This window comes from Dermacentor variabilis, chromosome 5 (genome assembly GCF_050947875.1).
Source record: "Dermacentor variabilis isolate Ectoservices chromosome 5, ASM5094787v1, whole genome shotgun sequence".
NCBI classification, from domain to species: Eukaryota; Metazoa; Arthropoda; class Arachnida; order Ixodida; family Ixodidae; genus Dermacentor; species Dermacentor variabilis.
In genome coordinates this window covers 92,798,738-92,870,826 of record NC_134572.1, presented here as the reverse complement: position 1 = coordinate 92,870,826, position 72,089 = coordinate 92,798,738, and the positions used below count along the sequence as shown (strand labels likewise).

Below are 72,089 nucleotides of genomic sequence, written 5' to 3'. Positions count from 1 at the left end.
TATGCTAGGTTGTTAAGATTTACTTGAACGTCGCTTCAATGAGAACAATCATGATCCAATGAGAGGTTTTTCGTATGTATTGGTAAGTTTAGTCTTTGTACCTTATTACAACCATACTATTCGAGGCGCCGCTGTTGTTCTTACATTAAACTTTCCTTGTTTTAAGTGTTCTAAAAACACTTGTGATATCAGACTGTTGTTACGTCACAATGCCCGCAGCTTCAAGCTTAACAGACTAGTGGTTGTGGCATGTAACGGTAATATGTAGCACATTTATGAGCTGCCACAATTGATTTCGAAGCCATGAAGGCGTGCAATGTTCAACGAGGCTATCCATTAGCCCAACACAAGTCTCAACTGAGCGCGCTTCGCCACTATCACTGCATTCGTGTGTTACTGCTAAGCTCCCCCTAATAAGCGGTCACATTTCTGCACTTCCTTGTTGTCACCTTTGATCCGTCACGAACATGACATAATAGTTGCGATCGACCTACACTATCGTTCGCCGAGCTTTATCACATAACAATATTGCAATTACCTTGAGTTTCTATGGGCTCTTCAATTACCTTTTTTCTGACTTTCTAGCCAGCTTTTTAAAGTGTGTTTCTGTGCTCCTACACAGTCGCATTAGTGGAAAAGTTTATAGATTCCTGAAACATTCGGATACGGACCTCTGCTTATAGAAAAAAAAATATTGTCTGTTATTTGTGAAAGCTATCTAAAATGCCCTAAGTGATAAGCTTAATGTCCACAGTTAACTCTAAATTCACTTGCAGTCTGACTATATTATAGTAACTAAATATAATCCTGTTTGTCTTTGGTCATTTTTGATAGAAAACAAAAATTAATGACATGTATGTCTAAGTAAACAATCAAGCTAATTCAGTCTGGTCCTCTTTTACAAATTACGAGTGGTTAATATTAATCTTCAGGTTATGCATGATCACTAATGAATACACTGTGAACATAAGGCGACGATAGCAGTAGAGGTGGAACGAGCAAATATTTAAGTCTGCACAGCTACCTTGTGCCCGTGATGGCTAGCCTGGTTGCGACATTTCAAAATGCGTATCTGTAAAATCATATTGGAGCAGTAATGTAGAAACGGAACCGTCTGTTTACGCTGAACGCTGTGTCTCAGCTCTGATAAAGCCCCGGAATATCCTGTTATAGCCGGCGCCATACAACTGGCTGACAGAGCAAATGCAAGCGTAAGAGTACTGCAGTGAAAAAACATTGAAATGCGGTATTGTGCAAATTGAAAACAATGAGACAAACGGAAACGACCAAGTGATGCACCTTAGTTGTTCTTTCGCTGCGATGAAATGAAAAATTTGCCCGCAGAAACATTACAAAGACGCAAAAAACAGATCGAATGTAGAAAAAAAATGAAGCAGATCCCATTTACTGTGGGAATTGATGTTAAGCGAAACATCTTGCTGGCAAGTCGCTACCCAGCATAGTTTGGGATTATGCAAAGCATTATCAGTTGGACCAACGTGCTTGTGTAAGGACAGATGTGTGTCTGACATGAGCATGTGCCTGACGACATCAACAAGACGACGGTGGCTACGATCGTGAGACACCGACGACATGATTTCTACTCGGGCCGTTCAACGCGAGCTAACGTCATGCCGATTGCTGGGTTCTATATGCGGGTACGGGATGACCGTAAGCGAGCGAAAAAAGGATTGTGACGTCATCGGTGACAACGCGTTATGCAATCGTATATACCTATAGTTGTGTCATGTGACATATGCTGATGACGATGGCATTCGCATTGCAGCGGTGGAATGTGAAATCGTGTTTGACCTGAGCCAATAACGAAACCAGAATCGCGTCGTATAGTTTTTACCTAGCGTTAGCTGCTACGAGGAAAGTACTGGGGGAATGTTGGCTGATCCCACACATGGGTTTACCCTATCACGGCGTCTCAATGCACGAGCTGTCACGAGAAAAGAACACTAAAAACTGCTATGTAACACACACACACGAAACCTCCCAAAGAGCTAGTCGGCTTTGGCACGAGAGGAGCATGCGTGCTGTCGGGGACTAGTAGTTGCAGAATTGGATTGCTTTTGGACTCCACTGTCGGCCAGTGGTATTCTATATGCGGATAGAAATAAAGAGAGAAAGAGAGGAAAGGCAGGGAGGTTAATCAGAGGCAAGTTTCTGGTTACCAGTGCAGAGAGAGAAAATACTTAGCTACCTACCGACCTACGGCAGAGCGCCGGGAATTAGGCACAAAATGCTTCGCAATAGGACCATTTTTATTGGGTATTAAAGTACTAAAGGACACGCGGTATCACGAGCAAATTCCTATACTAAAATCACAAGATAACACCAATTATAGAGCACAATCATTACGTCGGAATAACTCGGCCCCCGCGACGGTGATGCATTTTGCCTCTTTCTCTTTTTGATGTAGGCTGTGCTTTCACAGACGAGAAATCACGGAAAGAGTTAAAAATTACGCGAAGTGTGCCAGCAGGACAATGTTGTAACATTAGGTAGTGTACGTCAAAGAAAGTATGCCTCTGATACGCCTTCGGTAAAGAGAGCACTGTCAAATATAACACGCTCAGACAGGGTCTAGGGCTGGTAGCCGAAACGAGCCTGCCTACATCATGTCACAGCAACAAACGTTTTTTGGAGAGGAGCAGCACCCTAAATGATAACTGCCACTTGAAATAATTGAGTTTCGCTTCAAAGACCCCGTGGTAATTGTGGTACGATCGGCACGTTTCATAAATAGGGACTTGGGAGTAGCATATTGTTCGTACGTGCAACTGACGTCAGTTGCCGAAAAAAAAACCTTGATTCTGGGACGTTGCACAGTGCACCCTTGGTGAAAGCGGACTTGTGAAAAGGTGCTACCACGGCAACTGGGTTGCGTCAATATCACGTTGCTGAGCTACAACAGCAACAGCTTCTTTACTCGACTTTCCATGCTTTTTTTCTGGGCTTGTTTAGTTGCGGATTTATGATAGAAAAGTAAGGTGCTTCGAGTGTCTGAAGAGGCATAAATTTACAGGTAACAGGGAACGTACTACATCACATTCACCAGATCACTTGCTCCTGGATTTCATGGGCGGAATCTCTGGCTTCGTCTATGCATGTTGAGAAGTGCGTAGATGCACAACAAGGAGAATCTGGGATGTTCGAGTTGCAAGAATGTGAATGAATCACACGGTTGATAGCAACAGCGATATGAGCGCTGATGCAATTTGGCTGAATAACTTGCTCGGATAAGACGAGTCACTTCAAGGTAACGCTCAAATATTTGCGAAGTTTGAGGATAACGAACGCTCAGATTCCGCAGAAGTTCGAAGCAGGCACTAAGGACTAATTTGTAAAGTTCATCACATAAGATAACCTAGAAGAAATAAAAAGGTTCCGACCAACAATAATGTTGACCTAGAATACTTTTAACTATAATTGCATTCGTAAAACCTAGAAATCTATGCTTTTGTTTTTTTCGTATTGCGACATCGTATTTACATGTTTGCTGCCTCACGTTGAAACTATATGTCGATAAATTTTTGCATCTCGTGATATTTTTCTTGTCAGTGCGATCCTGTTCTCAGCCACGTGAAGTAACTTATTTGGTAGCTCGCAGTGATAACAATAATAATTATTTATGAGCCTTTACCTACTGGCACCAGCAACCCTTCCCAACCATTTTTATAAACACTCTGACCGGTCACGTGAACGTGTGATCATAAAAAAGATCACCTAAAGCCTCATTATTAAGGTTACAACGAGAAACAGGTGTTTTGCAACGGAAGAATATTATCAGCCTCATGTTAAGCACGTCTGCGCCGATAGCTCCGTTACGAAAACCAATCTTACGAGCGGCGAAAAACACGCAGTGCTAGCTGCTCTATAGCAGAGCCGACCAGTCATTAGACGACTCAGCGAAGTGTTCAGAAGAGCGAAGACAGGTGAGAAAACCTAATGCATTTGAGAGGAGCGGGTCGAAAGTGCTGCCGCAGCGGCAATAACCTCTTGATCAAAAGCACACATACCAGACAGCCATTACCTCCGGCAAATATCGGGGCCCTGGCTGCACTACTGACAGCAGACTCGCACTTGAGAGCACTCTAGGCAAAGCGCGGCTGTGACGGCAGCAGTGCCTGGGCCATGCTACCAACACCTATAGGAATTACATAAACACAGAAAGTATGTTGCAGAAACTATGAACCAAGGAATGAAGTAAATTACACCCTGAACGGCGAAAGATCAGGCGGTAAGGCATGGATGATCCCAGCACGCGAAGGAAGGAGATGGGGTGATTAACGTCGCTGAATAAGCATGAGATCGGGGTCAAATACACCCGAAGCATTTTCCATCCGCAGATCACCGTAGCAATGATTTTTCTTTCTTCCTTTCAAACACGTAAAGCAGTACTTGCAGCAAGTTGTCGATTCAGCATCACTTTGGCTCGAGCCGTAAAGGTCTGGCTGCTATAACCGATGTGCATTTGCTTAACGCTGCTTCTCATCAAACGCTTTCGGTCGTATATTCTGCGCTGTATTTCAAGAAAGCGCTGAGTAAAGCAATGCCGCAAAACACAAAGCGTGCGAAAAATACAAAAGCCTGCTAATTTAGTGTAAGAAAACATCTCAAAACCTAATAAGTGAAAGTAACGATGGACTACAAGAGTGTATAAAGCTTTAAGTAAACGAAACTTTATTTCAAAATAGAGAGATACTCAGAGAGGTTCCTTCCATTTCTCGAATGTAAAAGCAAAATTCTTTTTTCTTTCTTCCTTGACGTTCTCTTTTTTTATGCAGCAAAGATTCTCTGTTTGAACATGAAAGTTACACATCTCGATTAAGCAAGAAGACAAAAATAAGAAGGTATTGCGTGATAGTTGCTTATCTCGTACTGACCATCTCCGTAAATTGAGCGTTCCACATTGTCGCACGAACCTATTCTTTTTATTCATTTGTTCCTAAAACTACCAATGAATGGAATCATCTGCCGGCCTCAATTGTTAACATAATCGATTCATCTGCTTTTATAACTACTATTAATGAATACTTTCGTTAATCTGCCTTTTTAAATTCTTTATTATTGTTATTATAACGTCTCATCTGTAAATGCTCTGTATCTCGACTCACTCCCTTCTGTAACGCCTTTGGGAGCAAGGTACAATAAATAAATAAATAAATAAATAAATAAATAAATGAATAAATAAATAAATAAATAAATAAATAAATAAATAAATAATAGAACCGCGTTGGCTTAACGTCACAGCGGGATTTGCCTTTTTATGGATCTGTAGATTTTATGATACTGCGCGTATAGTTCACGAGGGTTGCAATGCGGGCTTGTTGGTAATGCATCTTCAAGGGGAGTACGGTAGCGCGATTCAAAGACGGGACAAAAGAAGACACAAAGGGACCCACACATCGCTATCTTGCGCTGTGTGTGTCCCTTTGTGTCTTCTTTTGTCCCATCTTTGAATCGCGCTACCGCACTCCCCTTGAAGACTGTGCGTATACAACGGCGTGACGGCACCTCAGCCAGCACATTACATATTGCGCCAGTACATCACTGAATAAATGGGAAACGTGCCCTGATTCATTCAGAAACTACAGAGAGCATTGAAAGTGGTGTTACAAATAAAAAAATATTTAAGAAGAGACAGTTATACTAAGAAGCTGACGAATTCTAACTTTGTATTGCGGATTGCATGGACAGACAGTACAGACTGTAGCTAACTGATTACTGATTAGTAAATTACTGACCATGATGACAGAATTCCATCATATTTAATTGGTAGGGTTAACTGAAACTAGAGGCGTCCTGAGCAATTGGGAATATTTATTTAGGACGCAAGAAGCATTTTGTAATCACATAACTTTATAAGCATCAATACTTTAACATAACAAAGTGATATAATATATGCAGGAAATTGACGGTGTTAGCAACGGCATTTCTTTAAAAGCCAGAGACAAAACAAAGAGCCGTAGTAATGCAGGAAGTGTAACACAACATCGCAGAAGCTCGTAGAACGTATGTTTCCACAACGGTATGCGCGATAATGGAGATAGTTTACCATTTTGTGACAACGGAAGATGTCTACGTCCAACGTAACGTCGACAACTTTTGTTACTGTGGCAAGAGAAAACACCGATACTCAGGCTTCAAGGCATGTACGACTCCAATTCATCCTCTGCATCTTCGCCGAAAACTTAGTGTGATTCATTTACAGGTTGATACAGTTATGAATTTTGCATGACATCGTCAGCTTTCGCTGACCTCCTTGACCAGCTCCATGATTTGCCGGTTATCATCACATGGCCCTACTACCCATGGTGAGACATAGTAACGAGTAGGAGCTAACCCCACATGAATTTGTCTTTCGAAATGGAATGGATGAAAGGCAAAGGAACATCTATGTAGCACTCAGAATTACCGTAAGGACATGTTAATTTTTATTAGGCTTATTTGGGAATCGCTTTTTTTTCGAGCAATCTGTTCTAAAATGCGAATATGGCAGCTGGAAGCATGAAAGGGTCGAATGAAGCAATAATTTGAACAAAGAAGTTTTGTGGTAACCAGAGCTTTAATGAGCCTTGAATATTACGGATAATATATTCTGTTCGAGGGATCATTGACTTATAGGTAATCGAATAATATCCAGCTGGCTAACTCGACTAAGATGATTTGCGGAACTGTGACTGGCTCAAAATCGTAAGTCGAATGAATTACAGCGCATAAAACGTAACACTCTTTTTTCTTGAAACTAAACAAAAGTGACTGACAGGGTGTTGGTCACCGAGCATGTAAAACGTGAGTTAGTATGCCAGGTACGTTTTCAGAGTTACATAATTATCAAGCTTCCTTTGACGCGGCCAGGGATATATCGAGCATCGCAACCACGGCGCGACGAGCTCCAGTAATTGCCACAAGAATGTAAAGTCATTTTCTGTTGGATGAAATAAATGTCACTGGTGAAAAGGTAATTAAAAAGTGTATAGGAAATGAATGTCAAAAGAATTGCTTTCACTACGCTCAGTACAACTCAAACGCCGTAATGAATATTATGGAGCCAGCCACAAAGTGTAATAAGTGTTTCTTTTTCAGCCAAACACGTGGTATGATAGGTATGATATTTTAGTTTAGGTTGTTCGCGTATAAATTGTTATATCGAACATTAGAGTTCAATAAGTGCGCGGGGGCCTGCTTTTCCTCGAAACTGCAGACATTGTAATGGGGAATTTGCTTTGATTGAGCAAGCACCCTTCCTCACAGGTTTTATATCCACTGACAGTTTGCAGGCGAGAGAAAGGTGAATGCATTTCCCCGAGTTTGCAAGAAAATTGTAGCCCACGCGCTACCTGTCATGTGTACGAACGTGTGAAGCCCCTGCAAATTTACCTACCCCATTCATTAACGCATTCAGTTTCTTTCTGTGATCGCCTCTGCCAATGACCAACTTAAAATACAAATCACTAGTGCGGTGGAGTCGGTACAGCGTCCTTCCAATATGCAAAGTGCGTGTGCAGTAGTATAAGAGACACATTCTTGCTAATATTTTCTAGCTAAAAAATGAGTTTTACTTAGTGGATTGCTCAGAGCGGCTGCAGTTACCATGGCGATGTTACGGAGACGCCCTGCACTCAGCGTTGGAAATCACAACGCCTCTATATTTATTTATTTGTTTATTTATTTATTTATTTATATGATTAACAGTACATGATTGTCAGGATGCTTGAGGCAAAAGGTGACATTATGAGCACCCCTTGTCTACGAAAGTGCATTGAAGGACGATGCTTATTCAAACTGCCGCCGAAAACGCAGGTGGGTGTGAACGCACGTAGGCGGCGCTGCAGCCGGTGAATCGTCTTTGTCGATGGTGACCCCTCTACCGTGGACCCTCGCCGTACTCTCCGTGCAGATCGATGGACTCCCTTCACCTACCGGAAGCGTCGCGAAGCGAGGGCGCCCCGAACGCACGGCCAGTCTTACTCCTCACTTGGGGCTGTGGAGGTTGCCGGAACGGCTCGTCACGACACAGGACTCACACTGAAGTAGCATGTGCGCCTTTTCGGGAGTTCTTTACATCGTCTAAAGGAAATCGAAAGGAGTTTTTTTTTCCCAATACGCGTTCTTTGTCAACTTCACTGACCACGCGTCGGGGCTGCAATTCGGCGCGAGCCCTTGCAATACGTCGGTTCGTATTTCTATTCCATTCACCTTTGTTTTAGGCACGCATGTGGGGACGTCATGATTGAGTGGCGTTAAGCATTAGCGAGATATCCTGGCATTCTACACTATGCGCTTGCAGTTGCCGCCTTTCAGCTGTTCTTTTACGACAGGCTTGGTGAGTGTACACCACATCGATTTCCATCTGCAATGGGAGTTGGACTTGCGCTATGCTTAAAAATAAGAATCCGAACGTTGTTGCAGCGCTGGATGCACTAAACATTACCGGTAGAGCTATTACCAGGATATGGAAGGCCATTCCGCTTGGCTTACGCGTCTCTAGCTTTTGACGATCGTCGTGTACAGCTGTACGAACTTCAGAGAGCGGTACTCAACCTCGCTTTGTAGAAGACGGCTTGAAACTTGCGTATGCTGATTGCTAGAACCGACATGTATTTCTTTCTAAAGGTGGGACAAGTTGCACTATAGCACGTTCTACGCCAGTACGCAACAGTCATTCATGCGAAGGCATCGAATCAATCACACACGTATACATGACAAAGGAACACATTTTGATTCAGGCAGAGGCGCCCGAGCAAACGCGTCCTGTGTCCAGCATAACCAAAGCGTAGGCTACGACAGACGACCTTGCGGAATACCCCGAGTGTACGAGATCATATTGCGTTTGCGTAGGGCAGGCTGTTGCAAGTAGGCTAGAAAGAGAATGAAAAACGGGAGTATAAGCCACCGAAAAGTAATAAAGTGACGCTTTCTTAGGCTCGCTCCCGCGCTTTGGTGAACGTTTCTTGCAATGGCTGTCGACTGAACTGGCGCACATTGGCATCAAAACGCCATTCTTCTGCAGCTCTTGAAAGTCGGGCCATAAGATTGCACATAGAAAGTGTTGTGTGGCAGTACAAAGTACTCAGACAGTCAAAAAGCTTCTATTACGTGGACAAACGTAAAAAAATTAACTCTGCATAGTTTTTCCCTGCAAATCTTTACAATTTTTGCACAGCAGGATTTTTGCAGCTTTCTCAACGCGTTGAAATAAAATAACCTTTAATCTGTCTGTGCGGCTAAAATTACTCATGTGCCTTTTGTTTTGTGAGTTGAATAAACAGTTTTCAGAGTGGCCCTCTGTCGGGCGGTTTCCTATTTGCGGGATTGTTTCACTTTTTCGGTTTTTAGGTGGTGCCTCTGGCAGCAGTAAAATTCTTTTGAGCAAGGACGAACAGGCGAAGGAATGCTAGCGAGCCCTTCATTGTAAACATGAAATCCTGGGGTATTGCATGCCAGAAGCACGGTAAGATTATGAGGCATGCCCTAGTGGGGGGCCCCGGATCAATTTTTACCACCTGGGGTTCTTTAAAGTGCATCCAATGAGGGTGACACGGACGTTTTTGCAATTCGTCCCCGCCGAACTGCGGCTACCGCTGCCGGGATTTCATCCCCCCTGAGCGTGCTTAGCAGCGCACCGCAAAAGCCACTAAGCAACCTCGGCTGCTTTACCTGTGGGCTGTAGCTTGTTCTAGCAATGTTCCTCTTTAGGAACTCTGTAGTAGTCAAAACATGAGCTGAGAAAAGTGTCGAATAAGATGGGGTTGCCTTCGAATACCACTGTACTCAAGTACACCCAAGGCAACCGTGGGCAGTAATTGCGGCTGTGAAACAAAAAGGTTAATGAGCAACTCTTTCATAATTTTGCCTATAAGTATTGGAAAAAAATTGGTTCCTACCGAAACGCACAAATACCTGCGCAAGAAGCATTGGCGCAGCTTGCATAGCTTTTTTAATAAAAGTGCTGATAGCTTTGGGAACCCTATGTGCAGTTATATATAAATTAGTTTATATGTAATCTTGAACCTTGTATATTGTAAGATAGAACCAATTCAAGAGCTAAGGAGTAGTCGGCGCCTTAAATTGTGCGCCAACATCTCCTTATATCATATCAATAAAAAAAAAGGAAAGGAATTTTTTAGTAGAATAGAGGGCACTACGTCTGTCTACTCCTCAGGATGAAGGCGAAATAAAAATAGAAGTGGAAGAAGGGGCAGCGCAGACTAATGTACGTTGAACAACAGGGGCACAGCAGCAGCAACGTAGAACCCTAAATAAGGAGCTGCTATCTGCGTTATCCTGTACGATGCGCAGTTCCAATATAATTGAGGTTCCTGCAGCGTCCCGCCTTCGAACTGTCCTCTCAACGTGAGCCTCAAGGGAGCGCACTCCGCTAGCTTTCACGTAGGCTGCGTCTGGTCGCAGCTGCGCTTGACGCGCCTACACCGTAAAGGTTTTCGGGTGGAAGGACGACACTGCCATTCAAAAGAAAGATGTCTTTCGAAATGACTTCGTTTAGCTGCTTTCAGTGCTGCTCAGATTGAAATATGGTAAAACGTCCCTGACTATCTCGCGCCGGCATGGCATCAACAGGTTTCATCTGCGAACGTAGTTTTCGCAGGCGAGCATTTCGCTACTGCTATCCGGAAATTAAAATGGTTGTTTCTCCTCAGAGCCAGATGCCGCCTTCTTGCGCTTGTAAATAAAATAAAAAACTGTAATAATTTATGCCATACATTCCATTTCCGAGAATCAAAGCATTATGTCCCCAATATGATAAAGTTATCCTGACTTTTCATTGGTCATCTTAAAACACCGTGAGAACATTTATCTTGGGCAGCTGGCAAGACCGTAGCGATTTCATTCACTTGTAAAATAATATACTGGGGAGAAATTGAGTTGCTTTAAATTAAGGTCACATGATTTCTTCTGTTTTTCGAAATAAAGCAATAGGAAAGAATTATGATGGAAGGAAAGCGAGACTTGCAACTTTCTATGCTTAAGCAAAACGCATGTTTGCAATAGCGGAATTCGGATGCCTCTGAAGGTAGCGAGCGCAAAGAGAGGAAAGCTCAACACGGGAGAGGGAAATATAAAATTGATTGAGTTTCGATGACATTCTGAGAAATAGGAACCGATGCAAAAAAAAAAAACGAAATTTAGCTCTTTCTTAATAATGAGAATTTCAATGTTACGGACATGGATTACGCTTCCTGCAGTAGGATATTAAGTCGTAAGTAAAGTTAAAAAAATTGTTGTCTAATATTGTGCGACCGGTGACTTATACTTGGAAGCCTAATTAAACCTTAGGGGCTGAGTTCACACTGCTTTTCTTCATAAGCGCTCTTTGCCATTGTCCGGCCGCCTGCGTTTATAATAGGTCTTGCGCGAGGATTAGCTGCAATTTTCTCTTACGAACCATTCTGGCCTAACAGTATTTTCTGAATATGGGTCCAGTTCTTTTTTGGGACATGCAAGTCATTGTTTCAGTGATAGGTTCATAGTTATGAAACATAGCGGTCTTTCAGTATATCGGCTGTGAACAATTCAAAAGTGCAGACAAGCCCTCCTTTGTCCCCAATAAAAATATATCTCAGCAGCAAGTTTTCTGCATACATTTTTTTTTCAATATGAGTTCGTTGAAAGGTGAAAAAAAGGTATTTAAAAGAAGGCTTAAATAGCAATGACACATGAATCGCAACTTTCGTTCATGAAATAGAATAGATTTCAATGTGTATTCCGACACAGACCCTACGGGTGTATTCGTACAGAAATGGCGCCTTTACATGTCTAAAAGATATCTGATTAGATCAATTTTGCGCTACTGGGTGATGCAAGCTAGGAGCTCAATTTTTAGTTTTCGTAGTCTTAATTGTAGAAACGTTACCGGATAATACAATTAGGGTGATTACGGCCGTCCCTATGTCTTGAATAAAACCGATAACGATACATGTACTTTTTGTCGATGTGATCAGCGCAGAAGAAAGCAGACTCATTTTGTTTTGCCTTGGTTAATTATTTGCAAAAGTTATCACTCAGGCTGTGCAAGAATTGAGTAGCGATGCCAGAATAACAGTATCTCTCACGAACGACGTGACATGCCTCTATTAGAAAACTCTTAAGCATATTGTCGTATGCATCACCACACATTGAAAAGGAGCGATGTTCCCCAGTAGCGTGTCGTTGTTGGCACTGTCTGTCGCAGAAGTAAAAGTAATAACAATAATGAAAGGAAGCTGACAATTTTAGAAGGTCAGATGGACAAAAAATAAAAGCCTTGCAACACAACTTACATAACGAACACTATAGGTGCACTACGATGCGGCAAACATACCTGCTTCGCGAAACCCAGTATTTCGCTTAGGTAGGAGTGCGAGAGGAAAGTTTGAACTTGTGATAGAAAAAAGCAACAAAGAATAAGAGGGGCTAGTGCTGCATCCTCCGGACACGACTGCGCGGCCTGAGAGCTCAGCGAGAGAGCCTCGAAATTCCTGTATCCTATTTCAGCTCGAGTTGCGGGAATTGTTTGTAGCCGCAACGCTCGGTCGTGTTCGCACCAGCAGCGCACGCTAGGCAAAAGCGTAGCGCTGTTCGCACCATGCGTGACACTCGTTTCTTTGTTCTTCTGTTTTTCTTCCCCGCCTGAAACGCACTCTCCTCTCTTACTTCCTTGTTGCTTATTACCTTCAGTTTTTGCCATGTTCACTTCTCGGGAGTTTGCTTCGAATAATTCTGAACAGAACAGTATTCGTATATCCTTCGGGAACGTAAGTAAAATACAATCGTCGAATGGCGAATCCTGCAGAGATGTCCTCGCGTTGTTGTGAACTCCTGCCTGCCCGACATCAGTCCGGAGTGCCGTGGACATGATGCTATGCTACGGGCATCCCTCAGCGTGACTTTGAAGAAAACGACCAAAAGAGACCGACACTCTGCGGTTACTTGGGCCGCTCTTCCTTAATACTTTCCTGCAATGGACAGTATGCGGCCGCTTGCTTTCTAGAGGCACTTTTTTCCTGGCGCGCCATAATACTGGCGAGTACGCTCACGTTGCTGGTGCGTTACGGAGTGACTCGGAAATAGCACGCTTCAGTGGCCTTTACAGCAGTGTTTGCAGCACAGCAAAATATTTTCTTTTTCACAAGAGCATCGCGGGTTTTTAACTTTTTCGTATGTCTGGATTGATATATAGCTCCTGGAATGCATGGTTCATTCTGCGACGAGAACCTTTGTATTACCATGAGAGAGACAGGTTGTGTTAAAGTTAAAAAATAGGTTGTCTCTTTCCTAGTTTCGGAAGACCATATATATATATATATATATATATATATATATATATATATATATATATATATATATATATATATATATATATATATATATATATATATATATATATATATATATATATATATATATATATGCATGGTGGGACCAAACTGGTTGAAGAAGAAAATACGGCGGGAAACACGAAGAAGTTAGAGGAAAATGGCTGTTGAGATGAATGATGTTCTGAGAATCACCAAGAAATCATAGGGATCGCCGACGATGACGCCCCTTTTCGGTTGGGTACGATGAGGATAAAATGACCTAGCAAAAGAGCGGAGAGAGTGCAGAACTATGCTATTAAAAAAAGTGCGTGGTAGCAGATGGAACTTCGCTTGTGAACCTGATAAAGGAAGTAGTGACAGCTGCTCGTTTGGCTTAGAGAAGACTGAATAATTCGAAAGAAAAAAAAACAAGTTACTAAGTTCTAAAGCGAAAGCCCTAAATTTTTTCCACTGAGGATGGGAGCTTGCTGCCTCTGTTGAACAGATATATGCGCGGAGTGTGGCCAAGAGAAGGGCATGCATGCAGAAATAAAAGCACACAGAAAAAAAAAGACAGCTAGAGTAAGAACAAATGGAAAGAAGTCGCAAAGTCGCCAGTAGTGCTGGATTTGTTTTCCCGTATAGCAAGAGGGGGCATCGTGCTCAAGGCTATATATTTTATGGCTGCACCCCTCTTATTTCTGCCTTCCAACTTTCTGTTTCTCTTAGAAGAAGGGGGATGGGAGGGTGTTCCTCTATCTCTTTTCTCTTATCTGAATGTTCTCTTTCTTTCATGCGAAAGCGAACAAGGTGACATCCTCTTTTATTCTTCACTGCGAGCAGCGGCAGTAGTTTTCAAACGAACAGAAAAGCGCAAAATTCGTAGCGTCATGTCTCCAAAAGAACTAGCGAGATACCTTAGTATCACGATATGATATTTCACAATTTCGTTGCCGCCTTCAGGAACTTAGTTTTCGTGGTGGCTGATTTCATTTCCAGCCTCGGCAGCCGCATTCCAGTCCATCAATTAGTTTTTTATGCACCGAAGATAAGAGTCACGCATCACGTATTTGCGGATATACAGACAATGATTTCCATTCGGTTATGGAAAGGTTGAAAGAATTCTGAGATTTTTTTTGTAGTCTTTTTTTTTTTTTGCTCTCTCTCTTCCTCAATGATTTGGACGAAGCCGCACAACAGCTGTAATCCGAATCAGCCACTTATCGTGGCGGATGTTAAGGAAGGAGGCATACATAGGAAATTAAATAGATCGCTACAAAATACTGCCGTGGAACATCGATGTATGACAGCCCACAGATGCGTCATTAACACGATAAAAAGAAAGACGAAACCAAAATGGTCAAAGTGGGCTCAGCCAGACGCTGCAGTGATAGCTTTAGTTCTGAATTCTACAGAGAAACTTACTCAGCTTTCTCTATATTTTATTTCTGCAAGAAACATTTTTTCACTGGCCGCCACCTTCACTAATGATACATTCGTTACTGCTATTGGCGGCTGCTATTTCTTTTCTTTTTTCTTACGAGATGCGCTCAAAGCGTACGAACTTATTCCTGAACAAAGAATCTGGACTTCGAAGGCGTGAAAGCACCGCGACGTTTCCGGCGAGCACGTGATAGCATCGTGAACGTCTGCCACACGCAATCACCTTGTTGCAGATAAAAGCACATGAAAAACTACCGATACAGCTTTCTGTTGCTTAATGCGTGCTATATAAGAATGTGTTTCTGAGGAAGAAAGGAGCCCGCGAATACACGTAAAATTGTCGTTGACTGGACGCTCGAGGGACATTGCGTGTATTCGCGAGCTTTTTTTCACGCTCGCAAAAACACATTTATGTAGCACGTATTCAGCAACAGAAAGGTGTATCGGGAGTTTTTCACCTTGCACTACAATTTCGTCATTGACATTTTGCATCTAATTATAGTATTTGAGAAATTGATTTATTAACTAAGACTAATTATGCAATTAGGTGGAATGAAAAAAAATAATTTGAGTATCTCCGAGCGACGGCAAACAACATTACCTTCGTTCTGTCCATCTACGTGGCAGGTGCAGATTTTTAAATCACGGTACATGATAGTTGGAATACCTTGTTACGTGACCAGGAGCGGAGCGGGGGAGGGGCGGTATTCTGTGGACTGTCCATTTTGGCCGCTGCTTATTGCGGACAGCTCTACGAGAGAGGATGAGGCGAGCGTCCCCAGCCAATCAGCAGTGGCCGAAATGGACAGTCGCCTAGGTGGACTCTTACCGAATACCTCCTGCCCCCAGGAGTGAACGGCTCGTCACCGTCGGACGTGGGGCTGGAGCCAATGTGGTGTCCGCTGCGCAGATCCAGCACCGTGTACTGGCGAGCTGAACCCATAACGTCCACCGAAAGTACTTCGGGGAGATTATAATTAGTATCACACAATGGCAAAGGGGCACAACCCTGCAGCCGGTGACGGGGTCAGCGCGAACACAGTGCCAGCCGAAACCGTTGTCGTTGTGTTTGTCAATGTGCAAAGCACCCGTCACAATATTTTGGCTTATTACTGGCACTCTGCGGCTTGATTTTCCTATTTAGCCCCATTTATTATTTCATTTTAGTTTTGGAATAAAACATATATAAGAAACTAAATTTAAGACGCGAGGTATCGAATCAAGTCTATGTAAATATTTTTTCCCTCTTCTTCCCCGCTATTTCTCAATTACAATCTTGTTCGTGAACGACGAAGGCCAACCACGGGACCACGGCTTTGTTTTATTGTACTTCTCGTTCAGTGAGCCTCATGCCATTCAAACATATCTGCATTAGTAGGACGTTCTTTAGGGCTGGCTGGTTCATCTTGAAGGAAGTTAAGGACTGCGCGAAAGAAATCAGGAGAAGTGAAAGGAACACACAGCACACCACGAGCGCCCGTGGTGTGTTGTCCTTGTTTGTCCTCGTTTTTTTTCGCGTAGTTTTAACCTTACTTCAAGTATATCTGCAATTAAGTGTGACCTCATCGTCAACGATATTCGTTGAGGTAATATGGGAAAACATGTAAATTCTAATCTACTATAGAACGACGGCAAACGACTGTAAACGTCGTCTAAATAGATGCTTTTCTACCGACATTTGTTTTACAACACGCTGTACTGGCATCGCCACAGTTGTGGACTAAGTAATCCGAAAAGCACAACAGTTTATTAAAAACTACAACGCATGCACTTATTCTACGTTAGGTAGATAAGAAAATGAAAACATTGGAGTACTTTTTGGTTGGTTTTATTGCAAAAAATACAGGTTTGAATACTTTGAGAGCAGGGGGAAAGTTTCGGCGTCATTCCGAGGAAAATCACTCCTTCGCTGACGCATGGGGAAGCTTTAAACAAAAAATCACCGTGCGATGAAAGCGGGAGCAGCAATATTTTTTTCCCCCTAGTCGTACGCCAAACAACCTTGAACGTTTCGCAGCATTACGGTAGCGGCCTGATATCAAGTTGGTTCCGGTGTTTATAGCATCGCGAGCATCATTTTGGCAGAAATGTCACAATGTAAGGAAAATGTTTAGTCGATTGATTGCTGAGTGGCCTTATCTTCCTAGGACTACACAGGTTATGAGGGACGGCTTAGTGGAGGACTCCAAAATAACTTTGACAACCACTAGCTCTTTAACGAGCACCGAAATCATGGTGCACGAGTGGTGCCTCATGGTGCCTTTATTCTAATGCGGCCGCTACTGCTTGGAATCAGATCTCCACCTTGTGCTTAGCCACTGAACGCCAAAGCAGCTTTCCACGATGGCGAACTCTATCGACGAAATTGTAGAGAACGCATGCGTGCATATATATATATATATATATATATATGTGTGTGTGTATGTGTGTGTGTGTGTGTGTGTGTGTTTGACGAAAAGAATTCAAGTGGAGCAGACGAAAGACAGGCATCCACGGAAAGCAATAAACCGAAACAAAGCCCTGTCCCTTTCCGAATCTTAAAAGACAGTACTAATGATAGAGACATTCATACAAAAATATGTAGTTTCTTTCTAATGTATACTTCTTTCTAAATATGCCAAAAGAATGGCATAAGTACACTCCGATTGTGTTGGCGTCGGTGAACAAACGGAATTGTAGGAGCAGGCGAGCCATTAGAGACCAGGACAGCCGAGAAACGCAAATTCGTGGGCCATCTCGCCTCGGTCTCGCTTGCAAGTTTACTTATTTGATGGAGAAAGCTCTCCACTTCTGCTTGCAGTCCTGCCCCACTATTGTCTATAAGTGTTCAAGCCTCCCCGCTTGCTTCCCTTTGGAACTCACTCTATTTCGTAATTACCGAGAAAAGCAGCCTCCTCGTTTCTACCCTGTCTTAGCCACAATATTTTATCACCGGCACAAAAAAAATATTCGAAGGCCACTGCAGTTGATATCTTATGGTATCCATGTTATCGCCTCCGATAACGAGATAAATAACGTGCGTTAATTTGCACATTATTGGACTCAGGCATCAAAGGGCGGCAGGATGTAGGAATGAACATGAATGAGAATGTTTCTTAAAAATTGAAAAAAGAAAAAGAAAATTACTGTATAGAAATTCTTTAGGTGTCGTTCGCGTCCTCGTCGGGTGCGATGTTTGGGTAGTCAACTTGCTGGAATGCGGTGTGCGCGCACAATACTAGATAACAGCACCCGGCTGGGCTATATAGTCAAGCGCTGTTTGGCATACTAATTGAAAATAATGAACTTCATGGAAGAGGAACTCTTATAGCCATTTTTTTGTCGATGTATTCATATTGCACTCGACGGTCGGGCAGGTAACCTGCTTTCGCTTTGGCGAGTTGATCAGAACACAGTTCGCTTGAAAAGCACCCAAAAGGACGGTTTAGTATTGTTTAGGTACTGCTAAATTTGTGGCGCAAGTGAAAGACTATAATAAAATGTACCCATACCACGGACGTTTAGCAAGTCTCTAGGCCTTACACACTGCTAAAAGAAATGACAAAAATGACACAAGGGAACCAACTTCAGCATTGTTTAGGAAGCGTTTTTCTTTACGCAAACAAGGCATTAGTATTGGTGTTCTAATAGCAAGCGCTAGATGACTTGGCTATAACATATTAAAGCATTATGTCATGCGTTATTTGTCAGATTTTTCAAAATGCACATGCACTCCTCGAATGGCTGGAGAAAATATACTTAGCGTGCTGCCTAGGCTGGGACAGTCTCGGAACCAGGCATGCATCTGGAGATAAACGTGGTTAACTCAGTTGCAAAAGAAGATTTCCCGCCACTGTAGGATCGAACCCTGATTACGAATTGAACGTTTCTCTTTCTTTCTTTCTTTCTTTCTTCTCTTGTTTTCTTCGTGCCCACAGTAAGCGCGCATCCGAAGCATGCAAGAGGCATTATTTTCAGGAAATGATTTTTTTAATCCCTTTTCTTACCAGCCTGCGAAAGGACGTTATCCCCTTCTCCATCCTCTTAGCGACAAGGATTCACTTATTCCGACCTACGCCAGTGTTCAAGCGCTAAAAGAACGCGAGTAAGCACGGGAACTTTCGATTGAATAAAAGACGAACTTGATTCTACTGCCTTTCTGCACAAAAGGAGGGCCCGATGGGGCAGCAGGCGCCAAGGGAAATCAAAATGTTAATCAAGACTGAAAGAAAATAGGCGCCGCAAGCCTTTCTCTCTCTCTCTCTCTCTCCTTTCGCTTAGGAATAAAGCAACAACACAAAGGGTACATTAAGGGGATTTCAGCTGTCGCTGTTACGAAAGGACTGCTGTGAGTTGAGAAACACCGTAACAAAAAGAAAATGCAAATCGATGTATGCGCTACTTGCGGCTTCCTGCTTTAGAGTGTTATTTTTATTGATTATTTAGATAAGCTAGGAAAGCGTCGGCTCCATTTGGGCCGGCTTATCCAAGAATCAGAAATGTAATTTCCGGTGAGATTCTATTTCGTAACAACCCGACTTGAGCATATAAAAGCCTAATGGAGCCTGTCATCGGGCCTAGAATTTTCTTGCATTTTTATAGCTAGTCAGCGTGGCAGTAGCTACCTGCATCGAAAGTGAACCGTTCTAGAAGGATCGAAATTTGGGCGAGTTGGTGATGGTTGAACATCTTGAAGGGGCAGCGCAATATGACGAAGACAGAAGGCCTGTGTGTTCTCTGTCTTCATCATATTGCGCTGCCCCTTGAATATGTAAACCGTTGTGTACGGTATGAGACATTTTCCGCTGCTGCTTTTGGCCCTGGATTATGAACAGTACGTTCTGTACATCGCAGGCTTCGCTCCTGTAGCCCCTATATGTTGGTCATTTCAAGGAAAGAAATGTGGCCTCTGGATGAGGCGACATGTATTCCGATATTGGGCAAGCTTCACAACTGACCTTGGAAAGTTAAAGGAGCATTTGGTGCAGTCTTCCTGCGGAAGGCATTCTTTGGCAATAAGCTTAGGTATGCGTATTGCGTGGTAAGTAAAACAGGTATCACGTTTACTATAACAATAACTCTGCTTAACCATCTGATGTATCTCTCCTCCCCACTCCTTTCTTTTTCTTTTTACATGTGTCACCATGCCTGCAATTTCTTTAGCTTTTTCATGTTTTTTCTTTGTCCTGCTTTCTTTCTCCATTTCCCAGATTTCGCTTACGCTCATATTTACCACTAGCATTGTACAACATGCTGTGTTTATTTCTGTTCAGTTCAGTTGTATTTATTTTAGTACTATACTGTTATATTTTATTTCACTTTTACAATTTGTCGCTAATACTGTATGACGCTGCACGTTTCACTCTATTGTTTTCTTTGTTTATATGTTGTCACCCACTCCCCTCTGCAATGCCTCGGAGATTGAGGGTATCGAAAATAAATAAATAAATAAATAAATAAATAAATAAATAAATAAACTCGCATTTCTAATGCAGGAGTGGCGTACTGGCGCAGGCACCTCTTTTGCAGGAACACTTTTGTAGTGGACTGTCGTGCGGCTTTGATGCTGGCAGCTTGAGCCAACAGAAAAGCTGCACATTAACTTATGACACCGTGTTCTTCTGAGAGTCACCTGCTTGTTCAGCATAAAATTTAAGCGTAAGAATCACAATGACTCATAGCCAGACACGCACATGTCGCACACTAAACGCAAAGAAATTCAAACAAGCAAAAAGATTCACGTGAAGCATGTTCGCACGCACTGCAAAATGAAAATTTCATCCCCTGGTATGCACATCTCGCTACTCCGATGCGCGAGTAGTCCCACGGATGCGGGCTCAGCCGTGTGCCTGCCTTTTGTACCAGAGTCCCACCAGTTGAACGCCCTGAAATCACTTCAGGATGCCACCACTCATCTGGAAAATCCGAAGACCTACGCGCGAGTCTCTGAGCGGTGCTAGTGTCGCGACATGTAACTGAACGTCAAAGCTCATGCTGGAGCCTGTGCCACCTGAAAGCATTGCAAGGTCTCCATGCATATTTCGAAGCCGCCCATGAATTTTCACCAGTGATCCCACCTTTCGAATAGTGGGCTTGGCTCACGTGGGCCCCTTCCCAAAAACAAAAAGGGTTTACAAGTACCTAGTTGGCACCGTCGACCACTTCAGCAAGAGGGTCGAAGCCGAGGCAGGGCCGGACACTTCTGCGCATCATGCATGATTCCTTATGCGTAACCTCGTGTCGTTTTACGGCGCTGTGAAGCGCTTGCACGACAAGGCAGTTGCTTCATATAGCAAGAATTTGAAACCACCCAGGAAAACAGCGGTATAGAACACGCCATAACATCGATGAACCACCCGCAGTGTAATGGCTTTGTTGAGCGGACAAACCGAACTCTTTTTGACATCATTGCGTGCTACGCGAACGCTCAGCATACCACCTGGGACCGCTTCTTCCTTATGCACTGTGTGCCATGCACACGGCCAAACAAGAAACTACACAGGCGACTCCATTCTCCATTGTGTATAGGAGAGACAGCGAGAATAAACTTTATTCAAGAACCCCGGTCCGGGTTAGCCCGCTTTCGTTTAGTTGTCTGCCAAGACGAGCATCGTGATGAGCTCGATCACGGCATGTACTTAGTCGGAGGACGAGTCCGCCAGTCTCTCGTCTAGTGTCGCAGGTCTACAGGTGGGTGCGAGTTTGGCAAAGCTCGCCTGAATAGAGGGACGGCTCCCCGGACAATGCCACAGAATGTAGACAATATCCGGGAAGCCGCCAGATGCCATGGAAGCAGGTTTTTAAGGAAAACCTTGTATGTAGTGCTGGAGGTGTTGGGACAGGAGAAAGTGCGTCCGCACACACCTCCATAGTGCAACCTCTCCGCTTGATGTGTGGATATGCTTGTGGATCCTTCATGCAGTTGTTGCGTAATTCGTCAAGTTTTTCGCGCCTTTCCGCCCACGCGAAGGAGTATTGCACATCCAGATTCAGTGGGTCCGGCCACTACACAGGAGGACCCGGGAGATTTGCGCGTGATGTGACACGTGCCACTTCGTTCCAGCTAATCCCTCTGTGACTCGGAATTCACTGAATCTGTACTGCAATGTTAGGGTGCGCTGAGGTGCGTTGTCAATGCTGAGTGTAGTGCGACGGAAACGTTTCTGGCGGCGTGTGCCTTGCATGCAGCCTAGCTATCTGTTCGAGTGAGCAGATTTTATTCTTGTGGATTAGGTAATGTCGCGGTCTTCCGGACAGCTGTAAGTTCAGCTTGATGCTGTGATGCAACGTTGCAGTGTAGGCCGTATGATATAAGTGTAGAGTCGGTCGCCATCCCTGTGCAAAAGTCTTGACTATTTAGAGAGGCGTCCATGCATAGGATTAAGTCGTCGGTGTCGTCCCTGACGTGTAGTGCTCGATTTTGTAGTCTTTCTGGTTGTGTGTCGTTTCTTTTTCTAGGTATTGGTTTAACGGTAACCCGGTCTAGCATGTCCCACGGGAGACACTGTTGTTCCGTGCCTGGGTATCCTAGGTCCGGCAAAAATGCCCGTCCCTGTCTTGATAGCTTCAGGCCACTAAATTGTGCCTCTTGGTGGAGTTGTTTCAGCTCGTTCAGTTTAAGCAGAACTGCCGTCTGATTGACTCGCTTGAATTGAGAGTATCCAGGGGTGCCTAGTATAACTCTCGTTATCGGCCGCAGTATGGTTTCTAGTTTGCCCTTTTGTGTTTTGGCGACTTGTACGTATGGATATTGGTACAATATTTGAGGTTTTTCTAGGACCATGATGAGCCTCCTGAGTTGGTGCTCTTTGATACTTCTCACGCTTCGTGTTGTACTTGTAAGTAGCCCCTTGACTTCATGGAGCTCTTAATTTGCTATACCCAAACGTCCGTCTTACCATTGTCCTATAGCCAAAAGCCCAGGAGCTTCATATGCTTTTTCTCCGGATATTATCCTGATTCACTTGTAGCGTTATTAGTTCTTGTTCCTCTTCTGCGTGTTGTCCTCTTTAGTTGGTCACCACTATGTGCTCACACTTGGTACTGGACAGGCCGAGACCCCTTTCGTGGAGGTATAGCGCCGCGACATTATAACATGTTTCTAGTTTCTCCAGAATTCCAGCTCGAGACCCTCTGCTGGTCCAGAGAGTGATATCGACCGCATATGTTGTGATGTGAAGGTCTTCTATACGCCTCAAGAGAGTTGGCAGCTTACCTAGTGCTAGAGAGAATAGTTTAGGTGACAGTATCGACCCTTGGGTACACTTCTTGTCAGGTACCTTTTTGCTGACTCTTCTTCGCTTACCTTTGCGGTAACTCGGCGGTTTGTAAGAAACATTTTTACATAGTTGTAAAGTTTTTGACCTGGCTGCATGGTTTGCAGGCCTTCGAGTACCGCTTGGCGGGTAACGTTATCAAATAGTGCTTTGAGATCCAACCCCAGTATGGCTTTGAGTTGGCTGCTGCTCTGTGCTCTATATAGTTTCTGTCTGGTAAGTATTACATCCTGTGTGCACATGTGCTTTGGAAAAACAATGACTTGAAAATCGACAGAAGTGGAAGATTCCTGCTGGCGTAAGAGTCGTTTAAGGGCCAATCGTTCCATAATCTTTCCCGGATATGATGTTAAAGAAATGGGTCGCAGGTGGCTAATGGCGTTTGGGGTTTTACTGGGCTTTGGTATAGGGATAACCGCAGCCATTTTCTAGGTCTACGCTATGTCACACTTTCCCATGATTGGTTCATGATAAGCAGGAGCTGTTCCAGTTGTTTGTCTGGTACAATGCCTAGCATTTTGTTTGTGATGCCGTCCCGCCCAGATGCCGTGCGTCTTTTGCTTGCAATGGTGGCTGCTTTAGGCTCTCCAATTGGAAGTGGTTAGCCTGCAGGTACCGCGTCGCTATCTTTTATGGACGGTAGCCTCCGCTGATTTTTCTGTAATGTTGCCGAGTGGAAGAAATGGTCGGTTTTTGGTTCCGCGATATCGCATGCTCCACTTTCCTCCCTCAGTTGGATTGTTTCCAGGTGGTTCTTTCTCCTGGTTTATCTAAGAAGCGCCCGAAAAAGCGACCAAGCTCAGTTTGTGTGCTTGTTGTTTCTGGCTTGCTCGCATATCTGCATAGAGTTGTCTGTTGCGAGTTTGTCGGCGTATCCTTGCGCCTTCTTGGAGATGCTATCTATGCGGGCTTTTAGGCGCTTGTTCAGTTGGTTCTTTCTCCATTTTCTGAGTAGCTTGTGTCTATTGTCCCATAGTTTAAGTAGCTGTTTGTATATTTGCAGCCTTTCTTCAGTTCCTTGCACTGTCTTGTTTGTGCCTTTATACGCGGTGCGCAGTGTTTGCACCCATTTCTACTGGTCATCAGTGGGCTCTCATTGGACAATACTTCTGAAAGCGTCCTAGTCTGTGATATTTGCGGCTATACTATGTGCGATATTTTTTTTTTGGGGGGGGGGTGGCATTACTTCTGGGGTGTGGGAATGACAATCTTTATGATATGTGATCACTACCCAAAGTTTCCCCGGTGTTTTTCTACTCCACTTCTTTAGCTGTCCGGTCCCAAGTCAGGTCAGGGTTCCTGTTTCTTTCCACTGAATTTCTAATATGAGCTCAGAAGCTTTAGGTGGGCATCATTTGCGTTTTGTAGGAGTTGCCTTCCATTTCGTGTACTATGATTGCAGCCCAACGCCTCGTGGTGGCTGCTGAAGTCGCCTACTCATAGCAAGTGCTTCTTTCTATGCTTTTTGAGCAATCTCGTCCTTGCTGTGCGATAAGGCCCTGCTTTAGGGGTACGGAAAGTATTAATAATGGGTACGTCGTATCGTTTGAAGAAGCGGCATTTAACCAATACGTTTTCATCTTCTCCGTTGTTCATAGGACTAAAGTTCTCCTACACGGCCATGTGTTGGTTTGCCACCAGCATCACAATCATTGTAGGGTAGTTTATCTGATCATCATCGGTTTGCCTTCGGGGCCTGTGTGTGGTAGGCTGTGACGCCCCGTAGGGAGATCGGCACATTGGTCTCCACAAGGGTTATTACGCCCGACTTTTGAGCAATGTGTGTATGTTACGCATGGAATCAGAGAGTTCTTTTTGCGGCGTCTTGCACAACAATTCCACTGTAATAAGGTAACTGCCGTTTCGTGCCGTGAGCTACTCCTGCTGTGATTAGTCTGCGTAACTGCTACTGTAGCCTTATCTATAGGGGTGCGCCTCTTCCATTGAACGAAGTCGTTTTCTAAAGGTTTGTTGTAATGTTTCCACGCTTTGCGTTAGCGCAGCAAGTTGTGTAATGACAACGTGTTGTTTGTGCATTTCTGCTACTATTCTGTCCTGTTCTGCATGTTCTTTTCTCAGATCTATTTGTTATTTTCGAATTTCTGCTATTTGTTTGAGAATGTAGGCAAGTACGCTGTCCTTGGTTATCTTGTGGGGTGGGTTTTGCTGTGGTCATGTAGCGGCTTTCCTGACTATGATTCCTGTCAAGCACGCGACTTCGTGGGAATGTGAGGCGGGTTAGTTTTGCTTGTGTCGTCAGTACGACTGTGAAGAGAGGGAGCTGGCGTACTTTCCTCTGCCCGTAACGTCCATGCTCATTTGCCTTATACACCGCTTTGTTGTTGAGCCTTCTTGTCTTGTACTTGTTTTGTACTTGGCGTTGTCTGTCGGTGGTGTAGTGCCCTTGTGTGGTTGTCGCCTACTGAGGTCAGGTAGCCTCCCCTAGTTTTCGGAGCGCCTCAACACTTTCTCGGGTGTCGGCTCCATTCGATTCTGTCTGCAGCATTGGTAGTTGGCGTCGTTTCTCGGGGGGGGGGGGGGGTGGCTTGTTGCGATATGCTTTCGAGTGTCGATGGCTGGTGTTTTCTTTCCTAGACATCTATTGCTTGCGTTTTCGACCGCCAATCTGGCCATGCGATCTGCTTGTTCTTTCTGCGGACAATCGAGATCTTTTGCCTCATGAGGTCTGACGCGCTTCGCATACTTCATTCAGCACTCGTTTAGTGTTTTGTCTATTCTTTGACTTGGTGGGAATGCAAGTACGCATTGTTCACAAGGCGAAAAATCCGCCTATTTGGGCAGACGTCGTCTCCTCATCAAGTTACACACTTGACCGCGTTGGGACGGAATGGCTGTATTTTGGTGATTGATCTCCCAAGCAAGGCTTTCTTGGGTAGCTCTGGTTCCTTGACAGGGATGAGTGCAGTTGTTGACCGGCCCAGTATTTTCGCAGCTAGAAGTACCCGATCTTCAAGCGTTAAGACAGCTTTCAGTTCGTCGTCCAGGACGTCGAGTGGGAGCGCTGTAACAACACCCCTTGCGTCGCCCGGCTCACGCACCACGTATGCTGTTATTTCGTGTTGTTCCCCTCCCAAATGCAATGTCTTGAGTGCGGGGAGCTTATGCGTTGCAGATTCCCGCCTGCTTTTTGCAACTACAAAGTTCTGCAGCCGCCTGACTTGGGTAGTGATGCCCCGAGATGCGCTCTCGTTAGTCCAGCTGCTGCCATGATGGCAGCACTCACATGTTAGGGCATGGCTTGTGTTAAGTTTATTTTAGTCCCCAGCCACAAAAATGATGGTCTTCGGCTTTGCGTGGCTTTGGTCTTTGGCATCATGGTTGGAAAATTAATGAATTCTTCCTAACCTTTTTGATAGAGCGGTTCCCACGGCTGCCTCTTCTTTCATGACGCTTCAGGCGTCGACTTGCCCAGCCGCCAGCGAGGCTCCAACGGTTAGGGTTGGCGACTCCTTTCACCTGTAGTCTTAGAAAAGGAGCCGTAGAACGTCGAGTTACCATTCAACTTGCGTTCTGGGGGGTCGGTCCACTTCGCGCTGCTTTGTGCCGAAAATGCCACCAATGCTGCCGAAATTTCTGGTGTTTCAGGTGATTTCAATGAAGTCGTTCCGTCGCGCTTCTTGTCGCCTAAATCCGGAGTTACTATCCTCCTTATAGGAGGACTCGATCGGTTCCTTTGACTTCGAGTTTGGTGTGCCGAAGAGTCGCGCCACTGTGTTAACGAGTCTAAGCTTGCTGCACGTCATTGCAATATCATGTGTCACAGCTAACGCTAGCCGAAGTCCTAAAATAAATAAAAAAATTAAGAAATCATGGGGCAAGATACCATTATAAGATCTACGGTGCTCCGTCGTCATTGGTCTGACAACCGACGAACGTGGGTTCTAATATGATATCTCACACCATGCTTTTTAAATCGTTTCCTTTTCTTTTAACAGCTTGCCTAACGTTAGCCGGGACACCCTATATCACTAGAGAGTGGTAAGCGCCCTTGACAAGTTTCGCGTTCAACATATCAGCGATCAACAGGATCATTGTTCGGACAAAACATTATCTGCCTTCAGACTGCGAAATTCAGCGCAAGTGCAATGTCTGTTAAGAGCACCCTGTTGAGACTTCTATGAGTCTGCATCGAATAACTCCGTCTTCGGGCCTCCATATTAAAAAAAAACTATTGTGTGACAGCTGCAGCTGGTAGAATACTTTTCTCACGTACGAATACTTTCCTCATTTTATTTATTTATTTATGTATTTCTTTGTAGAATGTATACCAACAGTGACAAGGTAGGTCTTCATGCCCACTTTGAGAAAGCTCGTTGGAAGTTTTTGTACTTTTAGAATAACAAGAGCCGTCGACGCCACTTAGTCACGGTTTAGATGAATCATGTCTAAAGGAACGCGAGTCCAAAGCCTGACCGCATGCGTTGTTTGTAATATGGGATTCTTCCCCTACCCGACGCTGCCTCGTATTTTGAGAACAGGGCGTTAGAGGGTAAGCCAGGCTTGGCTGTCACAGCAAATTGCGACAAACGTGGTGAACGAGCGGCGACTGTCACCAAAGCTTTCCCGGCCGGATATGAGGAGATCCTGCAAAGATTGAGGCTTTACAGAAGAGATTTACAGAGATTATGAGCTTACTAGACAGAGTATTTCTTTTGACCACTCTGTTCGATAACTAAGCGCCCAGCTGTATTCGGAACTTTGCCTTTACTGGCTGGAGGCTACTTGCATCACTGATCAGTCAGATAGAGTTTTAGAAATTACGTGGAAACGTAGGTTGTTTCCAGCACATGTAAGTGCGTGTTTGCACTCTCAAACGCTTGCAGGATTGTATGTGTGTGTTATTGTGTAGTTTGATGTGCTTGCCCATGTAAAACGGGGCCAAGGGAGTAGCGTATGCTTTAAGGTGTGATTAAACGCAACTTTGCATCTATTACTCAGGCAATCCCTCCTCGCCAAATCTAAGGATTTCGGTAATCAATTTCAAACGTAAACAATAAACACGAAATTACGCTGACATGTTAGCGTGCATCGTCGCAATAACTCAGCGGTAAAACAATATTTTGTTTATATAAGGATCAACAGCTAATATTGAACACTCCTCAAACATTTTTTGTGTAGCAACACAAGCTCGATTGTGGTCCTGCATTTCAGACTGCAACGGGCCAAACGTGTTGCATCGCTGTCACAGGTCTCGTTAAAGTTTAAACGCTAGCTCCAATAAAATTTTTACGGAGAACAGTGCCTGATTGCATTATTAATTTTCCTTTTATCGTAAAAGCGCGACGTAACGAGAAGTATAGCAGTCCGTTATCAAAGAAAATTGCACAGGGCGTGTACCCGCTAAGGTTGTCGTACTTAGGTGTCACGGTAAGCCCCAATGTAAGAATTCCATAAGGTCAGCCAACATATCTTTGGAACACTGTTTTGTTTTGTGACATGCACTCTGAGGTGTTGTGCAAGTGGTGAAAGAAATAAGTTCTTGCTCCTGAAAATTGCTACTGCAAGCTTACATATTGCTTGAAAAATGTTCTTTTACTTATTTTTGTTTGCGTTAAGTCTGAATTAGCACCGCATTTTAGTAAAACCCCTTCTTAGACGCTACTTAGTTACCTGTAGCCTTTCTTTCTTTAAGTGAAGTGGAGAAATTCAGCACCAGGTGCGAACTGTTTTATATTGCCGGACCAGTATTCCGACGAAGAAGAGGTGAACTAGCGTAGGCATGAGCGTTTTTATCAAGGCGCAGGGAAGAAGTCGCAGTTGCGCTCGCTATTAAAAAGGTGACCTGCCGCTGTCCCTCCGGAATAGCGCTCTACGACCCCTGTTTCAGACGTTGCGACACTAGTGGAGGTGCTGGAGCCTCAATCCCATGCGGGCAACCCCTGTTCGGAGCCATACACCCAGCCCCGAAGGTACCCCTCTCATAACGACTACAGTCCATCGTTTTAGTCAGCGCCTGCTCGGCCTCAGCCCGGAGTTCCCTCCCGTTGCGGCCCTCGCCGACATGGTTACATCATCGGCACTTCTCTCTCCTTCACAGACGATGCCTGGCCTTTCCCAGGTGACATTTGAACACCCTCGTGTGCCCGACATCTCCCCGCAGGGGCGTCTGCGTCAGTAGGCGCTTGGTGCGTTGCGACTTTTAGCCGTGTCCGGGGAAAATAGGGTACTGGGTGTTGAGCCGATGCAGAGTGTTTGGACTTTTAAGGCCCCTCGGCGGAAGCAACACACCTCTTTGGCCTCTGCTTCACGTAGACGGCACCTCCGGACTGACCCACCCGGAGGAAATCGGCAGTCGCCTTTTCCTGTCTCTTCGCACGCCTTCGTCTTTCCCTCTCACTCTTAGTCTTTCCTTTCTTCTTTTTTCTTCTGATAACTTCCAACATTCCTGGCGGCGAGGGTTAACCTAGTGTGCTATGAGCTACCTTGGTATCGCTATATCCACATATATGTGGATATAGCGATGACGTACAGTTGGCATGGTAGGGCTTGTTTCACCAGATACCCTGCCTTGTCCCCTTTTTCGGCTCGGTGGTGGGTGACTGGCATCGTCGCTGCATACTCAACATATTTCATGGGAACTTCCAACCCCTTCTCAAGCGATCGTCCCTCTAAAAGGGGGCGCACCAATGCTACATTTCAGTTTTTTCTAAAAGACACTCAGACTTTTCCTGAAATTTCATGTTGTCCACAGTAATAAACCTGACAAGAAAGCAAGAACGATTTCACCATTCGTTGTGGCGAAGTATCGCACAGAGACCATTGGAGGCGGCTATAAGATCACCAAGCTGGCCAGTGGGGACCTATTACTCGAACTGAAAGACAAAGCACAACATGGCAAGCTAACGAACCCTTTACAACTTGGAGACATCCCTGTCAGTGTGACAGCACACCGAACCATGAATACTGCCAAAGGCATAATTTCTGACATTGACTTGATGGACTTGACCGAAGAAGAACTCCTGGAAGTATGGAAGGATGAAAACGCAATAAGTGTGCAAAGAATAAAGATCAGACCTGACAACAAGGAGTTGCCAACTAAGCACCTGATACCTTTGGCTCTAGCATATTACCAGAGGCATTAGAAACTGGATATATCAAAATAAGAGTACGACCGTACATCCCAAACCCACGACATTGTTTTAAATGCCAGAGGTTTGGTCACGCTTCCCACAGCTGCCGAGGGCGGCTAACATGTGCGAAATGCGGCATCAATGATCGCTCTGCAGATGACTCTAAGACTGAGCCCCGTTGTAGCAATTGTAATGGTGGCCACCCTGCATATTCTGGATCATGCGCAGTCTGGAAAAAAGAAAAAGAAATAATTCCAATAAAGGTAAAGGAAAACGTAACTTTCAGAGAAGCAAGGCAACGCATCTCACCAACATTCGCACAGAGCGCATCTTTCGCCGAAGTGGTACGTCGGGGGGAGTACCCCAAGGGCACTTGGCGGACGACAGCGCCACGCGTAGCGAGCGTGCGGCAACGGCACCCACCACAATGGTGGGAGCATCGAATGCTGCCCTACCCCTTCCGAACATGACCCCAGCGCAGGCCTCGGCTAGTGCTGGCACCAGTCAGCGCAGCTCAGAGGTCAAGACGAGCCCATCAACCACCAGGACGGTGGGCTACAAGGCCTTGTCTTCCGAGACAAGGCCTTCACGGAAAGCACACCGCTCGCAAGAGCGCGTGTCCAGTGCCTCGCAAGAGGCCATTGACACAACAAGTCAGAAGGCGTAGTTGATGCCTAAGGAGCGGCGCGATTTTCTCGACCGCTCTAGGAAAGACAAAACTCCAATGACAGGACCCCAAAAGGGCACTGTAAGCTAAGCAAAGTTCATTCTCTTTGACACATAGCACAACATTTATTTTAATATGGATACACTGATTATTCAGTGGAATATCAGAGGCCTGCATTGCAACCTCAATGATGCCCAAGAAATCCTTTATGAACTAACTCCAAAAGTGCTGTGTGTCGAAGAGACTCATTTGAAATCTAAACACAACACTTCCTTCGTCACTATGTTATATTTCGGAAGGATCGCGATGATGCCCTTGCATCATCCTGGGGCGTAGTCATCATAGCTGACAAATCTATAGCCTGTCAACACTTACAGCTACAAACACCCATTGAGGCAGTGGCCGTTCGAGCTGTACTTTTAAATAAACTGATAACCATCTGCTCTTTATATATAGCGCCGCATTTTCAGCTTCACAAACAAGAATTCTAAACAATAATAGATATGTTACCTGTACCATATCTTGTGCTTGGACATTTAAATGCACACAGCAACCTATGGGGCGACTCGCGCTGCGACGTGAGAGGACGCTTGATTGAACAGTTCCTATTTTCTTCTGGTGCATATATTTTGAATGGGAAGGAGCCGAAGTATTACAATCTGGCAAACAAAGCATATTCCTCACTAGATCTTAGCATTGCGTCGCCTACTGTTGTACCTTACTTTAAATGAAAAGTTATTAAAAACCCTTACGGGAGGGACCATTTTCTTGTAGTTCTAAGCATACCAATGTCTAATGAATGTCCTCCACAATTACCTCGCTGGAAAACTGACTCAGCTGACCGAGAAAAGTTCAAAAATCTTGCTTCTTTATCCTGGCACGACATGTGTGCTTTAACCATAGACGCTGCGGTTAAATATTTTACGTTTTTTCTCCTTGACACCTCCTCCAACTGTATTCCTGTAACAAGTGGATTGTTCACAAAACGCCGTCTTCCGTGGTGGAACGATAAGTGTCGAATAGTGCGTAGGAAGCAGAAAAAGGCATGGGGTTTACTTCGGGATTCTCCGACGGCAGGAAATCTAGTCAGTTTCAAGCAGCTCAAAGCCCAGGGTCGGAGCATGCGGCGACAAGCTAGAATAGAAAGTTGGAGAAAGTCTATACCGGGCATTAACTCTTACACTGATGAAAGAAAGGTTTGGAATAGAGTGAAGAGAATAAAGGGTCGACAGCCTTACTCGCTGCCTTTGGTAAATACTCAAGGCGATAGCATGGAAGATCAGGTGAACTTCCTTGGCGCACATTTCGAACAGATATCCAGCTCGTCGCACTAGTCTGAAACATTCCAAAGGTACAAAAGGCAAATAGAAAGACAACCATTAGAACAGAAAAACACAAAATGCGAGGCATACAATAGACCTTTTTGCATGGCAGAACTTCAGCCAGCACTAAATAGCTGCAACAAATCTGCTCCAGGTTCTGACCGCATCCTATATGAAATGCTAAAACACTTGCCGTCTGAAACACAAAAAACCCTTCTTTGTCTCTACAATTCTATATGGTCTTCCGGCCAAATTCCTTCTGCTTGGAAAGAGGTCATCATAATTCCCATTTTGAAACAGGGTAAGTACCCTTCTTTGGAAAATAGTTATAGGCCTATAGCATTGACGAGCTGCTTATGTAAAGTTTTTGAGAAGATGGTAAACAGCCGCCTGGTCCACTATCTAGAAATAAACAAGAAATTTGGCCCATATCAATGTGGTTTCAGAGAAGGCAGATCGACGACAGATCAGCTTGTGCGCATGGAAATGTACATCAGGGATGCCTTTGTCCACAGACAGCTTGTATTATCACTGTTTCTTGACATGGAGAAGGCGTATGATACTACGTGGCGTTTCGGGATCCTTCGGGATCTTCCTGCAATGGGAATTCGCGGCAACCTGCTGAGAATAATTGAAAGTTATCTCTCTGACAGGACATTTCATGTTAGAGTTGGCAACGTACAGTCTCGACCATTTATACAGGAGACAGGTGTACCGCAGGTTGGAATACTGGGCTGTACGCTATTTATTGTTAAAATGAACTCCCTACACACCGCGTTACCTCGCACACTCTTCTACTCCGTCTATGTGGAAGATGTACAGATAGGGTTCAGGTCGTGTAAGCTTAGCGTTTGCGAGAGGCAGCTACAGCTTGGCTTGAATAGATTCTCAAGGTGGGCGGACTAGAATGGTGTTAGATTAAACCCTTAAAAAAGCATATGTGTCCTGTTCTCAAACAAGAGAGGAGTGCTCCCAGAACCAGATATTAACCTTAATGTAGACAGACTAAATGTCAGCCTTGAACACAAATTCTTAGGCGTTATCCTGGATACAAAACTTAACTTCATTCCCCCCTTAAAATATCATAAAGAAAAGTGCCTGAAGACCATGAACCTCCTCAAGCTGCTTTCTCGAACAGCTTGGGGCAGTAACAGGAAGTGTCAGCTTAGCTTCTATAAGAGTTTCGTACAATCTCGCCTCGACTACGGAGCCGTGGTGTACCACACCGAAACTGAGAGTGCGCTAAAGATTCTCGACCAAGTCCACAAACTCGGTATACGACTGGCAACAGGCGCCTTTAGAACGAGCCCTGTTGAAAATCTGTAACATCGAGTCCAACGAATGGTTCTTACATCTACGCAGAACATTCTTAAGTTTTCCATACTACACTAAGGTAAAATCAGACACCGAGCATCCATGTCATTCCATCGTTAGCGACCTGTCCGCTGCCAGACTTTACCGTAACCGCTCACTTAATACATCTCCTTTTAACCTGCGCTTGGAAGCAATTGTAGAAGAAACAGACATCCATTTCGCAGAATATATTCTAATGCCTCCCACTCGCCTTCCACCGCCTTAGGAATGGCAGACCATGGAGTGCGACATCTCTTTTGTCGAAATAACGAAACATGCACCTGAGGCACACATACGATCCCACTTCCTTGAACTCCAAGCGAAGTACTGCGGTCCCGAGTTATATACAGATTCTTCCAAATCATCTGCTGGTGTCGCGTATGCAGCTCTTGGGCCATGTTTTTCCACCTCCGGTGCTCTAAATCTCACCATAAGTATTTTCACGGCTGAAGAGTACGCGATACTCTCAGCTGTAAAACATATCAGATAAAGAAATTGCAATAAGGCCATCATTTTCACAGATTCATTAAGCGTAATAAGGGCCTTAATGAGTTTTCGAAAACATAAGAACCCCGTTCTTAATGAACTATACACACAACTATGCTTATTCTTAATGTACAACCAAAACATCGTCCTATGTTGGGACCCTGGCCATAGGGGCATAAGAGGTATTGTAGCTGCTGACGAAAAAGCAACGTCAGTCGCCTTTAACGAAACGGATATAAATAAACCCATACCAGAAACAGAACTTAAGCCCTTCTTACGCCACCAACTGAGGAAGTACTCGCAGAACCAACGGGATAATGCAGTAGTGAATAAGCGACACGTTATGAAACCAAAATTAGGGAACTGGATATCTGAAAGAACAGCAGGACATAAGGAAGTGCTTCTTTGTAGATTAAGAATTGGGCATACTTAAGCCATTAACTCCTACCTTTTGACGGGAAGCGAACCTCCGACGTGTACCAAATGTGGCAACAGGCTTATAGTTATTCATGTCGTTATCCAATGCGCTGAAATAGAGGCAGAAAGAAAAAAGTACTTTCCCTCGGCTTATCTCCAACACATACCGTTACATCCAGCATTCTTTTTGAGCAATGAACGCCTTTTTACTTTTCAATCAGTATTAAACTTTTTATTAACTGACACCCTAAATGTGATTTGGCCAGGCTACTTGTAGCACGGCCTCCACCTGCAGGTCATAGCTGCAGTGAAAACATTTTCAAGAGCACCTGCCTCCCAGCCCTTGCTTTCAAGGCCTTGCTGAGGCATTAGTGCTACAGATAATACATATTTTACTGCTCATCCTGAACTCGGGAAACATGTATTGTCATTGCAGAAACGATCAATCACTGTCATAACTATTATGTATATACTTGTATTTTACACACTTTAGAGCAAATCAATTTTAGGTCCTTTTACAGGCACATTACACCATAGGTATATTTAGCACTTTTTAGCCAATATTTTAGGCCACTATACAGCCGTGTTTCATTACTCCCCGCAATTAACACCAATATATCATTGAGAAGCACGGATCATCGACTTGGCGCGCTTTGGCCGCATCTGGCCCTTGCGCCAATAAACTCTACAAATCAATCTATGTGCCCGACATCTTCCGAAGGTGTTGAGGACTGGCTAGAGCAGTACGAACGCGTCGCCCTGGTCAATCGCTGGAACGACCTACAAAACCTCGCCCATGCTTACTTCACGTTTGAAAACAGCGCTCGTACGTCGTATGCGAACAGGGAAACGAGCTTCCAAACGTGGGGTAATTTTTGTCGTCAGTTGATCGATACATTCTCGAACTCCGACTGGCGCGATTGCGCGCAACTTATTGAGGTTCGGGTACAGATACCCAACGAAACCATCGCCATGTATGCGGACGATATTTCCCGTCTGTTTCGTCGAGCTGACCCGAATATGACCGAGGCAAAGAAAGTGCGTCATCATATGCAGGGAATTAAGGAAAAGCTGTTTGCCGGTCTTGTCCGAAACCCGCCAACAGCAGTCGACGAATTCATTAAGGAAGCGACTGTCATCGATCGGGCACTTCATCAACGTTGCCGCCACTTCGACCGTCAGCCAAACAACACGCCAATCAGCTACGCAGCTCAGATTGTTGACCACCCTTGTACAGTCCGTGCGCCGTAAACTATATGCAACTGGAGCATGCCCCCCCCCAAAAAAAAAATACTCAGAAAAGGGGCTACATGAGGAGAAAAAGGCACGCGATTGGCACTGGAGTAAGCGCCCTGAGCTGCAGAAATGCTCATTTTCAAAGTTAAATCAAACTGCTATACCGAAAATTTTATTTTTTCACGAAATCTACCGAAGCCTATGAAAAAATAAAGAAAGAACGTATGATAAACGCATGCTACACATTCATGGGTAACTATATATAGGACACAAATAGAATGATAGAATGAACCAAACAGTAAGCGTCCAAATTCTTGAAAAATGCAACAAATCCGAAATCCAGAGCGACTCGGCAAGAGAAAATTTCCGGGGAATGGGACAGAGAGCAAATTTGTTTCGTTATGCTTTCTTTTTAGATAACGGCCAATGCGTTCATGTATTTCAATGCAGAAACGTCATTATTTCCCAAAAGACTAAGCCACCTTCTGATACAGACCATGACCCTACTTCGTCCCCTATCCCATATTTTTTCGCTCTAGCAGCCATCTACACCTCGGAAATTGAAAGTTCGAGCAGAAATGAGAGCTTAAGCTGGCGTTGAACGAATGATTTGCAACCGTGAGAAGCCACGTTCTCTCGCCTATGCATATGAATAGGGATCGTACACGGGTGAACAGTCGCATTTCACAGCCAAACTTCCACGTCGAAGGCACCAGACGCGCTGAAACACTCGCAACCCTAGGCGTGACTACGGCGACAGCTGAAGAGGAAACCTACAGTAAATACAACGAGAACCGCATGCGCGGGTGTCATTAAATGCGAAGCAGTACCGTTGTTAAGCCTGCCGTGATTCCAGAACCACTCCTGCATTTACCCTTCTATAAGCCATGCCTGTTCCCACCAATGACACGTAGCGCTCTGCCTCGATTAACGTTGCTTTTTAAACGTGATCGCTTGCACGGCCTGCAACACCACCAAGCCCTGCCTTTCACCATGTCCCTTAGTTAAAAACACATAAATAATGGGACATGTCAAAAGGGGATTAATTAGGACTAGCGAACCAGATGCCGCTTTTCTCGTTAACGTCCCTGCCTTTCCCTATATCACTTTCTCCCAGTTAACGTGAGAGTGTTTTGGACTAGTACACTTATTCTTGCAGCCTGTGTTGTCTCAGAAACCGGCACAAGAGATTAATGAAAAGCCGTTTCCTCAGAAGCTGTGGCTTCATTATTTATAGAGAAGCATCTGCACAGCACCAATAACACAGAGTAAGCTTGAGAAATGCAACCAGGGTTGCTGTGGACACAACGGACAGAAAAAATCTGAGAAGTATGAGTAGGGCCCATAACAGAAACAATATCAAGATGGTAAAGTAAGCCAAGCCGGTGTAGGAATATCAGTTAGATTTTCTTTCTTGATTGCTTTAAAGAAACCAAATTTGACCATTATACAACGCAAAGAATGTCGTTGCTTTCAAGTTATACTAACCCAACAGAGAAAACTATAGCACCGCCCATAATGGATGGTCAAAAAATGAAATACAATGGTTTTACTTTTAGCATGCATCGCAAACAGCAGGTAGACTGGAACGAGTAGGTTTCGCGGAAAGCGTACAATTTCAGTGCGTCTATGTGATAAAAAAACGGTAATCACGTGAGACTGATTGTAAAATTGACAGCTGTAATATAATCTCAACCGCCATGAAGGTATTTGCATGGAGGACACGTAGCAAAGATCTACGTAGTCTCATGGTCGAGTAAATGCGCTCTACCTGAGATGGAACTGTCATAGGCAGCAAACGTAGGCAACAAGGAGGTGGTGAATTGATCTTCAACCACAGCCGGAGATGTGCCATCGCTCACACTGCAGTCGAATCTACCGCTGGCTCACGGGTGCACTCACGGATGTATCTGCTGCGCACTTGATAGTGACTCGGATGATTGCTCCAGTCAATCAAAACGTTTTCGTTCGCTCATGCGATAAGGCGCCCAGTGAAAGATGGCACTTGTACCGAAGGGTTTCAATGAGTCCTTGACGCGTGTGATTTTATACGCGTAACTTGTGCCGAGAGATATCGCACATGACAGAAAATACCGTTGCGACGGCATTGATACTGATCCACCTGGCTGGCAGGAAACTGCGACAGGCGCTAGAGTTTATGGGTTCGCGTAAGGGAGATGAAGGTAGAGCACGACAAGGTATTTTCTGCGATGTTTGTTGCGAAAGGAACCGATCAAAAGATTGTTGATCAAACGCAGTGTATTGTTTACCGCAGGCATTAGCGTATGAACACAGCTGCGCACGCTGCCTTTGCGGTGACAACAGGGATCCTCCGCAATTAAATTTCAACACAGTACATATATTTTCTAGCCGTTCACTGGATAGCAGTCAAAGTTGTTGGGGTCGAAACACACAGCGGCTGATTTGTTTGGATAGCGCACAAGCGTGCATAATGTGAGCTGGAGACAGTGCGTTGCTTGAAATTATGTCCTCGTGCAGTTTCCAGTTCACATAACGAAGCTCGTTTTAACGTCCTCCTTAGCAATGCCAATTCGCACAAAAAGTATAATGCAATCGCGACACTGCTGTGTTGGGCTTTCCCGCAGAGGTGATGAGCCTTCTAGGTATCGCTTTCACGAACACACGCGCTGAGCACGTCGAAGTGGCTGGGCTGACTACTCGAATTAGTCGATGCCTTTTCTTTTGCTTATGCGATAAGTCATCCCGTGACGCGTGTAATGGTGGCCCCGTACTTTTTTATGGGAGCTGGCACACGCCACTTGGTAGGAGAAGCGAGTAGGTTTGACAGTTTTGGTGTGGTGGCAGAACTCACGCAGTTGTACACATCATGCCAATAGTAACGAAAGTGTTAGCGACAAGGCCGATGTTGCCGAATCTCGCAAATTACCTTTAATCTCCAGTTATAAGGCAACAAAGCGAAGTAATGGAAATTGTGATTGTTGTATGTTTAAGGCATAACCTCATCATGCTGGTATAGGAAGTAGTGTTGCTTGCAAAGCATGCAGCACGTATCGCCCAACAAACAATTTCCGGAAGATCAATGAAATTAATGCAATATGAAGTAGCGAATAATTTATCACGAGTCTGAGAAATATGGTTTGGATGGTATCAGAAAAGTGCGGAGATAAACCTGAAAGACGTGAGTCCAGAGTTGTGCGGGTGCAATGCATCGAACTGCTTGGCAGTTGCTACATAAAATATAAGGGAGTTGGATAACGTATATATTTTGTTGCAACAGCTTCAGAGTGATGACAGGACACCACGGCAAACCACGGAGCCAATTACGCTAGTGGTGGTAGTGCCTTTTTTCTTGTTTCCTGGAATTGCTGCTAACAAAATGTGAATGCTAACACAACACAAGGTTAACATGACAAAAAGTTAACAAACCAGCTCCTAACAAAATTCTCCTGTCACGCCGGCGGCATGACGGAATATCGCACACTTTTCGTAGAAAGACCTCCCGGTCTTGTGTGACTGCTGATGCGCAGAGTAATGTTTTTGATGTATTCTGGAATTGATGTCACCACGACTGCATCTGGAAGATTTGATGACGTGTGGACACAAAAGCCGTCAGGCGCAAGCGCCTTTTGATTTGACTACTGGCCGTGTAGCGATCGTCGTCGTCGAGTCATGGCTTCATTCAGAGGGAGCAAGCCTGCAACTATAATATTTTGATATAGTCCTCATATCCGCCTGCTGCACTTGCATTCCATATATATACATATGGAATTGTCCACATGCCGCGATCATTTTACCAGCAGAAGTTCGCTTCATCCGAACTGTGCAAACAACTCTACAGCGAACGACTTCGCACTTTGGTGCACTTATTTCGCGCCTGTAGGTGTACCCGCCTTGATTGTGTAACACACACACACACACACACACACACACACACACACACACACACACACACACACACTCTCTCTCTCTCTCTCTCTCTCTCTCTCTCATTTTTATTCTGTCCACGGTACTCCCGTCGTGAAAGGTAGCAGGTCTAATATTCTCACCTGGTTCACGTCTCTTCTCTCCCGTTTATTCGGCGGTCTCTATATTAGAAGGGGACTGATTCTAAATATGAAAGTGTAAGTGGTGGGAAGACAAACAGCCTGCACGCAAGATATGAAAAATAACATGAAAAATAGGGCCGCCGATTGTGTGCGCACAAATTTTATGATACCAGGATGTTTGTAGCAGCGTCGAGCGAAGCTACACAGAATGGCTTGAACGACGGCATAACCGATTTTTCTAGGCATCGTTCAGAGACATTGATGAATTGCTGCAATTTTCGTTTGCATCAGAAAATTGACGTCAAATGGTAGCATTCTTATGTTTGTGCGCATTCTATGGGCATCCATACCCCGCCTTATCCAAACTTTTGTAATTTCCTAGCCGTGCCCTCGCTCTCATTCCCACATTCCATCAGTGCCGATCCGAGTGGTCAACAGCGGAGGTGTGACGATGAAGGGCGCACGCAGTGAACGTTGGGCACCGTGGTGTCCGATCAACATTCATGCAATGCAGCCGTAGCTATAGAAGAGCCAGATGTTGCGAGCTACGCGGGAACCCGCTCGTAATGAGCGCCCCCGCATTTGCAAGTTCATTCCCGGCAGCTGGCACCGGTAATCCGTGCCAGCAGTCCCCGCTGCCCGCTGCTTGGCGATGCTCTTTGTGAGTCCAGAGTTGCGCGGGCGCAACGCATCGAACCGTTTCGCAGTTCCTCTGTTAATGATGCACCGAAGGAGAGGCAAAATATTCTGGTGTTAGGAAACTTGCTTACGCAGGGAGGAATCTTCGTACTGGGCATGAAGGCGCTCTCCCACCCCTGTGATCGGAAGGCTGAGCTGAAGCGCCAGAACTTCCTTAGTTTTTCTTATTCCATGAAAGTCGCTTGCCATTCTTGTTATCGACTCTATTCCGTTGTGCGCTGAATGGCAGAGATAGCCAAGGAGATAAAATAAATACCAAGAGAACAAAAGAAAGAGAGAGACAGAGAGAGAGAAAAGATGCATAGAAAGGCGGGGAGGTTAACCAGAGGCAGTTCCAGTTGGCTACCCTGCACGGGGGGACGGGTGAAGGGGAATAAAAAGAGATAGAAAGTGGAAGAATATTATAGAAATAGAGACGAGCACTAACAAACCGCGTACACTACAGAGTAGTAGGGGACGGAATTTTTACAGTCGATCGTGAAGCCCCATCGACCGCACTACCCTGACAACGCGAGTAAGGCCTTCAACGTGGATATTCTGTGGGAGTACTGGCCTAAACCTTTGAGCTCTGATAGCGGACCATTGTCCAGCTGCTCCAGTACTCTGCACAGCACTTGTCTCTGGGCACTATATCACGGGCATTCATTCATTCATTCATTCACAAAACTTTATTAGTGTCCTGAAGCCCGGTATTTTCAGACCGAGGCGGGCCGCGTCCACGTCGGCACCGCCAGGCCGAGCCTTATGGCGTCATCATGGACCCTCTGGACAGCCCGTAGCTGATCTTGATATGAAGAGCTTGTTATCAACTTGTGCCAGTAAAGCCATTTTTCTTCCGGGTCGGCGAGAGTCGCGGGACAGCCCGCCAGCATGTGTCTGATGTCAATGATGCCAGCGCATACGTTACATTCTTGCCTAATTTCTCTTTCGGGGTGAACTTTATTTATGAAATACGGAGTGGGGTACGTCCCGGTTTGCAGTAAACGTAGCGTCACTGCCTGAGCCCTGTTCAATTTTACGTGTGGCAGAGGGAATTGCCTACGCCCCAAGTAGTAATATTTAGTGATGTCGTTGTAAGTTAGTAACTGATCTTTATGTTCCCCGGAATGGTAGTGGGCGTCGGTTCGGTTCTGACCGGCACGGCAAGCAAGTCCTCGTGCCAGGTCGTTCGTCACCTCGTTGAGGTTGGGCCGAGTCTCGTGCACTTGTCCCATATGTGCAGGAAACCATCGGATTTCTGTTTTGATAGTTTCGACCTTGTCGATAATTTTAGCCGCAGTCCCAGCTACATAGCCTTTGTCAAAGCTCTTAATTGCTGCTTTGGAATCGCTATAGATGAAAGACCATTTGCGGTTCCTGATGGCTAGAGCAATCGCGGCTTGCTCCTCCACCGTGGAATCCTTAGTGAAGATGGTGACGGCGTCCCGTACCTCGCCCCGGCTGTCGACCACCACGGCGGTGTAGGCCTCTTTGCCTTGGACTCAGGCAGCGTCTACAAGGGCCGCCTGTTGTCCTAGCTGTTCAATTTCTTTCAACAAAGCTTTCGCTCTCGCTTTTCTCCTGCTAACGTTGTGTTCCGGGTGCATATTTCTCGGGAGGGGGGTGGTTCTGATCGCGTCTCTAAGTTGCCCGCTCAATTCTACCTCGGATTCCTTCGGGTTCATCGATCTATTTGCGTCTGTCCCTATCGCTTTGAGTATAAGCCTGCCCGCTCGCGTCTTCGTCAGTCTTTCCTGCTGCGCCATCTGTTGCGCTTCCGCCATCTCTTCTATCGTATTGTGCACGCCTAGGTTTATGAGCTTCACGTTCGAGGTGCTGATGGGTATACCTAGGGTAGCCTTCACTAACTTTCTGATCAGAGTGTTTAGCTTGTTCAGCTCGGCCTGCGACCATTTAAATAGACCTGCCACGTAGGCGAAGTGACATAGAGCGAAGGCGTGCACTAGCCTTAGAGCGCTGTCCTCACCCAGGCCTCTGTGTCTGTTGCTTATTCTCCTTAGTAATCTGATGACTTGGTCCGTCTTGTTTGAAATGTGTTGAATGGCATTCATGTTGGTACCTCCCGCTGCTATGTGGAAGCCTAAAACTTTAATATTTTCCACCTGCCTGATCGCGGATCCGTCGTGACAGCGTAACATAATCTTGGGTTCCTCCCCGGGGACGTAGCCCCTGCGTCTGCGACCCCTGCGTCGATGTTTTAGGACCAAAAGCTCCGACTTTGCCGCCGAACAGTTGAGTCCCATCTCGCCTAGCGTGCTTTCCACGGCGTGTATGCTCTCCTGCAGTCTGGTCTCCGTTTGCCCTACGTTACCGTTGGCGCTCCATATGGTTATATCATCGGCGTATATTGCAAAGTGTATACCTTCTATACTCTCCAGTTTCCTCGCGACTCTGGTCATTGCTAGATTAAATAGCATGGGCGAAAGTACGGCCCCTTGCGGGGTGCCCCTGTTTCCCAGGTTCATCACCTTCGATTTTAGTTCACCTAGCGTGAGGCTCGCTTGCCTACCGCCCAGAAACGCCTTGACTACACTGTATAGCCTCTCGCCCAACCCCAGCTCGGACAGGACCTCGAGGATGGCCTTGTGCTCTATGCGATCAAAAGCTTTTTCGACGTCTAGTCCCAGAATCGCTCTCGCGTGCACCGGGCTAACGTGCATGAGCTGGTGTTTGATCAGGAGCATGGCGTCCAGAGTCGATAGTCCGGGCCGGAAACCGATCATGTTATACGGGAGTATGTCATTTTGCTCGACGTATCTAGTGAGTCTATTAAGAATAACGTGTTCCATAGCTTTACCTATGCACGATGTAAGCGATATTGGACGTAGGTTATCCAGATGGAGTGGTTTGCCCGGTTTTGGTATGAGGATGGTGTTAGCTATCTTCCATTCCTCCGGATAGTCTCCCTTTCTCCACAACTCGGTGAAATGATCCGTCAGGAAAGTGATCGACTCATCGTCTAGATTCATTAAGAGTTTATTGGTAATACCGTCGGGTCCGGCTGCCGATCTACTAGAGAGACCATGGAGGGCGGCCCGTACCTTACCCTCGGTGAAATCGCGGTCCATATCCTCTCACGGTCCTCCCATGTACTCCACGCGTTCGTCGCTATCGCCCGGTTGTTCGAGCGGGAGATATTTGTCCGCGAGCTGTCTCATGACTACCTCCTGAGTCGTGCACTGGCTGACTTGATGTACCAGTTTTGTAATTGCTGTTCTCTTGTTTGACTTAGTGTCGCTCTTGTTCAACAGATGTTTGAGGATGTTCCAACTGCCTCCATGTTTGATTCTGCCGTCTGCCAAGTGGCAAACTTCGTCCCACTGCTGTTTCACGAGCGTTCTCGAATGCTCCTCGATCTGTCTGTTTAGCAACGCTATCTTTTTCCTGAGCTTTCGGTTCAGTCTTTGCGTTTTCCATCTTTGCAGAATGGATTGTTTGGCCTCGATCAGATGCGCGAGCCTACTGTCTATGCTCTCTATGTTTTCTTCGGTCTTAATTTCTTTAGTGGCCTCCCTGAGGTCCTCTTCGAGCTGGTCGATCCAGGTCTGGAAGGACTGTCTGCCCGCTTCTATCGGTTCCGATTCCAGCCCGTGCCACCATCAATTCGGTTAACAGTCTTTGAGTATTCAGGGCCGGGGTTAAACTCAATGTCTCCCGAAAGAAACAATAGTCTTAGGAATCGCAACAAACATAACGGCAAGGAGAGAAAACGCACAGGGTACGGCAGCATTAGAACGAAGCTATCCACACTTCTATAGCTTTTGTAATTAAAACATTTTCTACCGGCAAGACTAACATGACATAACTGCAAGAGCCTTGCGAAATGCAGCTGCTGGACGAACTGAAGAGCAGAAAGCTTTTAAAGGTTCTTTCAAACTACGTTGGCGCAGTTTATGTCCCGGTCGAGCCAGGAAGTGCGCAGAAGTGCCACCTTGACGAAGACAGGAGAGAGCAAAATACTGTTGACGTGCACTCGTAGTGTAAGGGCAATGCACACGTGTTCTTGAGCAGGCAAGAAGCACCAACAAAACCAGATGGCGAACTACGCAGCTGCCAAACTTGTGCGAGACCTCTTTTGACGTCGCAACCATCCAAGAACGCGGCAATCTTCGTCTCTTGTAATATTTGTCCCTTGGGCCCGGCTACACTTTATTTGGTTATTGTCATCCCCATGTTCTAATGTAGGCCCTCCTCAGGAGCTCCACATGCCTATTTGTAAACGTGCCTATTAGTACTCTAGTGCCCGCACGTAGAACGCTGATTAAGACAATTAACACGGGATTCAACTAACGGGCCAGGCAAATGTGCTCCCTCGCTGGTATGTTGGTCGAGCAAGTACGCGAACTGTGTTATCCGGAACAGATAGGAGAGGTAACTTTATTAGATATCATTCTTTATTAGATAGTCCCTGTATCGGGGAGCTTGTTCAGTGTTCTGCGATTACCTGTGCCTTTAGCATCACCATGTACAATTGGCTTTCAGTCCTGATATTTTAATAACAAGCTTTTCTCCTGCATCTGCAAGTAGCAAGAGAAACGGTGAGTCCTATCCTGTGCTCGCAGCAGGTTTACATTTCTAGTAAAAGAAAAATATTCAATTGCCCAAAAATATTGAATTAACCTGCTAACGGCCAGGATTTCGTAGATGAATTGGTAGGAGCGCTTTTAATACAAAAATACAACAAAGACAATTTTTGTAAACAAAACATAATGAAAGGTTGGAAAAACGTAGGCTGCCATTCTGCGTTTACCACCATAAGAATTCAGAAGAATGCTTTCGGGGACGAACAAAGAATGCTTGAGATATAGTTTGCTCAAATCACAGAAAGAAAGACATGGTATATAGTTGATGGATGAGAGCGGCAGCACAGTAGCCTAGTTTCTAGCATACAACGTTTAGTCGCATATTTCACAAAAGAGGCTCATGACTCTCTCGAGACACGTGTGTCGAGGCACGATATGCAGCCTGCCGACTAGTTAATTTCGACCGGCTTTCTGAGAAATAGTAGAGGCTCTCAAGTCTTCCCTAATAAATTTGTGTTTCGTGTTTCGCCAAAGTTCAAGCCAGCAGCTTTTCCATGTCATTCAAACGAAGGAATACAGAGATAATGACAAAACAACTGAATTCTTGCAACGTAAACATGCTCGGTAGAGATCTTGCCACTCCGATATCTCTGTGCGAAGCGTGCCCACCGCGTCGTCATATGGACTGTTGATTTGCAAGAAGAGCCCATTACGGGCGTCGATTAGCATGACAGGTGTGTGAAAGCGTTCTTGACCGTATTCGCAACCGTGCAAGATAGCATTGCGTAGGCTCGATCATGAAAGAGGAGTTGCTTTCTTTCCACCACGCCTCCCCCCCCTTTCTTGCACGACCAACATTTTGCTAAAGCATGCTCAAGCATTTTGCTCAAGCATGTGGGAAAAGGTAGGCCAAATTTTCTGTACGAGGTTTCGTCGTTTTTCCCCTCTAGCGGGGTTTGAGTGAAATGCTAATACGACATTGCAAGCAGCTACGTCTACATATATATATATATATATATATATATATATATATATATATATATATATATATATATATATATATATATATATATATATATATATATATATATGTATACAAAGATGTGCTCCATCATCAAGCTGCATTCCTTAATGAAGGCGGACTGCTGCTGCAAATTAGTATGACTCCATTTTGATACAGGGGAGAGGCAGGAGAGCTACTGAGACAGACAAATGGTGGCTAACATAAGGAATGTACCCCGCTGCCTGGCTTGTGCGTAGTTGTGTCCTGGGTGAGAGTTAACGTTTTGGTAATGGTTTAGGGAGAACTCTTACGGGTGGGCAGCACGTCTACGCTATCTTCACGCTTACTGAAACGGAGACGAAGTAGTTCTTACAGTTGAATAAATCGATGCAGATGAAATTAGGATTTGGCATCTTTCTATTGCAAGCTGTATTATTAAACCGGAGTTTGGCGAAGAGCTTATCAGTGCTCATTAGTCTCCTTTCAGGTAAAATCTGAGTTTAGAGAAAAATCATAGAAAGAACTGTATTCAGGAGTGAGCGTTAGCAGGTATTTCAGAGCAATGTTCAGCAACAAGCATAATTATGAATGGTAATTGTTGCTTGACAAACACCTATCGGCAAGTAGTAGTGAAGTGTGAATTCAGTAAAGAAAGTTTCCGCTTAGCTTCTCATTTAGCCTGTATTCCCAGACACCTTCGGGAATGTACAAAAACAAATCTTTACTTTTATTAAGCTTTGCAACCAGATGAGGAAAACAGATTAGTTTATTTGTCAAAACGGCAGCGCATATAAATAGCCTGAAATGTGATTCATGCTTCGATATTCGTCGGTGGGGGTCATATTTTCGCAAGTGTCAAAGGAGTTCCGTTTCGATTGCCGACACAGGAACACCCATTGTTCTTACTTGGTTCCTTAGTGTGTCTCGAAGAGCTGCGTGCTCAGAGAAACCCTATCATGCTACAGGCTCCTACAAAGTCGCGCCTACGACATTTAGTGACGAAAACGTTACCAGGGCAGCAAAGTGTGCTTGTGTAGTAGGTGCCAATACAGGTATGATGCGCCGCACTTTGATGACACACGCAAGCAGTTATATGCCTTTGTGATCTAATGGCATTCGGGCATTGCAAGTTACTTGTGCCGAAGTGAGCAGACCCCTCAATGACTGCCATCAAAATTTCGAGCGACCTAGATTACATGTTAGGAAATACAGCAATAGCGGATATGATTCGGTCCACGGTGTGAATAATAAAATGTCAATGCCACAATAACGATGCGTCTTGCTTGTTGAATAGATTAAGACATAAAAGCTTGGCGACTGCGCTGTAAGAAGCGAATGTCCACATACGTTACCGCGGGACATATTGTTTACACCGCAGACAAAACGAAGGCAGCAGAAGGGACACGTGTTCCATGCCATAGGAAGAGTTATAAGAAAAAAATAAGAATACAAGCTCTTAACACTTGCCTAACCCTCCCAGCGCAAGTGTCGCCGACAGCGTAATAGGTTCCACCACAGTCATCGGATTACGCTTTCCACAAGCTCCTTGGGCGCCAGTGCTATTATTCATGCTCGATTTGCGTGTGTCTGATGATGTAGCGTCGCCTGGTCGCCATCTATGATGGAGTAACGATGACTAATGGACTCGGCTTCCGGGCACGATCAGCACAAACGAGCCGCAATCGGGTTTGCGAGCCAACACACATGCACACTGTGGAGCCTCTGGCGATGGGCGCGTTGGCTCGACAGGAGCCGTTGTAATGTGGATTCGCTATCACGCAAATTTTGTTCCGGCACACACGTGTTGATTTTTCAAGCAGGACGCGTGCACATATTGTGGAAATGATCAGGCTACACGACACGCTCTTGCTCGTGATGCACTGAAACAAAGCATTTTTTAATATAATTTGTTCGAGGTGATGTTGGCATGTGTAGGTGACGCCGGTAACCTTCCGAAAAATTAAATTTGTTCCCGTGTACGTGCGATAGCACTGGCAAATTATGTGCCTTCTCTTCGTGCGTTGGTAATGAATTCTTCCTTTTTTCTACATTTCCCCAAATTATTTTGTACTATTTTTTCTGAGACCCGGTACTACGCGAATGAAAGATCATACAGATTGGGAACTCCGTCACGTGTCAATGCACGATTGCTATTTAATTACCTAGGTTACATGCACAAACAAGAAGATTTGCGAAGGCCATACTTTAACTAAACATGCCACCCACCAAAAAAGTATAAAAAGCATATTGCCGCATCTCATGATTAGCTTTATAGAACCTCCTTGAAGAGCTATGCGCCACGCGGGCAGAATGAGCTCCAAATCAGTTTTTAGTCCTTACTCGTCCACTAGAGTATCGCTGGTGGTGGCTTCCAAAAGCTCACATGCCATTCCTCTCAGATTCCTTTTCTGCACAAGCCCACCACTGATCCTTCGCGGTGGCTCAGTAGTTAGGGTGCTTGACTCCAAAATGCACATTGATTCACTTGCAATGGTTCAAATTTCAACTTAGGTGGTTGTGAAGAAATTTTTTTTTTCTTCAAGCTCTGTCAATGGCGAATTTGTCCATGACAGTGGTGATTAACGACGACAGAAGTCGTCGTTGCGTGTCGTCGACGACGTCAATGATCGTCGTCACGGAATGAATGGACGGGACGGAGAAAGGAAAACCAATCTCGAGCACATCATTGCTGTCAATCTCGAGCACCTCCCTCTCTCTATTCACCCCACCACCATTTTCACGCAGTGTGGTTGCAATCCTGGAGAACACCTTTAGCAATGGCATTGCTTGCTCCGAGATTACAGCCGTGCCCTTTTTTGTTTGTTTTATATGTTTCGCTCCTACTTCTAGGCACCTTGCTTTGCGTATTACTCATGCTGTCATGCATAGTGACTCCTCGGGCGCTGCATAACACTACGTCGCGAAGATGGCCCTTGTACTTGTTCGCAGTACAGGAGTCATTGCAATGTACATAGAACTCCACCTAGCACATACGACGACTGCAAAGTATTATGCGTGTATGACGCACAGTTCTCTATACGTATTCCATAACCACCTTGAATGTTGTGAGAGGCCTCACGGGGCGAGGCCTTCAACCCGTCAAGTCTTCAAGAAGTCGCACGTTGTGGATCCGCTGTATCTTTAGGATGATGCTTAATAAATGCTCCGGTGTACCTTCTGCTTAACTTTAGATATTTCGCTAAATAATTAACTTCCGGGGTTTACGTGCCAAAACAACGATATGATTGTGAGGCACGCCATAGTGGGGAACTTGGGAATAATTTTGATCAACTAGGGTTCTTTAACGTGCAATTAAATTCATGTATACATACACTCATGCCCAAGAACAGGTGCAGTTCTGTAAACTGCATTAGTCAAATTCTATGAAGTGGACAAATTTGATACATTTATGTGAAGCTTGCGTGAAGTTGTAACAATGCTTAGAAAGTTATTTGCAAAGTTTCTACTCGCACATTAGTGGTACACTTCAGAACAGTATATACTCCGTCGATTTCGTCTCTGCTGGTGTATCATTTAGTGCAGTTTGTGTAATTATGACATCGTTTCTTATTCCTGGTTCAGAGAGTTGTAAACCTGATTTTTTGTTTCCTTCTTATATTTGGAATTTTCAAGGTACTTTCCCAATAGAACATTGACAACAACAACAAAAAAATCTGTTTCCAGAAATCACTAGGTTTTATCTTTTTGTTTTCTTTGCAAGAAACTTCAATCAAATCACTGCAGTGGTTGCTGAGAAAAACGACTTATTCGTTGCCATGCATTTAGAGAAGATCTCGTGAGCGAAAGTTTTGTCTTAAGGCATATAAAATGCTACACTCGTATGCGTGCTTTTTGTTTAATGTTATTTGGCTAAGTTATTCCTAATTATTTGGCTAAGATATACGCGAAATGCACTGTGTAGTACTACGGCGTAAACTCTGCTCGTAATTATTTTTCCAATGTCCAGAAAAAGCTCCGAAAAAAGCATCCGTACAAAGGCTGCGCGAAAGACACGAAAATTACATTGATTTTTTCGCAAAATGGTGGCAGTAGAGCACACTATTGTATACACAGCCGACGGCTGCAGAAAAAGCAAAGCTAGCCGATGTGGTTCACCACAAGGAATGAATGGCCGCTCGTACTTTGTTCCATTTACTTCCTGTATACTTTCAGCAATTCCGAAGGAAGTTCGGCCGCGAAGTTGAAGGCCCGTTCGGGAGGCTACGGCAGCAATGCATATAGGTCGCATTAGTAAGATGAGTTAACAATATGAAGAGCGAAAAAAAAGGGGGAAAGAACTAAAACAGACATACAGGCAAAACCCCTAGAGCTTCCTGCGCGAGGATGGGGAGAGAGAGAGAGAGATGCAAATGAGAGAAAGGCAGGGAGGTTAACCAGGCTTAAAACCTCCGGTTTGCTACCCTGCACTAGGGGAAGGGAAAGGGGAAGTAAAGACGGAAAGAAGAGCGTGACAAAAATAAAAGCGTGAGAAAAAAAAATATGAAAGGGATGAAGTGGGGTCCTTATAGTCTTTCTAATAGGCCACTGTCACGTAGAAAAGTCAACAAAGCCTTGACCGACTTTTGCTGCGACGACAGTTCACGTCGGCATTCCAAAACTGACTGTTCTGAAAGTGGCCTGTCGTCAAGGCGTGCCAACGTGGTCGCTAGTGACAGCCGGTGCGCGCTGTATTGAGGACAGTGGCAGAGCACGTGTTCGATGGTCTCCTCGCCGCCGCAGTGTCTGCAAGCCGCGCTGTCGTCCATACCGACTCGGAAGGCGAAGGATCTTGTGTAGGCGACACCAAGCCACAGTCGGCAAAGTACTGCTGTTTCTAGTCGAGAGAGTCCAGATGGGGGTCGAAGTCGAAGGGATGGGTCCAGTCGGTGTAGACGTGTATGCTGTAAGCTTGGTGTGTTCCATAAAGTTTTGATGGATTCATTTGCAAGCACACGAATTTTCGTTGCAGCGTCTGTTCTTGAGAAGGGAATGGAGTCTTGCAAGCCCTCCTCATGTGCAGATAGTGCTGCTGCGTCGGCAAGTTCATTGCCCATTATGCCACAGTGGCTTGGAATCCACTGCAACGTGATGTCGTGTCCTTGCTCGACGAGGTGGTGAAGCAGCAGTCTGATTTCTAGAACTAGTTGTTCGTGGGGTCCTCGGCGTAAGGCAGAAACCAAACAATGAGCGCGAGGATGGAGTCTGTACTACGGTAAGGCGGGACCAAAAGTATAAGCTTCTCGAATTCATTCCCAAGAGAGAAGAAAAAAAATGGCGACGCCACTACCGGCTTCCTCGCAAGAGCCCACCTGTAAAAGTACGATATCGAAGGCGTGCGATGGTGGATTATTCATAGAGCTTTATTCTCGGCTCACCGCAGTTATCGGCATGAAGAAACCTCCAATGCACAGGGAGCAGGATTTTCCATTGCTTTGGCCGCCAGCTGGTCTCCGTTGTGTAAAGGAGGACCGAGGCACGTCGAACCGCAGGCACCTTTCCGGGCCGATATACCTACTCGGCTCATAGTGGGGTCGAATTATTCTCTGCAGTATCGAGGCAAGCCGCCACATTCGCTTTCGTTCACCCATCGTTTTTGCCTTTCATCGACGACCTTTTCCTACTAAGGGGCATGCGTATATAACACGCACGTAGTACCGAAATAGTGTGCGTACAGTCGCAGGAAAGCGAGGACAGCACCCGTGACCTTTTGTCGCTTCAGCTTTTCATCTTCGTTAGGCGTCTGTTTCTCGTTCATTCTTGAGAAATGCATGCTTCGTTACACACTCGTACACGCTCGTATGAGTGTGTAACATACGAGTGTGTGATTTGGAAGCGTTGTGCGACCTACAGCTTGGTCTCCGCAATGTCAAAAGATTGTGAGCATTTTTTGTGCACTTAGCAATCGCATAAGCCGTTTTATAACTTGTCATCGTTAAAGCATTTTTTTATGCTGAAACAAAAGCTTACCAAGAACAATAAGCTTCCTCCGTAGTATATATGGGGTAATCTGGGTATGCTACATTGCCGAAACTTTGCTGAAATCAAGAAATATTTGGGGCAGCCCTGCGATTGTCCTTACCTGTAGTAATCGATTGTACACAGGAAAATGCGCATATAACACAAGTGGCACTCCATTTTTTAATCGCGAGCGCCGCAACGAATTGGATTGCCCTCTCTGAAGGGCTTGACCCAGTCCGTCGATTCGTCGATCGACCCGCTACGCCATGAGCGAGCGGCATGCGTGCCTTCGTCACAGCGCCGTCGGTTTCGTTATGTCGACAAACAGGCCCCTCGCCAGCAGCTTTACTCTCGCGAAGTAGCAATTAACAATTAAATATTTTCTCAGCGTCGCTATTGCAAACCAAATCTGTTCCGTTACTGCAACTGTGAGCTTCATCTTCTAACTTAATTGAGTGCTCGTTTATGGTTCATGCTTGTCGTTTCGTATTGTCTTTGCCTTTTATGCGCTAAGTGTATAGTCGTCATAAAGTACTTCTTTTTTCTTCTGTTTATTCTGTTCTGTTTGTTCTGTTAAAACTAATCTGTTGAATAGTTTTAACCTACACAAGGATCAGTTCCACGCATTTACTGCACCATCGCTTACAAGAAGAAAGAGGGAATACAAATTTCAGGCATTGAGTGTATTTCTCCCAGTTTGATGTACGACGCAAAGCGTCTCATACGAATTGTAGTCGCCACGATAATGGGTGATGCGGGCATTAGTGTTTCTAATGTATATTTCTTCGTAGTTCGATGCACGACGCTTTTACGAATTGTAGGCGTTAGGGTAATGGGCGATTGCGGGAATTAGTGTTTCTACTGTATATTTGTCCGTAGTTCGATGCACGACGCAAAGCGTCTCATACAAATTGTAGACGTTGCGGTGATGGGCGATACTGTATCTTTCTTCGTAATCGCTCCCCAATGCGCGCTCAGTGTTTGCGTTGCATATTGAACAAAGGTAGGCCATGGCCGACCATGAACACTAAGAAGGCCGTAAATCATATTCAGTACGTGTATTCGCAATTCCGCCCAAAGCTGGTAACTCGATACCATCTTTAGAGTACATTTAAACAGGACGTTTCTATCGAGTAGAGCAATGGTGTTACATTTCTTATTGCCTAGCCGAATAGACTAGACAGCGTTGTCCTGGTTCTGTCTTATACGTCGTTGATCTGGTTTTTACGATAGTCGCCGCAAGATTACTATTATTATATCAGATCAATATGCACGACTGGTTTCGCATTCTTTTTTTACCCTTGCTCCCCGTTTTCTTTATTATTAGTCCATTCCAACCGCTGATGTGACGTTTAACGAAATGAGATTTTCGTTCTTTACATCTAACTAGAGATTAGTTAGAGTAGCTTGATCTAGTGTACGCTGTGCAGGGTCGATGGCGTGATCATTCTTTCAAGAAAAAGCGGCGGCACCACATGTATAGGCGGTACAGGTACGTATCTCAGGCGTATTTTTGTTTGCGTTGAGCGATATCACTCACGGGCATCGCTTGCTTTACATTAAATTCCCTTTCGAAGAGGCTTCTTCTGTTTTCTGTCTTCGTTGCAAGATAGGCCTATAATGTCTGCTACAATATTCAGACTTGGTGAGAAGTTTCTTAAATGGTAAAGTTGATTTTCCAGACACCACCGTTTGTGGACAGCTGGTAATTTGCTTTTATCTGGTGCACAAACAAGTGGTCTGTTTCAAAGTAGGCTTCTCTTCGTGGTAGCATGCTTTTCAGTGTTGGCGATTTCTACTTACGGAAAGTAGAAAGAGTTTCACGTGTTAGAAACACAAAGATCAGAGATGACCTCACTGTGCAACTCGAGTTGAGGAAGAAAACGGGATCACCGCTTATCCGTTCATGCAGTAAAAAATTCGACCAATTCGAATTATCTCAAAGTTACGCTCAGGCTTCTTCAGTGGATGAACAAGTAGACTATGTTTCTTGCTTGGGGATCTCTATAAGGCACTTAGGGCGTGAGTCTTAAAGATGAGGTCTTATATAAAGATTGGCATGAGTGGGTTCGAAGCTACGTTATAAGTAGATGCTTGTGTAACATGGATTTTATGAAACCACTTATACATGACAAAAGTAAGTAAGCACTTTTCAACTGAAAATACCTACGCCTAAGTCCTAAAGAGAAACTCCCACTCAACAAGCTCAGACCCGTAGTTTCTCACAGCTCAATCAACACTTTTTCTGGCACGAGAAAGAGCTTTAGCAGAAAAAAAATTAAGCTCATACATATATTATTTTATGGTCATACGGTGGATTGGTAACCAAAGCCGACGCTCCGATAACGTGAATGTGATGTGATGATAAAGATTGCTTGGTAGAACTGCGAATAAATACCGTTTTTGTGCAGTAAATTATTTGGCTATGTTGTGAGGCTGCGCAGGTACTCAGCTTTTTCTCAGATCTCGCACGCCGTAAAATTTTGTGGTTGACTGTACCTTACTGGCGTAGAGCATAGACAATTTCAAAACTATCATTAGTTCGGAATGCTATCCACATTAATAATAAGACGAAATAACTTTATGATGTAGTAGGCTGTTGCTACAAATGTTCCAATTCGCATCATCACTGAAATTTTGCTTTTTCCACATATTCTTGGTTACTTCAGGTTCCCTTTCTATTCCCAGTTTCCCGCATGTGGGATTTGCTTCACGAACAACGCTCTATAACAAAATAATACGCGGAATAAGTCACCATAGGACGGTATATCCGCCACCTTAGTTTGGAAAATTTGTACAGCTCCACACAGCAACACTGCCTATATGGAAAAAATGCAGATAATTGCATCTTTTATCCTGTTGAAATTGTCCATGCTCTACACCAGTAAGGTACAGACAACCACAAAATTTTACGGCGTGCGAGATCTGAGAAAAAGCTGAGTACCTGCGCAGCCTCACAACGTAGTCTTGTATTAGTATTTACAGCCTCCACTAGTATATGTGAACAACATTGTGATGTTTGGTTTTCCTGTATACTGTTGCAGGCAGCTCCGAAATTGAACGTTTCCTGAGATCCTGAAGTCCACTTTTCTGGTTGACCGTAGAACTCGATAGATTATATAAGCGAATTATTATTGGCCCACTGGGCACTGTTTCGGAGTAAATCTACACAAATGGAAGAAAAATCATGCCATATACCATATATATATATATATATATATATATATATATATATATATATATATATATATATATATATACGCATGACTGAGTGGCAGCGTCTCCGTCTCACACTCTGGAGACCCTGATTCGATTCCCATCCTGCCCATCTTGCAAGTTGTTTGTATTTATGCATTGCCTTCCGGGATTCTTCTCTCATGGCCAACGCCGCCGACACCGGCTCTTCTGCGACACGAGCTCATTAACGCTCTCGCGTTAATGCGAAGGTTGTCTGAAAGTCCTTTCACAGCATACTGGGAAACGTAGCTAATAAAGGAAGCATGGTATATTGAAGCATCTTATTCAGACATATTTTTTTATTTGTTTTTGCAAGAGCGGTATTGCACGCGTTCAAGCTTGCGTAAACGATTCCATATAGCGCCCTATACTTTTGCTAACGTGTATTTTGTGGCGTATGTAGTTATGTAATGGCAGCAGGATAAATTTTCTGCCGTCACAAAGCTCATCCGTAACGCTCGGGAGGCCTCACACAAAAAATTAGTTCCAAACGTCGCAATTAAGTGATATATTTACAACATTGCCTACATATCCATACTCCTCTCCTTATGTTCACGAAACATAAACAAGCTACTGTTTCTAGTTTACCTAGGCTGTCGGATGAATCGACTGCAAACCTGGTAACACGAATGAATGTAAGAAAAAACGCGAGAGTTCAGTAATTCTTATTAATGGTTTTATTCAAACTAAGGAAACGGGCGTTTCGCCACTCATTTCACTTCACATTCCAACTAATTTGACCAAATTTTAAGTACGAGTCATGCGCAGGTATATTAGCACTTTGGGAACTAAATACTAGCCCAAACTGTGAATACAGTGAGGTGCCAGAAACACTTGAACATATATTTTGTGCGTGTCCCGCGTACGCGCAAGAACGACAGCAACTTGTCTCTTCGATTGCAAAGATCTTTGAGAGACAGCTATCAGACGAGCTTCTTTTAGGTCCTTGGCCTAATACAAACAGCACAGCCCTGGTAACAACGGCCGCTATATCTTTTCTCCAAGCCACTGGGCTCGACGCACGGCTTTAGAGATACCACAACACTCTGAATTTGTATATACGCATCTCTTCCTTATACCATCATCATTCATCAGCCCTTTCTCTCCCCATCCCTTTTCCCGAGTGTAGAGTAGCAGGCCAGAGCAAGTTATAGCTGAAGCCGACGTCTCTGCCTTTCTGTCAATAAATTTCTCTCTCTCTTCTCTTGGGAATTATAGCGAATAGTGGCAGTGTGGCATTCTGGAACGCTTGAATAAGTAACGTTCTACAAAGGTTGTACTTAGGTTACATAGATGACAGAGTTATGGTTCAGCGCGAAGACAAGCTTACTACTTCAACAAAATACAAGCACTGTGCTTCACATATTTCACCTATAGAAGACCACGGAACACCTACCACATGCGGGGAACAAAGTACAAAAATTGAGAAAACAGGTGTATACTGTAAATATTCCTAAAACACAGGCTTACCAAATACGAATCCAACATTCGGCGAAAGTCAACTATAAGCCGGTCTGCAATTCCACAAATTATGAATTCTCAGCCGTTTATTGTCCACCCGCGAAAGAAAGGAAACTGTGTAAGCGTTTCATGTACCACTTTTATATGTTCCCAAAACGAGGGCGTAACAGCTTAAGTTTAACGACAAAATGAGCTGCACATGTAAAATCTTGCCGAACTATTTCTCTTAATAATCCCCACATTTCCTCATAATATAAACTTCGTGAGTAATTCAGTTCTTTTTTTTTCATAAAACCGCGATAACTGTGAGAAAACGTTCTTCAGCCGTTTTACTCCCAATAACAGCTTCGCCGTGAGAAAATAAACTAGGTGTTCCAAACTAACAGGCAGTTAGTGGCAGCGTGAACTTAAGCTGTTCGTCTTGTGTATAGTACGTTTAAGGAATTCTACTCACTGCGGCGACGCAAAGACGGCAGAGTGAATGGGATGGCAGCAGTAAAGTCACCGGAGTGCGACGGTCATTCCGCCGACGAGGACAAGTCATCTTATTTTAGATGCGCAGAACTGGCACTGTTGTACCACCTGTCCATGTACAGTGCGGCGTTAACTTTTAATCTGGACGGAAGTTAACGACACCGGCTCTCATGCGGGTAATAACGTTCCTCACAGCGTTAAGACATTCGTAAGGGGTTGTGACGACGAGCGTGCCGTAAAATGCCTGCTTGATCCTGGAGAGGCGCCCTGATTATCGTAGACTCCACTTTCCTTCTGTCTTTTTTCTGTGTGTAAAAGGCCATAAAGAACGGCAGTTTATGGGCTTCAGAACTTGGAGAAAAGGTCTTTGCACTGCCACTTGTGCATTTCTTCCCGCTCTCATCGGCCCAACTGCGTCCTCCTCTCTCTCAGGCACCTTTACCTACACTCAATTTCGGGTGAGACAAACGGCTCGAAATCTAATTTATGACCCTCCGATCCAGCTTTACGGTCTATTGCACTAGGTTCCTAATTTCCTGTGCACGGACGGACAGCAAAAGTATGGCGCAACACCGGTCATTGGTGGGCGTTCGCTCAGTTGCTGCTTCTCTTACTTACTGTGCCTGATTCACACACAAACGAAACCGAAATACCGAAAGAAACTGCGCTATCGAGATTGCCTATAGCCAATCAAGCTCTTTACTTTCTCCTCCGCAGTGACTTTCGGCTTCAGCAGTTTTGGTGTCCCAGCTTAATAGCTAAGCCATGGTGGCTCGGAGAATGCTGTCATGCAGTCTGTGCGACTATGAAAGGCCGAGTAAATCATAGAACACTTCACCAACGAAAAGAAAAAAAAAAGAGGGAATGACCGCAGCTGCCGGTTACCTAAAGTAATTAGAAAGGTATCAGAGGGCTGAGACCTTCTAGTTGCTTTCGCAGCTCAATATCGCTTCCTATCTTGGTATGCTGTACTAAGTTACAGTAGACACCGTTGGGAAAATGGCAATTAAGTTTATTTTGTACCGGTTCAGCGCAAAAGGTGAGCACTTATATGATCGGAAAGCTGCACCATTCGAGTGTAGCAAATTGGGTCGTCACGTTTTCTACTTCAGGTAAAAAGAAAAAGTCAGGAATATTAGCGGCCTTTCAGCAAGCTTTGTTGTATACCTAACTGACACTTTCCACTGTCTACGCAAGGCACAGCCAATCTGGTTTTCGCAGCAGCCGAAGTCGTGACCTCTACAGGTGGCATGAGTCAACGAGTTGCGAGATGCCTTAGAACTTATCTCTAGTTTCCGTTGTTGGCGATCTGACTTGCATTTCTTGGTGTGCCGTGTCAGATGACGCTATTTTGCAGCTCAAGTCAACGCTACTAGTAGTCGCACGTTGTACTCATTCCATGATAAATCTGGTCTAATATAACAACTCGTCGTTGTTACAACTGTTTCGTACGCAGAAACGGATGTTGAAGGTTACGATGTAGTGCTCCAATGAATACTACAACAGTATGGAACATGAAGCACACGGAACAGCCGACAAAAGCTTAACACTCAGATAGGCATTTATTAGCGTCCACCTGAGCCCAGAATGTAAAAGATGGCTCCCAGTCTGTCATCCAACGCACTCACGCGCTTCCTGGCCCTAAGCTTGTCCTTTGCCTTTCATTTTTTTTCTGCAGAAAGAACACGGGAAATTCAGCACTATGGCATTTCAACGAAAGATTCGGAAAGAAAGTTTGCGCACTGTGATCCTTAGATTTGCAAATTCCAAGTATTCGACATGACGTAACGGCAAAACTCACCGCTCGACGATCGAATGGTAACCGTCTCCAGAATATGATGGGCTGATTTGAACTATCAGCAAGACTTCTCCTTCAAGACAAATCAAAGAATTAGGGTTCAGATTCCACCTAAACGAAGGCAACGTAACGATACCTTGCCTTACAGAAAGGAGACTCGGATTACCATTTCTTTGAAGGTGCCTGCACAACATAAACAGCAAAGACACTCCCAGCCGGCGCGCGCGCAGTATACTGGCAGCCATCCCACGCTGTCTTCATGCAGGCCTATTATAAAAGAGAATGCCGTGCACTCAGCGTCATCTTCTCTCATCTAGACGAACGGCCTTTTTCGAATCGGATAACTTAGGCAATACAGGCTGACGCTCAGAATACGCACCGGAGGAGAGAAGCGCTCTTCATATACAGTAAACTGCGACGGACACTTCAGGCGTCGGTGCTTTTAAAGCTGCGCGAGCCTCGAACGCTCATCACACACAGAGTAGGTTGTTAGCTGTACTTTACAGTCGTAACTTCGTCTGTTTATTTCCTTTCCTCTCTTCGTACGCAGAGTAGCAGGGGCAGACGATAAATTCGACAGGGCAAGCTATGCAGGTTTTTCATCAAGATTTTTCGTTCTTTTCTCTGCAGATTCATATGCGTTTCTCTTAGAATGTAAGCTGACTTAGTCCTCCAGAATGAATGACCGAATTCATGATTTGACATCTTGCATGATCGGGTGGCAAATACATCCTAACAGACAGAGAAGATGCCGACCAGAAAGGTGTGCTAATACGTTTTAGAGGCATCGGCTTTCTTATGGAAGCTTTGTCCCCTGAACATTGTCCGCACACTCTGAAAACGTGTTACTTATAAGACACAAGGTGTTTGCGTGTCCATTGGGTATGCAGCCCTATCAGTAGGGCTTTTAAAGCTTATAGAGAACGATTGAGGAGCTCTAACTAGACGTGCGATGATAAAAGGCATAGATGAAAACAATGCAATCATTCGACAGCGTTGGGCGCACTGAAATATTAGACAGGATAATTTGACAGCGATATATTTGAAATTTTATTTATATCACTTTTTATGTGATATAGCTGTGATTATGTGATTTAGCTGTTATCATTTTTGGTTGTAAGAAAAGTCAGAAAACAAGATACCATCATCGGTTCCCACCAACAAAATTCATCTTACCCTTTAAACGTGAGAGTGTTAGCCCTGGCAAAGCCGAACACCTTTTTTACACTCCGAAAGATGTAAAAACGCTTAGAGTAAGACCTACTTTTGTTAAGAAGGGCGCGATGTGGAAGTCGGAACGTCTAAAACTTATCAACCACACTTTTCAGGGCGATGTCCCTCGTTATCTTTCGACAGAATGAACAATTGTCGCAGAATTGTTACAGCCTTAGCGTGATGTAGCCTAATCGTTAAACAATACTTTGGCCACTCATTCCTGAGTTACAAAATGCATCAACCATTATTTTGGGCGTAAAAAATAAAGTAGTACTTCTGCTGGTATTTGTAATTTTTTAACTAAATGATTGCAGACAGGATCTAGCAAGGTCATATTGCTGGTCTTAAATGTGCTTGCAAAAATTAGCACTTTGCAAGCATTTTTTGTGTTACCAGATACAGGACGTTCGGTAAAAAGACGTTAGATAGCGTTTTCGCATTTTCTGCAACGTACTAGTTTTGAAACTTTTCGTGCTTACGGGGGCCGTCAGATGGCTCAACTTTCTTTAGGTGTTATACGCGTGGTAACATTCGCGCAGCCAAACACACACACACACACACACACACACACACACACACACACACACACACACACACACACACACACACACACACACACACACACACACACACACACACACACACACACACACACACACACACACACACACACACACACACACACACGCACGCACGCAGGCACACAGATTACTCATGTGTACTTGCTTTCCGGTGTTACGGTTGGCATCTGGCACCACGTGCAGAAAGGGATTTCACATGACTCTCTCTCACCATGCCTCGTCGAAATGAGGCGTGACTGCTCCTGCTACGGTTGGCGTCCCACATCCCGTGCAGAAAGAAATTTCTCTCACCCGATCTTCACATACCTTGCCTAGTCGAAATGAAGCATGACTTCCTAATTCGCCTTGACCATTTCGAGTGTCAAGCATTGAGTTCAGCATAGGCCTGGCGTAGACACTATCACGAGAGCGGTAGATCTCGCTGAGGAGTACGCAACTCGCCGCGCAGACGACGGCAACAAAGCTCCTAAGAAGAGGAATAAATACAGACCCGACAAGCCAAAGCGATGGTCAAAGTCGAGTCGGTATAAAACGATGGAAAGGTCAGATTCGGTAAAAAATAGCGAAGACAGCGAGGGAGAGAAAGAACCATCCGAGCGGAGTGCAGAAAGGCAGAAGGAAAAAACTTTCGAGCCAAAGAAACCAGTGGTTTGCTACAGCTGCCAGCAAACGGAGCATATCTCCGTGGGGTGCAGAAATCCCAAACTTGTGTTGATGTCACTAAGCGGTAACGTAGAAAATCTGAACTTGCTAGAACCATACATTCGAGACCTCGTGGTAAACGGAAAACCATGTAGAGTGCTTCGCGACTCGGCAGCCACAGTGGACGTTTTGCATCCGTCGTAGGTAGAGGAAGGCCAATTCACAGGAGAATGTGCTTCGATAAGGCAAGCCGTAGAGGCCTCCAGTGTTTGTCTCCCTATGGCCAAGATTCGTATCAAAGGCCCTTTTGGAGTACTGGACACTGAAGCCGCCGTCTCGGCACATCTCCCGCCGCAGTATCCGTATTTGTTTTCTAACAAATCAGAGAATTTGCTACGACGCAAGGGAATCGGGTTTAGTGAGGGGACAGTGGAAGCCCTAACTCGTTCCAAGGCAAGGGAGCTCGCGGCCAAGGCAGCGTACGAATGTCCAGTGGTGGAGGAAACAGGTTTGTCGGAGGATTCGTCAACCAGTACCAAACAGGACAGCCTTATAGGGCATAATGCGGAAAGTACACCAGCTAATAAAAAGGTCAGGAAAGCAGCGGAGCCTGAAATATCTCGCGAGGATAGAACGCAGGAGAAAGTTATTGAACGTAAGCCCTGCCACAGTGATTACTGAGCAGGAAATGCGTAAGGCACAAAGCACTGCTGAGCATTACTATGACAGGACGGCTCACCTGCGACGCTTCAAGTTGGGGAAAAGGTAATGATACTGAAACCCTACCGGCAGAGGGAAGCCATTGTGAACATGTCCCTTAACCAACCTGAGGAGATGCCTGTCGGCTTTCCAGAGTTAACAGCAGTGACAGAGGCAAAACACGTTCACGAGACCATTGAAGACTTAGCAGAACAGGAGGAGTTGAATCCCAATCAAAGGGCCGAACTGAGGGAACTCGTGTTTGAATTTAAAGGCGTATATTCAGACACGCCGGGCAGGACCACTGCGATCGTTCACGACATCGAGTTAACCTCATCGGACGCAGTTAGTTCAAAAGCTTATTGCGTTTCGCCTCGTCAACGCGACCGCTGAAATAAACAAGATGTTAGAGCTAGGTGTAATTGAGCCAGGAGAGAGTGATTATACAGCGCCTCTTATGTTAGTTGAGGTCCCACGAAAGGAGCCGCGACCATGTATCGACTACCGCAGGCTCACTTTAATCACGAAAGACCAGAATTATCCAATACCGCATACATAGGAAAGGCTTGAGAAAGTGAGCAGTGCTAATTTCATCTCTACACTCGATTTAGTCACAGGGTACTGTCAGGTTCCGTTGACCGAGATGGCAAGCAGGCTTGCGGCGTTTATTTCCCCGATGGGAACCTTTCGTTCGAAAGTCCTGAGCTTTGGATTGAAGAATGCACCATATTGCTTCTCTAGCCTTATGGACCAGGTGCTACGAGGAATGGAGGACTTTGCACTTCCGCATCTCGATGACATAGGAATCTTTTCTTCATCATGGGCGGAGCATATGCAACACCTGCGAACCGTGCTGCGTCGTCTTCGAGAGGCCTGTGGCTCCCAAATGCCAATTCGGGCGCGTGAAGGTAGCTTATCTAGGTCACGTAATAGGGCAAGGCCACCTTCGGCCTTCCGAGGTTAACCTGACCGCAATAGACAACTTCCCGCAACCACGCACCAAGCGGTACATTAGGTCATTCCTTGGCTTGGCGGGTTAGTACCAAAGATATATCCCGCGGTATTCCGAGATTGCGAGTTCTTTAACGGATGCTCTCAAAAAAACAGAACCACAAACGGTAAAGTGGGATGACGAAAAAGAACAGGCTTTTAGTATGCTGAAGAACGCACTAACGAGTCAGCCAGTGTTGAACGCGCCCGACTACTCTAAGCCATTCATTCTTTACTCAAATGATATTGCGCGACAAAAAAAGACATGGACGTGAGAGAAGACGACACACCAAACGCTTGGTGTGTAATCTTCTCTCACGTCCGTGTCGTTTTTTTCGCGAAATATCATTTGAGTAATGGATTACCATCTTGTCCGGAATGCTGCTCTCATTACATTCATTCTTCAGTGTGATGCCAGTGACAGGGGTATGGGGGTGGTGCTCTGTCAAAAGAGAGATCAAGGGAACGAACACCCTGTACTGTACGTCAATAGAAAGTTTTCAGTTCGTGAGGAAGCATACAGTGCATCAGAAAAGGAATGCGTCTGCGTAGTATGGGTGGTGCAGAAGCTAGCTTGCTATATCGCCGGTTCAAGGTAAACCATAGAGACTGACCGCTGTCCCCTCACATGGCTGCAGTCCATGTCTACGAAAAAAGGTCGGCTTTTAAACAGTACACCTTCCATATTGGCTAGAAGAAGGGTAAGCTTAACGGCAATGCTGACGGTTTGAGTCGTTGCCCCTACGGTAACGAAAGCCTCATGCCAACCCGAGTTTCCATGGCATTTTTACGTTCGTTCATACGTTTTTTTCCGAAGTGTAGTCGATTGTTAGCTGATTTTAATAACCACGTCCTTACGCTTTCAAGAAATGACTGTTTTTAGTGTTCAGGGGGGGGGGGGAGGACGCGCGTAAGTAATGGGGAAGGTGTAGCGGGTTTTCTTTTTTTTTCCTTTTAAAGCCGGGTGTGTCTTGGAGGAGGGTGGCCTTGTGCTCGCTGCTTTGTGGTTGTGGGTCGGGCACTGTTCTGGGGTGATTGCTTGCCCACGCAGGAGTCGAAAAGTTGCGAGACCTGCTTGCAAGACCAATTTCAAAGGACCGGACCAGGGAGAAAAGTCACAAGAGTGGCCACGGGGACTGATGACAACTTCCAGGAATCTACCAGCTACGAACTAAGGGTTCGTGACCTCTAAGGGAAATTCTGCTACTGAAACGCCAATCCCTCGCAGAGTGGCTGCTGGCCCTGCGCGTCGGGATCTTCCTCCCCGGCCGAAGATGCTGCTATGGTTGGCGTCTGGCACCACGTGCAGAAATGGATTTCACCCGACCTTTTCTCACCATGCCTTGTCGAAATGAAGCGTGACTTCCTAATTCGCCATGACCATTCCGAGTGTCTTCCGGTCTGGCGGAAGACACTCGGCGGAAGGCCTTGTGTGTGTGTGTGTAGCGTGTGTGTGTGTGTGCGTGTGTGTGCGTGTGTGTGCGTGTGTGTAGCGTGTGTGTAGCGTGTGTCTGTGTGTGCGTGTGTTTGTGCGTGCGTGCGACTTTAGAGGGACCCTTTCCTCGAACGGCCAAAGTCTACAGGAGAACTTCCACGAACCAGCAACGCGCAAGAGAGACGGACGGGCATCTACAATTCCTGGAGGCGGGACGGCCTCCTCCTTGCATCATGCTTTCTGTGCCGGTCACGTGACGTCGACGGAAGCAAGATCCCTCCCACAATTGTAGAGAGCCTATTTAAGGGGCACCGAAATGTACTTTAGATCACTTCATGCTGTTCTCATTTTCTTTCACCAACCTTTGAATAAACCGTGCAAGTTTTGCACTAGAAATTGTCTCGCCCTTGCTTGATCGCCATGGTCTACCAGATGCCTGCAGCCCGCCGACAATGCCACGCTACCCAATAAGTAACGTCGGTCGAGCTTCGATAGGCAGGCACCGCTACAACTCGGCAGCAGTACGATACGTTACCCTGGAGTACGCAACACCGGTCACAACTAGCCAGACTCTTTAAAACTAACCGTAGCACTTGGGAAGCGGCCCTTCACAGAGCCGAGAAAGTTTCTCGTTACAAGAAAGGAAACCTGCTAAGGCGGAAGCAAGGCTCTCGCATCTAGAGTTTTACAGAAACATGACAATCTTAAGCGTCCGCAGCGGTGGTGCACGCTAAGAACACACAAAACACAAGCTTCAACTTGTATAGCGTCTTTCTGTTTCGTTAAGTTCATCCCATTACAGAAGTTGTCACGGACAGCTCAACTGTTTAGGCTCACGCGTGTTCGGGCCTGTCTTTTCGAGTGCTTTCATGCTGCGTTTGCACGTGAGCTTGGTAAAAGCGGAAAATGTGGATGGTGCAAAATTTGCGTAAGCTCGGGACGCGACTCAAAATTGGTGTCCTCGATTGTAGGGAACCATACTTTACTGAAGTGCTAGCGCTGGCAAAAAGAGGCTGCACGCTGGAAAACTGCCCAAGGAGCAATTATCAGGACCATCGCGTGAAGAAGCAACGCTTCTTGAGACGAGAGCAGCGAGCACGAAACCGCCATTCAGAGCACAGCACTAGAGTAACGCATCTCACCGTAATGAGGCCTTATAAACGGTCTTTTTATTTTTGCCTGTCGTTCTTGTTGTTGTTGTTGTTGTTGTTCTTGTGGTCGCTGTGGTGGGTATAGTGGTAGTTGTCCTCTGGCGTTCTGTGTTTCAGGATTGCGCAAAACGGTGGTAAGCAAAACGACAAGCGAAAGGAAGCATATACAGCATAAACGCGTTTTCACTCCTAAGTGTCACCTCACTTTGATCGGGTTGTTATTTCAGCTCAATCTTCAGGAATTTGCGACTCTGTCTCTGAAAGCAGGGGATGGATGAAGTGCTTTGTGCAGATACGAGCAGACGCTAGAAAGCGATGAACCTGTTAGCCTTTGTGCCTACCTATAGCTAATCTTTCAGTTCAATGAAATACTTCTACAAAATATACTGTTGTAATACTAACTACAACTTAAAATAATTACGCGAACAATTTCGTTTTGTTGTCTTCACACCTAACCTACAGAAAAGAAAGAAAAGGAAAGGAGGCTTGTGCAACTTTCCAGACTTTGTTCGAGATATCAGGGAAGCTACTTCAGTTTAGGAGTTTTGTGGTAATAATATTTTAATATCGATAACTATACCACACACTAGAAAGTTGTGCCCTAATGCGACCTTTAACGTACCCCTGTTTCCTGGAAATTTAAACTTGCTGCCCCATTTGGTTCGACCAGGGCACCGATAAACGGGCATATAAAGCTTGCGACAGGCTTTTCATCGGTGCAATACGTATATAGTATACTTGTAAGTTTAAATTAGTTGCAAGGTATACGTGAATTTATTTCTTCCGCCTCCGTTTTACCTGTAACAAGCTCTTTTGACAGACTTGCAGTTCGTTAGCAGGGGAGCACTTATACTTAATTAACGGTAATTGCAACATCGTGCCTCGCCCCCCCCCCCTCTTACCTCTGGTTTTGTTCTCTAGCACTTTTGGTATTGCAAGATGAACGGGCACTTCATACTTGCGCATGTAGCTACAGATTCATCATCATCAGCAGCAGCAGCAACCTGGTTACGCCCAATGTAGGGCAAAGGCCTCTCCCATACTTCTCCAACTACCCAGGTCATGTAATAAATTTGGTCATGTTGTCCCTGCAAGCTTCTTAATCTCATCCACCCACCTAACTTCCTGTCGCCCTCTGCTACGCTTCCCTTCCCTTGGAATCCATTCGGTGACCCTTATTGACCATCGGTTACCTTTCCTCCTCAATACATGTCCTGCCCATGCCCCCATTTATTTTTCTTGGTTTCAACTAAGATATCATTAACTAGCGTTTGTTCCCTCATCCAATCTGCTCTTTTCTTATCCCTTAACGTTACACCTATCATTCTTCTTTCCATACCTCGTTGCGTCGTCCTCAATTTAAGTAGAACACTTTTCGTAAGCCTACAAGTTTCTGCCCCGTACGTGAGTAGTGGTAAGACACAGCTGTTATACACTTTTCTCTTGAGGGACAATGGCAACCTGCTTTTCATGATCTGACAATGCCTGCCTAACGCACCCGAGCGCATTCTTGTTCTTTTGATTATTTCAGGATCATGATCCGGATCCGCGGTCACTACCTGTCCTAAGTAGATGCATTCCCTTACCACTTGAGGTTCCTCGCTACCTATCGTAAACTGCTGTTCTCTTCCGAGACTGTTAAACATTACTTTTGGTTCCGGCAGATTAATTTTTAAACAAACCCTTCTGCTTTGCCTCTCCAGGTCAGTGAGCATGCATTCCAATTGGTCCCGTGAGTTAGTAAGCAAGGCAATATAATCCGGGAATCGCAAGTTACTAAGGTATTCTCTATTAAATCTTATCCCCAATTCTTCCCAATCCAGGTCTCTGAATACCTCCTGTAAACACGCTGTGAATTGCATTGGAGAGATTGTATCTCCCTGCCTGACGCCGTTCTTTAGTGGGATTTTGTTGCTTTCTTTATGGAGGACTACGGTGCCTGTAGAGCCGCTATAGATATCTTTCAGTGTTTTTACATACGGCTCGTTTACACCCTGATTCCGTAATGCCTCCATATCTTGAGCTAGCTCTTGCCCCACTACAAGTAGTGAGACGTCCGCGCCGGCACCCGCTTTATGGGCAGTTTTGATCGGATTTTTCTTTCTTTGGTGCCTAATCCTGTGCTAAACGGATCCGCGAAGTTACATGCTACACCGGGATATAGAACCTTTTTCAGTGAGTTGACTGTACTTGATTTTACGGCATTTCTCGTCTAGACTGTGCCGCCGGAGGTGTTAACCCTTATCGCCAAACCCGCCGTGCTCGTTGGCCGCACCGGCTGCCCGGCCGCCTGACGCTTTTGTCATGATGGAATACGCTGTGGAAGGCGAAGATATTGCTCCGGAAGACGTTTCGGAGGATTCTAGTTAGAAAATTAACACCTAGAGGAATTCTACGACCAACCCAAGGCCGTCATACGGCGGCAACACTGTTAGCCCTAACGGCGGGCCGGGACCCAAGAACGGCAAAGTTAGTCCAAACTCGCCTGCTAGCTTCAGGAAGGGTATCATCCTTCGCGAAAAAAGGCCTCCGTTGCCGAAAAATGATATCAAGATTATCGTGAGCATTAGGGGAGGTCGTTTGAATATTTCTAAAATTCGTGCGGCCGCGGTGGCTAATGCAATCCCGGCTGCTGCTTGCATAGACGAGGTAAAGCGAGAAGCGGACACGATCTGCCCCAATTATCAGCAGAATAGAGCTCTTTGTAGGAGGTAGAACCGGGAGCTTTGTTTTCGTGGCTGCAAGACAAAGCTGCGGCTTACACTTTATTTACGCGAATAAAGCCTCGCACCCTAAAATTAAGTGTGTGGCTCATTTGAAAGACCGCATCGAGAGACAAGTCAATCAAAGCCCCAAGTCGCAAAAAAAAGTGAAATTAAAAAAAATTACAGTGCGAAAGCACAGAAGTTACTGCCTATCGGAACGTTCAATACCTGAAGTCACACTTCCCCCTTTCACTACGGGAAAGCTAAACCCCAAAACCGGGTACGTCACGGAGACACAGGTTGCCAAGTACTGATTATCGGAGAAAGGTGCTTGCATTAGCCTCCCCTTTGTGGGAGGGATAACCAGCTTAATTATCATTTGGGACACTTTCTGGCTAAACGAGACATCATGCAGTGGTGCTCGAGAAAGAAAGTTCAATCATTATATACGCTCATAATTAACCGGCGTGGCGCCAATTGTCAGAGACTCAGCCGTGCCATGACTGAAATCATGGGTTCTCTGGCTTGCACGCAGCAGCCGCTCGATTAAAATGCAGAAGCGCGCGTAATTACGAATGAGGTACTGCCGGCTTCTGTATCCCAAATCTGGTTATTCTGCTCTACTACAGGCGCCGCTCCGGCCATTCATTGCCGACGCAAGCATCAGCAGCGAGTATACGACTCGCTACTTAGTTATAATGAAATGCTCGAATTAGGGAAATGAGCGCGATTATGGAGACAGAATTTACTGAATCGTGTCGATAACGTGGCGGCGATGACGTGACGACAACGGCATGACGTTGACCGCGTGACGATGAGGAGACAGAGCAGTAATGAGGAGGACGGTTTGACAATGAGTTGACGGTGGTGAAATGTATCGCGACAACGTACCGAGGACAATGGTATGGGGATCCTGGAATTACGGCGACTGTGTAACGACGACGTCATGTCGAAGACGGCATGATACAATTCGATGGCTATTATGCAAGGACAATGACTGAAAAGGTTGGCAGTCAATTTAGCATGCGCTAGATAGGAAGAAGGCGAAAACCTGCGCGCTCACGAGACACCATCATCATCATCATCAGCCTGGTTACGCCCACTGCAGGGCAAAGGCCTCTCCCATACTTCTCCAACAACCCCGGTCGTGTACTAATTGTGGCCATGCCGTCCCTGCAAACTTCTTAATCTCATCCGCCCACCTAACTTTCTGCCGCCCCCTGCTGCGCTTCCCTTCCCTTGGGATCCAGTCCGTAACCCTTAATGAGCATCGGTTATCTTCCCTCCTCATTACATGTTCTGCCCATGCCCATTTCTTTTTCTTGATTTCAACTAAGATGTAATTAACTCGCGTTTGTTCCCTCACCCAATCTGCTTTTTTCTTATCCCTTAACGTTACACCTATCATTCTTCTTCCCATAGCCCGTTGCGTCGTCCTCAATGCGTTGTTACTTCATAATACTGTTTTTCTCCCCCCAAAGTTCGTGGGTTCGAGCGCCTTAATTAGCTGTGCTAATTAAGCGTGGCTTAATTAAGAGCACCTTAACACCAAGGGTAACGGGCTCGACGCCCACCAAAGGTCGTGTGTTCGGGTGTGTTAATCAACTATGTCTAAATAAATGAGCCTTAATTAAATACGCAGGCATTCTCAAATCATGAACAGCAGGTTGCCACTATCCCTCAAAAGGAAAGTGTATAACAGCTGTGTGTTACCAGTACTCACATATGGGGCAGAAACCTGGAGGCTTACGAAAAGGGTTCTGCTGAAATTGAGGACGACGCAACGAGCTATGGAAAGAAGAATGATGGGTGTAACGTTAAGGGATAAGAAAAGAGCAGATTGGGTGAGGCGACAAACGCGGGTAAACGACATCTTAGTTGAAATCAAGAAAAAGAAATGGGCATGGGCAGGACATGTAATGAGGAGGGAAGATAACCGATGGTCATTAAGGGTTACGGACTGGATTCCAAGGGAAGGGAAGCGTAGCAGGGGGCGGCAGAAAGTTAGGTGGGCGGATGAAATTAAGATGTTTGCTGGGACAACATGGCCACAATTAGTACATGACCGGGGTAGTTGGAGAAGTATGGGAGAGGCCTTTGCCCTGCAGTGGGAGTAACTAGGCTGATGATGATGATGATGATGATGATGATGAATTAAATACGTGTTAAATAACGTGAGAGTTATTGGGGACTTTCACGACATCAGTTGAAATCCTACTTGAAGACATGGCCGCTTCTTCCATAACTCCAAGTGGGTTCGACTCCCAGCAAAGGTCGTGGGCAAGAGTGCTTTAGTTAACTATATCTTAAGTAACTCTCCATTAACTAAGTTCACCTTAATTACCACTAAATACGGCGGGTTTGACTCCCATCAAATGTCCTGGGTTTGGCATAATTTGGCATAATTAACACCAAAGGCAGGGGGTTAGACTCCTACCAAAGGTTGAGGGTCCGACCTCCAATTTCGGCGCCATAAAATTTTTGGGTCCAATTGCCCAAATTAACTGTATCCTAATGAACGGTGCCCTAATTCACATTGGCGTAATTAACACCCAAGGTCGTGAACTCGACTACCACCAAAAGTCGAGGGCCCGACCTCCAATGTTCGTGCCATTCAGTCTTGGTGCCATAACGCAGGACGGTCAAATTTTCGTTCCATGAGTCATCTAATGCTCTTACCTTAACGACAACGGCGTAACGACTATTGGAATGACGATGAGAGTATGAGAAATATGACTAGGAAATGGTGGTGTCATGACCGCGACGCGAGAATGCAGTGACAGTGAACGGGTTTAGATTGTGTGACGACGATGGCACAACGATTAAAGCATGACGACCCTAGAAAGACAGCGACAGTATGCCGACGACCCGGTATGACAACGACGTCATTAGGACAATGCGATGATGCAGCCGTGTAATGACTGCATGACAACGATAGAATGATGACGACAGCATCTCAGCTAAGGCATGACGACAACAGGATTACAGGGAAATCACTGATATAATTAGGATGACGGAAGAACCACAACTACATGACAACACCGGAATGATCCCTAGTAAGGATAATAAAATGGGAGTGCCATCCTAAGTATGAGCTATTCGACAAGACAGCAGCACAAGAAGACGGCGGTATAAGCCCAGAACAAAAAGGAAGAGCGAACACTGGGCGAGGTGAAGAGGACGCACAGCCTGCAGCTATAGACATTCGGGCCGGAGCACTGTAACAACTAAACCGGCGCGCGAATTGCATTCTCTAAGCCAGCTACTTGAGTGGCTACGGTTCCATATCTTTGTCTCTGAAACCTCCTTGGAACCCAGCCGCTTTAACCGGGTCCTCGCACATGGATTCGAGATGTGACGTCAAGCAGAAACGCATAACAGGTGCTCGACTGTAGCATTACATAGAGAAACGGTAGCCCATTGACTGATTGCCACTCATAAGCGAAAATACCAAGCTTTAACCTAAACGGCCCTCTAAGCCATCGGCAGCACAGTAATGATTTAAGGCAGCGGGGGAGGGTTACTTGCATTTTACTTTGCAAAAAAGTCTATAATACGCCGACGGGGGGCAGAGATACACTCAGAGAGCCATAAAAAGATTGTACCGTCGTGGGAGGAAGTTCCCCTGCAACGTCGGCTTTCGACAAAAGAATTCCAACCCACCAGGACACCAAGAAAGCAAGGACAAGAGTACACGAGCCAGCAGGAGTAAACCGTTTTCGATTCACAGTCAGTCGTTTTAAGGATGCAAAAAGAAGCCGGAAATCACAAAGATGTCCGTATTTAGGGCCACGAGAGCGAGCATCAAGCGCCTACGTATAAAGACAAAGACCTCAGAGGAAAGTTGATCCTCCCATCGTCTACACATGCGCCGAAACACGCACACAAAAAAGCGGTGTTGACAAAAAGG

The 72,089-nt window shown here is 45.2% G+C and overlaps 1 long non-coding RNA gene across 1 annotated transcript; it reads right to left on the bottom strand.

The window, feature by feature from the left end:
* Nucleotides 1-58,771: 58,771 nt before the first annotated feature.
* LOC142581926 (uncharacterized) lies at nt 58,772-59,013 on the bottom strand. The gene is made up of 2 exons (XR_012828324.1): nt 58,928-59,013; nt 58,772-58,834 (listed from the first exon to the last, which is right to left on the bottom strand). It is a non-coding gene; the product is annotated as an uncharacterized LOC142581926 (long non-coding RNA).
* Nucleotides 59,014-72,089: the final 13,076 nt, after the last annotated feature.